This window comes from Pelobates fuscus, chromosome 2 (assembly GCF_036172605.1).
Source record: "Pelobates fuscus isolate aPelFus1 chromosome 2, aPelFus1.pri, whole genome shotgun sequence".
Lineage (NCBI taxonomy): Eukaryota > Metazoa > Chordata > Amphibia > Anura > Pelobatidae > Pelobates > Pelobates fuscus.
The window spans coordinates 84,045,279-84,117,367 of record NC_086318.1 but is presented as its reverse complement, the minus strand read 5'-3'; the positions used below and the strand labels follow the sequence as shown (position 1 = coordinate 84,117,367).

At 41.0% G+C, this 72,089-nt stretch overlaps 1 protein-coding gene across 1 annotated transcript; it reads left to right on the top strand.

Annotated features, from left to right (window-relative positions):
- Positions 1–29,531: 29,531 nt before the first annotated feature.
- KLHL24 (kelch like family member 24) lies at positions 29,532–67,202 on the top strand. Its single transcript, XM_063440956.1, has 7 exons — positions 29,532–29,709; positions 47,824–48,792; positions 49,769–49,953; positions 51,482–51,600; positions 56,012–56,200; positions 58,604–58,792; positions 66,461–67,202. The coding sequence occupies exons 2-7, from the start codon at positions 47,873–47,875 to the stop codon at positions 66,659–66,661; spliced, it is 1,803 nt and encodes a 600-aa protein (XP_063297026.1). The 5' UTR covers positions 29,532–29,709; positions 47,824–47,872; the 3' UTR covers positions 66,662–67,202.
- The last annotated feature ends 4,887 nt before the right edge of the window (positions 67,203–72,089 follow it).

Below are 72,089 nucleotides of genomic sequence, written 5' to 3'. Positions count from 1 at the left end.
AACAAAGTTTTCAAAAAGACAAAAGTCACTTTAAAGGGACCATATAGTCACCAGAACAACTGCAGCTTGTGAGTATAGTGAGTATAGTCAGTCCCTTCAGGCTTTTTGCAGTAAACACTCTCTTTTCAGAGAAAATGCAATGTTTACATTACAGCCTAGTGATAACTCTACTGGCCACTCCTCAGATGGCTGCTAGAGGTGCTTCCTGGGGCAGTGCTGCACAACATGCAGCACTGCCATTCTGTGTCTCCATCCTCTGCATGCAGACACTGAACTTTCCTCATAGAAATGCGTTGATTCAATGCATTTTTAATAAGTAGATGATGATTGGCCAGGGCTGTGTTTGGCTGTGCTGGCTCTGCCCCTGATCTGCCTCCTTGACAGTCTCAGCCAATCCAATGCTTTCCTATGTGAAATCATTGTGATAGGCACACATCCCCCCTTCTGATGATGTCAGCCAAGCAGTGCAGATTAGGGGCGGAGTCAGCAGCAGGAACAAAAGTAAGATTTGTATGTGAACATAGCACATAGTGTGTTACCACTGGCGGAACTACCGCGGTCACAGGGGTCGCAGCTGCGACCAGGCATTTCATTCCAGTGGGCCCGGTCGCCCTGTCGACCCCTGGGACCGGGGTGCCAACCAGCCTTTTGGTGCAGCCCCAACCACACAGAAAAACCGCCAGGGCCACATAGAAGTAGCCCATAGGGTGGCCCATGCTCTTGGGGCCACCCGGTGGCAATGGATTTCCACTTTAAGAGCGCGACCGGGCCCCAGTGTTGATGTCAGACCTGGAGGGAAGCCGTCACTTCCTCCCAGCCAACAGAGCGCCGCGCAGGAGGAGAGGAGGGAGTCAGAGTGGGAGCTCTAACTCCAATCAACATGAGGCAGCCACTGGACCCCAGGTAAGTCACAGTTTGTGTGTGTGTGTGTGTGTATGTGTGTGTGTGCGATAGAGAATGTCTGTATCAGTATATCTGTGTGTGTGTCTGTCTGTATGTCTGTGTGTGTGTGTGTGTATCTGTATGTTTGTCAGTGTGTGTGTGTGTCTGTGTATGTTTGTGTGTGTCTGTATGTGTGTGTTTGCGTGTGTATGTATGTTTCACTGTGTCTGTATGTATGTGTGTTTGTATGTATGTATGTGTGTGTGTGTTTCTACATGTGTGTGTGTGTGTATGTATGTGTGTCTGTATGTATGGGTCTCTGTGTGTATGTGTGTGTTTGTATGTATGTGTGTGTTTGTGTGTATGTGTGTCTGTATGTATGTGTGTTTGTATGTGTGTGTATGTGTGTGTCTACATGTATGTGTGTCTGTGTGTGTATCTGCATGTGTATCTGTTTGTCTGCATGTGTGTGGGGGCGGGGACGTGGGGGGGGCGGGGACGTATGGTGGCGTGGACGTATGAGGTGTGAGTCAGATGTATGGGGGCGGGGACATATGGGGTGGGGGTAAACGTATTGAGGGGCCTCGGGGCAATTTTTGCACTGGGGTCCCGTGGTTTCTAGTTATGCCTCTGTGTGTTACCCTATACAGTAGAATCATACCAGCAATTTTAAACATACTGAGTATACAAACAGTGATTAATAAACTTTCTTAACAGCTAGTCCAACAAATAAGGAGTAGCAGACTAGTTATTTTAACTGCTGGCCTTTTCTCTTTTTTTCTGCTAATATCACCTCTAAAAATTCTCTTTGTCTCCCTTAAGAAAGTCAATATTTATATTTACATTCATTCACATTTTTGTTGCACAATGCTTGTTTTATGCTGCATGCTTTCGTATTTCCTCTTTTTTTTTTTCCTTTTGGTCTGTTGATTTGATGAAATACGTACTGAAACTTATGTAATGGACTTACCAGATGTGAAATCAGGTACCAGCTCCCCACATCCTCTCTTGAAGAAAGGGGAAACCACTGGGAAAAAATTAGCAAAGATCACGCAGTATCCAAGTGTCATGGCGCAATTAACTTGAAGCTGTTTTCTTCAATGGTGCAGGTTGTTATTCCTTCGATGATTTAACCTGTGTGCAGACAATCTTGTTGCTGTTTTTGAATTTTTGTATTAAAGCAAGTCTTTGCATAATTTGCAAAGGTCTCCAAAGACGACATTCTCTCTTGGGGTGCAGAGGCCTAGTAGACAGCAGTGGGTAGGTATCCCCCGTGAGCTTGGCAGTGTTACGTTTTCATGTCCTGGAGTATCATCCACCAGGTGCTGAGTTGGTGCTGTACTCAAGCATGGCAGGAATACAATACCGATGTCTATGACTGTGACATTTGTCTATGTCTATGACTGTGAGCTCATTTGAGCAGGGTTCTTTTCAACCTATCGTTCCTGTAAGTTTGCTTGTAATTGTCCTATTTCTAGTTAAATCCCCCCTCTTAAAATACTGTAAAGCGCTACGGAATCTGTTGGCGCTATATAAATGGCAATAATAATAATATGAAAGATCCCTCAAGACCGCAGGAGCCTCCATAAACTCGGAGAATGATTCTCTGATTCGCTGGCGACAGCTGGGGGAATCGATAAAGCTTGACTCGGTTTCACGTTCAGTGACCCTACTGGTGACATCCTTTGACTGCCTTGGAGTTAAATGGTATCCAATACAGTCAATGTAAGCATTTCACAACGATTCTATGTTTTCAAAAACGTACAGTTTTGATTGAGGTGGCAAGCTGTTTTAACTTGTATTTTTCTCTTTATGCCTTTTTAAAGCAGGTGCAATATTTAATGTGAAAGCAAAGGCTGTAAGTTTAACAAACTAGCATAGAAAGAAGCTGCTACTTAGAAATTGGCGACTCCTATAGTGACTGCTATTTTAGCGATTACAAATAAAGGCTTTCGACAAGCATGAAATCTGTTTGAAATATATTTATATAATGGTTAAAAATATGCTATTTACAATAAACTTTTATTATGAACTGTATATTCCACTTAATTTATAAATGTGGAGCAGTAAACTTTTTAACCCAAGTAATTAACAGTGTTACATTTTTCCTGGAGATACTTTTTTTTTAATTTATACAAGGTATCAATACAATGTTAGAAACAAAGGGCAATTTAAACTGTAACATATTTAGGGATATTTACATAATCCATTGCCGGCTTCCAGGCCAATCAGAAGTTTCAAACCATAAAAAAAATAAACAATCATTGTTAGAAAATCATTTTCAAGGACCAACGTTTTGCTCAAATATAGCTTCCAGTAATTCCATTGTAAGAATGTGAAAATTAATTGCCTTACTCAAATTACAATTTTCACCAAATTGAAGGATTTTCGCCGAAATTTGCAATTTAGAAGCAAATTCCTAGTTTGTTTAATGACTCAAAAACTGAAATGTATACTGTCTATTCATTAACATAAGGAATATTAGAATAAATTGATAATTTCACATTTTTTCTCAAAGGATTTTCACTTTTTGACATTTATACTCTAAATGAATTAATGCTCGAAAGATATTTAAGTGTATAAATAGCTGCCAGTTTTCTTCTAAAAACCCACGTTTAATATTGGATCTACAAATGATATAAACTAGATTCACAAGGTTCTGCTTTCAAAGCAATGTTGAAGAGCCAAGCTTACATGAATGAAACCTCAAACTACAAAATTAGAAAAGCCTTAAAGGTTGCCTATATGGTTTTGCAATTGTACGTTGGGGTCTGATAAAACCAGTATGTACTACTTCAAACATTAAGGTTTATATTTCAGTGCCGCAGGAGAGAGCAATCCATCCCACTCCTCTCTACGGCAGGACTGAAAGGGTTAATTTCTTAGCACCGCTCCAGTTGCATGCTGGGGTCTCACAGACCCCCAGCTCCTATCATTTTACTGGCACAATGTAAAACCTGCATTTATGATGGAAAAATAACTACTCTGACTAAGCTGAGCTGCAGTTTTCAAAACACTGTCATTGAAAGCATGACACCCAAAGGTATCCATTTGAAAACCAGGCAGACTGTGGGCAGTATAAAAGTTCTGTATTAGTTAGTCAACACCACTTTAAAATATATTGTTCAGATATTCATATATCTACCTAAATTACCTGACACATATACACAGGGAATTTCAAAGTGAATTTCAAGTTTAAGGTTAAAATTGCCAAACTATGAATATTTTCCAAGTCAGGTTTGATTCCAGTTTGCCCTCTGTGGCCTTCGATTGAAAACTCACTTTGAATTCTCACACGAGTAAATAACCCTGTTAATGTTTTGGCACACCTTATTCCTAGAACTGCCTGAAACGCAATTAAAGGACCACTATAGGCACCCAGACCACTTCAGCTTAATGAAGTGGTCTGGGTGCCTGGTCCATCTAGGATTAACCCTTTTTTTTTATAAACATAGCAGTTTCAGAGATGTTTACACTGAGGGTTAATCCAGCCTCTAGAGCCTCTAGTGGCTGTCTCATTGACGGCCACTAGAGGCGCTTGCGTGCTTCTCACTGTGAAAATCACAGTGAGAAGACGCCAGCGTCCATAGGAAAGCATTGTAAATGCTTTCCTATGAACTGGCTGAATGTGCGCGCAGCACATGCCGCGAATGCGCATTCAGCAGATGACATTGCTAGGAAGGAGGAGAGGAGGAGGAAAGTTCCCCGCGTGGCACTGGAGAAAGGTAAGATTTTAACCCCTTCCTCTTTCCAGAGCCCGGCGGGAAGGGGACCCTGAGGGTGGGGGCACCCTCAGGGCACTATAGTGCCAGGAAAACGAGTATGTTTTCCTGGCACTATAGTGGTCCTTTAAGAAACCAAATTAAAGCATTACACTGTGGGATGCTGAAAATTATGGCAGAGTGAATCTGAAATGCAAAATGCATTTGCCAGTATACCCACTAGATGACGCTAAATAATTATATACCACTGCAGTCTTTATATTAATGTTTGATAATGCCCATCCAATAAGCTTAGTGAGTGTACTTGCGACAAAATTCCTAATGTATTGACTCTCAGTGGCACAATATTTGGGCATGAATTGCTTTTTTCCTGACAATGGGTTATTGTTAACTGAAAATTGTAGCTGAACTCACTAATCAGTCAAATACACTACAAACATTAAACGTTTGACATTAAAAACACAGCCATGGGGGCGGGGCCGGGCCGCCGACCTGGACGGTCGCAAGTCAGAGCGGCTCCGGCAAAACTCAACCGAAAACACGCTAAATCCATGTATATGTTCCACCTAAAGCGGACCGACAGCACAGACGCCCAGTGCCGCGGTACAGATGGACCTGGGGAGAGGCTGGCTCGCTGAGCTCGAGTCCCCCAGGGGAGAGAAACGCGGTGCCGTAACCCGGGCCTTATCCGGCGGGGAGTGAGGCAGACGGCCGCTGCCTCGCTGTCCTGCACCACAGAGCCCGGCCAGAAGCACCGATCGGCTTGGGCCCGGCTCCGTTCCCCCACTATGGACCGGGGGGGTGATCCCGGTCCTCACCCGGTTACCATAAGCGAGATCCTGGCCCTACCGGGCGGGCGCAGACGGGAGGAAGCTGCGACAACAAACTCATTCAAGATGGCGGTGGCGGCGGCCTCACACTCCGCAGGAGTTGGCTGCTGGGGGCTGAGACAGGCCCTGTGCGACGGCGGAGTACCGGCGACTGAGAAGGTCAGTGGCAACACCCCACAGCCTTAACCCTGAAGGAGACAGCATGGGGAGAAAGCCCCACACCAAGCGGTGGCTGGGGCCATGTTCAGGTACAGGACACCGATGCACAGTAGACTAAGGCAGCCAAGGGACCTAGAGACACCCTGTCTTGACCCCAACCAGATACTGAAAAACCCAACCTGGCACAAACCCACCTGGCATGAAGTGACCCTGGGACTGAATACAATCCGGAGAACACTCACAACTTCTTACCCAGCCACAACCCCCACGCCACATACCACCTCTGCCCGTGCCAAAAAGAACCTCTTGGCGTGCAGCTGACTCTGACCAACGGTGCTGTGGACTCTCCTCTTAATTGGGACTCTAACTCATGTAGACATCTATTACTTATGAATACCAAACCTGTTTATATAAAAGCATAATCATCTACTTAGCTACAGCGCACTTAGTATGATTCAACTATGTACTGTTAGGCAGGCACTGTGCATGTTATACTCTGTTTTCCAAGCATTTTAAAGGCATAACCATCTACTTAGCTACAGCGCACTTAGTATAATTCAACTAGGAACTGTTAGCTAGTCTAGTATGCACTGTGCATGTTATACTCTGCTTTACAAGTATTTTAACCCCTTAAGGACCAAACTTCTGGAATAAAAGGGAATCATGACATGTCACACATGTCATGTGTCCTTAAGGGGTTAAAGGCATAACCATCTACTTAGCTACAGCGCATTTAGTATGATTCAACCAGGAACTGTTAGCTAGTCTAGTAAGCAATGTGCATGTTATACTCTGTTTTACAAGCATTTGCCTAGTTCAAAAGTATGTTCTTCAACCTAATTAAGCAAGTTTACCAACATGTCTAGATACATAGCGACGACAACCTCTTAAACTCACTTTAGAAATGTTGGATAAGCATGAAACCCTGCAACTTTACTTAATTAACCTAAAAAATGTGTGCAATACTTTTCTATGCCATAAACGATGGACCTCACTATTCTATTTACTGCTGTTGTGGCACAACAAACGTCTGTACTCAATGTTTGCACCACAAAAATAAAGAATTAAAAAAAATAAAAAAAAACACAGCCATCATGTTTCTGTAATACCACCAGCCCTTAAATCATTGTGACTGAATAATTCTCACACATTTCCAGGATCGACACCTGCTTTTGATGCCTGTAAGCAATGCCTGCCTCCAGTTATACAAACCACCAGTTAGAGTGCAGCATTTTACAATTTAGACAAAAATATATGTTTCCGGTTGATTACCAACTTCACCAGGATACTAGAAATGTTTTTTTTGGCACATACACATTTTCCCAGCGGTTGCCTAAGTAATTGCCCCTAAGGATTTATTTACTAAACAGCGAGTTATACTGAATTGAAAGCATAATGATATAATTTAGTAAAAAAAAAAAAAAATAGCTGTGTTACAGACAGTCTAGCCATTTATGCCAACATTTTATAGTTTGTTTTAAATTCACTACAATTTGCTGTTTAGTGAATTAACCGCTTAGTGTTTCAATAAGCACAAAATCTCACAGGCATTTATGAAAAACGACAGTAATTTTAAACATCACCCGCTAGCAGGCCAAAATTCGTCCAGAGCAGCCCAATCGGAAGGGGTTGCGCCAGAGATGTTTTGTGTCATTATCAGTGACATGAACGCTTGCCAAAGTGGGCATGTCAGTTTGATGCCCCTCCAGGGCAGCTCATGTGCAGAGCCCTACTGAAGAGTGTATGGGGGAGATGTGGTGGAATAAGGGCTGTGATGAGGGGCTGTTGTTCTGTCTAGAGGGGGAATTTAATGCACTGTATGCGGTGGATACGGACTGCATTGTTTGGGGGTTATGACAGTAATGTGGAAGATAGTGGCAGTGATGCAGGTATAGGGACTGTGATGGGGAGGATAGGGGCTGTGATAAGGGGGATAGGAGCTGTAATAAGGGGGGTACAAATGTAAAATCAATTTTAAAAAAAGATTTATGCCCCCTCCCTGAGGTTTACATTTGGCCAGGTATGGGGAAATTCTGATCCTTCGTGGTCCAGGAGGAGAATCAGCTTGTCTACACCCTTAGTGAGTGTCGGGGAATATTATTATTTTATTATTTATATAGCGCCATCTGATTCCGTAGCGTTGTACAATATAGCAGCGTTGCTGCGGTAGGAGGGAGACCAACTTCTCCCCACAGCATCTCGGGAACCTCGAATGCTCTTGTCTGGGCATGTGCTCAAAAAGTGCAAACCCAGCAGGGGCCTGCCTGAAGATTCGTGGATCTCCCCTGTTGGCCTCAGCCCACTGGGAATTTGCCAGGTTTGCCCGATGGTGTGTGGTTGGGACAGAGCCAAGCTAGTTTTGTAAGAACAGTCATCTCATATTACATGGAAGCCTGGAACTAGTCAAGGCTCATTTCTCTTCTCATGCTTGCCCCATTAATAAGTCTAACTTATGGAGATGTTTGATGGTATGAAGCCCAAGGAGGACAGGAGAAATTATTTCCTGACTTGCATGGAAAAAAAATATGGGCAGCATAATAAACATATTATTCTCCATAAGCCAATGTCAGTGGTGGGTTGGCAATCCATGGGGCCCCAATGCAAAAAAGAGCTCCACCCACAGTGACATATGGCATATGAGATCATATGTGGGTGAAATATAAAATAATATGGCAGATGTAATTATAGGATGAAAATGGCATATAAGATCACAGGATAAAATATGAAATTATGTGGCATATAATATCAGTGGGTGAAATATCCAGTGTAGCATATGGAACTGTGGATGATATATTAACAGATTATGGAATATGGATGAAATATTAAATATTAAGGTGTCAGTACATGGACTACACAAATTTTGACTACACCTATTTCTTGGAAACATTTTGGTGGATACCCAAGTCAACTGCCATGTGAGTGGGATCAGCCTGATGTGTAAATGATGAAGGTTCACTCTATAATGGTACATGCAAGTTAAAACTAACTGTAACCAAAGAAAAAGCTGTTACGTTTTTTGCCTGTTTTTGCAATCCTTTAGCATGCATTTACGTGGTGCTATGTTGTATACAGAGGCATAATTAGAAACCATGGAGCCTCTGTGCGGAAATTGACCTGCCCCCATGTGTCTCATTCTCCAATCCCCCAGCCACTCCATGTGTCTCATTCCCTCCAACCCCTCCTCGTGTCTCAGTTCTTCCCCCCAGGCCCTCCGTTTGTCTCATTCATCCTCCCCAGTCCCCCCATATGTCTTATCTCCGTCCCTCACAGCTCCTCTATGTATCCTATTCCCTCTCCTCCAGCCCCTCCATGTCTCTGATTCATGCCCCTCCATGTGTCCCATTCATGCCACTCCATGTGTACCATTCCCTCTCCCCCAGCCGCCCTCCATGTGTTTCTTCCCCTTCCCCTACTGTACCTGCTCACCCTGGTCCCCGGTCTAACAGGAAGTGCTTTGACAGAAGTGTTCTCTCTCCTGGCAACTGAGCACCCTAGGCCTTGGCATTATACAGACTGCCCATGGCCGCAGGGATCAACAGGGTGGCTGGGCAACTGTGACCCCTGCGACCGTGGTAGTGACGTCACTGGTTGTAGTTTTAATGTGTGTGTTGTTCCTCTTCTCATTTTATTTCTTTTGAATCCTCGCTAATATAAGGAGTGTACAATTAACTGGGAATCCTGCTCTGGTTATACAGAAGAAGCATCATTCTGGATGGAACTCCGGTGGCACATGTCCACAAGGAGCAATATAACGGGTTGGCATAAAGTGTTTATATGGCAGTTGGTTTTAACAAAAGTAATCCTTTATTAAAATTATGGCTATTATCCTCCATGATGTTTCAGGCTCCTAATTTCTTCTAAGTCACTGTTGGCCTACAGAAACTGCCATTGCTTTTCTTGTTTACAAAGATAGTTACACAAAAGGGAAGGACCATCTCCATAAACTACATCTACATGTAACACGTTTTAAAATGATCTATTCTGTAGTTTAGACTAGGCCTATATTTCTACAATCTGTAAGGGCAGCAGAAAAGGATGAGCATCAAATCTGGGAAGTTCCTAGTTTGGCATCTCATTGCTTGGTATTGCTGTCTTCTCCAAATAGACACAGTATTGTAGGCTCTGTATAACCAGAGATGGATTCATTGTTGCGCTAGACAAGGGTGCCAGATTAAGGCCTCGGTTTTTGAGTGATGTGTGTTGACTGAGTGGTGTTTGTAGTGGCTGAGTGTTTAGAGTGTATTTGAAGGATGATGAGAGCTGTATAGGTGGAGGCTGAAGGTGTATATATATGTGCTGTTTGAGTGTTGTGTAATTTGGGACCTAATGGGAGAGTTAGTGCGGTGGTTAGGCCTAAATTTATATATTAAATGATATCAGCTTGCTGTGCAAGTCTCTGCTAGCAGCAGCCTACACCCATCTTACTTCACACAACTTACTTAACCCTATTTGCCCTTGTTTCTATAGAACTACTTTACATGTCTTATCATTTCAACACTATTTGTTTAGTTAGGTAAAAAGTCCATAAGTGGCTGTCTCTCTTCCTCCTCGATATATTGTCCTTATCGCTTGTGCAATTATTCACCACTTCCCACAGATGTAGGCTTGTTTGAGCAGAGTCTGTCTCCCCCCCTCTATATATGTCCACCTTAATTTGTTTGGCATTATGTGTTTGACTGGCATGCCCACTGGGGAATATGCTACACCTCTAATAGCAATGGGGGTTGTGTATAAAAAATGTCTGTGCTTTAAATAATAAATCCACAGGTATATTGAATCGTTCAGATGTGGATTAAAATTAATTTGATTTAGATGGATATTTGCATAAGTCTACTGCAAACATGAAAAACGTCAGTCACCAAACCGATGTGCCTGCTGGTTTCACTGGTTTCCTTGGTGACGGGCCATCTTTTAGAACTTGTATACAGAACCTCCAATATATGCTGTTTTAACATTTTTTTCAATTACAAAAAAACAACAAAACACTGCATACCTCCCAACATCTCATTGGTCCTACTGCTGCTGTGCAAGCACCTGTAATGAGGCATCTAAAAATGCTTGCGCTGTGCTGGCTGTGGATTGTTCTGTAGCGAGACAATGAAATCTGAAGTGGGACAGTGGGACAGAACCCCGAAATCAGGACTGTCCTTTCAAAAGCGGGACTGTTGGGAGGCATGACAATGTGTTGGGGGTTCAGGGAAGCATACTTATTTACATTTCTTGACAAGTATCTTATAACTTCTTGTTATATGGTAAAGAGGAAGTTGTGTAGCTACAGTGCAAAAGGTTTTTGTATCTTTGTTAAAATGTATCTTTTTTCTTTTTCCCAGTTTAATGCACTATTTTATGCCTGAAGAGTTAGTAGTATTTTGGATTTCTTTTCACTCCTGCAGCTCTGTATAACCGGTCATCCAGTAGTGACAGTGTTAATGTTTATAAGATTAATTTAATCCTATTTTTTAACACCAGCCACACATGAACCAGCCTTTGATAGACTTGAAATTAGAAATATATCAATAGAACTAATCAACTAAATATCTGACACAATGTTCTCTAAAGGGGAGCTTTTTCACAGAATGAAGCAAAATGCAAACAGGGAGCTAGTATTTATTTATTCTTATAATCTTTATTTTCAGTTTTGTCAAGTACAATGAATACAGGAAAATGCACAGGAGATTAGTGACATTCAGGGCTGCCATCAGAAATTTTGGGTCGCCTTACACAGCTTAAGACCTGGGCCCCAGGGGTCAGCACCTTGAGTCTATCCACTGGAGTCCATCAACAGGACGTAAACCCAAATCCACCCACAAGGATGCACTATATGGTGTGTAAGGGGTGTAGAGTGTGTGTATAGTGGATTGTAGAGTATGTATGTTTAGTGGATATGGTGTGTGTAGTGGATGCAGTGCAGGGGTCAAGTCCTGGGGAAAAAAGTGTGGGAACTCGCCCCCCCCCCCGCCCCCCCCCCCCAAAAAAACCCAAAACACTTGTATGCATATATAAACGCGTGCACACACATACACTCACAGACGCACACACATACTCAGACACTCACACAGTGGTGTATTTTAATTTTGTGCTGCCCTAGGCATGACTATACCTGAGTACCCCCCTAACCTAAATTTACCACCCCTTCCTGTCAAGGGTGCACCGCTTCCTGATTAAGAACCCACCCCTTCCTCTTAAGACTCCACCTTTTCCTGCTCCTTTTAAAGAAATACTATAGTGCCAGGAAAACAAAGCTGTTTTCCTGGCACTATAATTCCCTATAGTGCCCCGCTCCCCCGCTCAACACTGAAGGGGTTAAAATCCTATGGGTATTTAGCAGATGCTGGATGTCCTCATGCACAGGGTGAGGACGTCCAGCATCAGTTAGGCGACTTTTGGCCACCTAACCACCCGAAAGTCCCTCTAGTGGCTGTCTGGTAGACAGCCAGTAGAGGTGGAGTTACCCCTCAAGGTAATTATTGCAGTTCTGAGAAACCGCAATAATTACACTTGCAGGTTTAAGGGGACTGGGACACTGCACCCAGACCACTTCAATGAGCTGAAGTTGTCTGGGTGCCTATAGTGTCCCTCTAAGCACACTCTCTGACAGACACCCACACTGGCAGATACACACTGACAGTAACACACACACTCAATGACAAACACACAGACGTCACTGATTTGACACGCACACATTCACTGACACACACTCATTCATTGACAGAGAGACACACACAAACACACTGACAGATACACACTAACAGTCACACACACACTAAATGACAGACTCTCACTGATTTGACAAACACTTACAAACATACACTAAGAGAAGCACATACACGCAAACATACACTAACAGAAGCACACACACACACACGTGCATACACTAACAGAAGCACATACACGCAAACATACACATGCATACACTAACAGAAGCACATACACTCATACACACACGTACATACGCTAACAGACGTAAGTACACTCATACACACACACTGACACAAACACACACATACACTAACAGACATAAACTAACAGAAATACACACACATATATAGACTAACAGACATACACACACACACACACATACACACTAACAGACATACACACACATACACTAACAGACATACACACACATACACTAACAAACATAAACACATACACTAACAGACACACACAGACATACACACACATACACTAACAGACACACACAGACATACATATATACAAATTATTAATATTATTAAAATTAACATTGCCCACCCACCCAGCCTCCCTACCTTTTAGGAAACCTGTCATGGGGGGGGGAGGGGGGCACCTGACTGCCCCCCCTCCGCCCCCCGGCGGGCGGCTCTCTCCCTGTCACACGCGGCAAGGGAGCTGTGTCCTCTCTGCTCCCTCTCGCCGCGTGGGTTGTCTGCTGATGCAGGGAGCCGGAATATGACGTCATATACCGGCTCCCTGCATCAGAAAACGTCACGTGGCGAGAGGGAGCAGAGAGGACACAGCTCCCTCGCCGCGTGTGACAGGGAGAGAGACGCCCGCCGGGGGGGAGGAGGGGGGCAATCAGGTGGCCCCCCCATGACAGGGGGAATACAGGGCATTTGGGTGCGGCATTTTTTGCCGCCCCCTGAGTGCCTGCAGGGGGAACGGCGTTCCTCCTGTGAAAAAAGTGCAGGAACGCCGTTCCCACGCGTTCCTGCAGGACTCAAGCCCTGGTGCAGTGTGTGTGTTGTTGATATTGAATGCAGAGTGCATGTAGTGGATGCAAAGCGTGTGGGTGTAGTGAATGCACTACTAATGCATGTGTAGAGGATGCAGTGTGTGTGTAGATATAGTGTGTGAGTGTGTAGTGGATGTAGTGTGTGTAATGAATGCAGTATGGGTGTTTGTGGTGGATGTAGTGTCTGTAGTGGGTACAGTGTGTGTAGTGGATTCAATGTGTGAGTAGTTAATGTTGTGTGTGTAGTGGATGCAGTGTGTGTCTGTGTGTGTGTGTAGTGGATTCAATGTGTGAGTAGTGGATGTTGTATGTGTACTTGTGTGTAGCGGATGGAGGGTGTGTGTGTAGTGGATTCAATGTGTGAGTAGTGGATGTTGTTTGTGTGTAGTGGATGCAGTGGATGTGTAGTGGATAAAGTATGTCTGTTTGTGCACGTGTATTGGGCACAGTGTGTGTAGTGGATTCAATGTGTGAGTAGTGGATGTTGTCTGTGTGTAGTGGATGCAGTGGATGTGTAGTGGATAAAGTGTGTGTGTGCGTGCGTGTGTATTGGGCACAGTGTGTGTAGTGGGTTCAATGTGTGAGTAGTGGATGTTGTCTGTGTGTAGTGGGTTCAATGTGTGAGTAGTGGATGTTGTCTGTGTGGTGTGGGTTCAATGTGTGAGTAGTGGATGTTGTCTGTGTGTAGTGGGTTCAATGTGTGAGTAGTCGATGTTGTATGTGTGTGTAGTGGATTCAGTGTGTGTGTGTAGTGGACACAGTGTGTGTAGTGGGCCTAGACTCTTACATTCTTACTGGCTGTAACCTTCTGATGGCACCCTGGCAATGTTGTCAATTTAACATTGTAACAAAAAAAAATTTTTAATATGTTTATTAAAAAGTAAATAAATAAATCAAACAATAGAGAAGCCGCCTAATCATTTCCTCTCTGATTATGCTGGTGAAGTCTTTGCATGATGTGTTGATTTTTCCATTTGTCAGACAATTTTTAGTGTAGCATTTAATTTTTATTAAGTTTGGGAGTAGGCGGGGACCTAGGACCAGTGGTTCTGCCACCAGGGAGCTGGCATTTAAACTAACAGGAATAGTGGCATGTGAGCAATGCATATTAATAATATCATCACTTTATGGATTGGATTGCTTAGGATTTCTAAGTAAGGGAGAGCCGGTATGCTGCCGCCCAAGGAACAAGTCAAAATGAATGGGGTTTTATTTTTGCACACAAAATGTACAGATTGTGAGGACAATGCCAATGGGCCAGTCCAGACCTGGAGGACATTGAGATTGCTATTTGCAAGCCACTAACCCATTTCTTAAAAGGAAATATCTGAGATACTCTGTGAATACCTGCCCTCTACTGTGCATATTCAGACTATAACTTATTTACCTGTAAAACATCCTTTTTTAAAAGCCCTTTTTCAGCACACAGTCAAAACTAATACACGCATCATCTCCTGTTTACTAACCCTAAGTCGCATGGATCCATTTAATTTTCCTTATCAATCTTACATCTAACAACAGATAGGTCAAATCCCCTGTAGCCCTTCGAACTATAGTTCAGTTACGTGTCAGTTAAGCCTTTCATTTTTTTTTTGTGTACCATAAAAACAGAGCCATTAAGTCGGGTCATGGTAACATCTTTCTGTTTACTGCTGACTCTGTTAAAATTAAAAATAGTGTGTGCTGAGTGCAATATACCGTAATCATCTTATTATTCTAATCCTTATTATTGCGGCTTGCATTCTTCAGCCTAAAAAAAAAAAATGAGCATTAAGTGCAATCCTTGTCTCTGAAATCTAACTAACTAATAGAATATGATATAAATAAGATATTGAATATTGTTTTTAATACTTCACATCCATTATGTTTATTCCCCTACAGAAAAAAAAAGGCAAATTCTATATTCACTGGGAAAAAACACTATGCAAACATACGGTAACTCATTTTGGAATGGAGTCTATTACAACCAATACACAACACTGGTAATTGAATAGCAGTTCTCCCATAGACATCTATTGTAATTGCTATTCAATTGCAAGATATTTGCTTATCTTTCACAATAGAATCTAGTCCATAGAATAGAAAAATGTCTCTGTAGTAACATCTGCTTTTAGACATCTGATCACTAAAGTCTCTCATATACTCACATTATTTTCCTTTTCACATACCCACACACAGTTAGTACCACCATCCCAGCATTAAAGGGACACTAAAGTCACCAAACAACTTTAGCTTAATTAAGCCTCCCCTGGCTGTAACTGACAAAGTCTGAGTGAAAACAAAATGGTTTCACTTTCAATTAGATGTTAACTTACTTTAAAAGTTTTTATACCCTGCTTTGTAAACTAAACTCTAATCACACAGGAGACTGCTGCAGGGTCCAGCAACTATTAAAAGAGCAGAAGATAAGAAATGATAAATTAAACAGAATTTGGAACAAAGGAAGTGTAAACATTACATGACTTTTTACAGGAAGTGTTTAGGAAGGCTGTGTAAGTCACATGCAGGAAAATGTGCCTAGGGCTGAATAAGAAAAGTGATTTAACACCTTAATGGCAGAGAATTGAGCAGTAAGACTGCATAGGGCATGATCTATATACCAAAACTGTTGTGAATACATAACTTAACCATGACGAACACAATGTAAATATACTAATTGTACAGAAGCAAGAAAAAATCAACACATCATTTTTTAAAGCTGTAAGGTTTGACGCTGTAAGGTAACCATTACCCTCTCGCTTTCTCATCTCCATTAGGTCACCCCTCTATCTTCCATATATCATTTAAATACAGAGCCTAATCCTGGTTGAGGAAGATGAAGGGTATTGCCTTATGATGATGGGGGAGGGAAGTAATGTCTAATAATCATGGGAAAGGGAGGGTGTAATATTTTATGTGATGAGAGAGGGAAGAGGTTTAATCCTTATGGTGATAGGAGAGGGATAGTGGGGTTAGAGGGAGGGGGTAATACCTAGTTATTGGGGCTAGAGCCCTCCATTATGTATAGTCCCTCTCCTATCACCATTATTCAGGTGATGGGAGGTGGTGATACCAAGTGGTGTTGGAAGATGGAGGAAGGTGATTCCTCATGGTGGTGTTTCACATCATTATGAGGCATCATCTCTTCCCTCTCTCAGAACCACTAGGTATCACCCCACTATCACCAATCTCCATTATCCACTAGGCATCACAACAATCCCACCATCCTTAGGATTTACCACTCTCCTAACACTAATATTAGGCTAGCTTTTCTATGTCCTACAATAATCAGCAGTTCCCACCTGCTCTTACTATCTACGAAAACCATATAACATCTAAGCCCAGGTGGGTTAGTGCTTGTTTTTCCCTGTTGCCTGCTGAATAGTGAGCGTGCGGGTGGCTCCGGTGGAGTTAGCTGTTGCTCCATGCAAACCTGCAGCCTGCAGCCACTCCTGCAAGCTGTCACCAGTGGCGGATCCAGAGGAGGAGCACCAAGACAAATGCCCCTCACCTGAGAAGCCATTGTGTGATTTGTTGGCGAGGGAGGACCATGACAAGTGCCTCCCCCAGGATGCCAGGAATTGTCTGGCCATGTAAGAGTGCGTCTCCATGGTACCCAAAATACTAAATTCTACTTCTAACTTCAAGATACTGCATGAAGATACCCTTAGATGTTTGACTGACGATCTGCACATTCTTGACAAAATGTAGAAGTCTCTCATGTTTCATGTGGTAGTGTGATCCTTTCCTGTGCTCTTCTACTACGATGAAAATGTCCACAATCACAAATAATGTGTCAATGTTCTGTTACATGTTTTTGACTTTCTCGCTTTACCTGGTGACCTGCTGGGCTGATCCTGAAATCAATTGTAGAAAGCCTCTGTTATTGTTATTCTTATTACCTGCTTGGTTGCATTGTTAACTTGTTGTGCATAGATTGTCAGAATGCATTGAGCTGTTCCTTGTACCATGTTATGGAAACTTAAATCCCAGCAAAACTTGTTTACAAGAACATCCGAGTCCTTGAAACCTCAAACATAGACTAAGGAGTCCTCTACTCACACCAAAGTCCACCATACGTTTTATTTGGATGGAAAAAAATACAAATTTTAAAGGTAGCTATTGATGATAGTAACAATGCTGTTTGCTTTACTTCCAAGATACATTCCTTGTTTGTGAGATGTCAAGATACTGTGACCTTGCTTGCCTAATGCTGAGAGTCAATGAGAGCTCTAGCAGAGAAATCAATGTGCATGCCTCTCTCCTAGGGTGTCCAGGATCAGATGTCCCTATGGAAAGTGAATGGGTGATGTCAGCAAGTCCTTGTAGGTGCAGATAGAGCACATCTGAGGTGTAGAATCAGAAGGTGCACTTTTTGCAATTTGGACAAGATTTTGAAATGCCCAGTTGTTCTCTATAGCTTGTCCGGATAGCCATCAAACAGGAGGAGGGGAAGCTAAAAAAAAATTTTATTCCAGTGTCAGATGTAGCACAACTTATTGTTTTATGTCAAACCCCGAGGAAAAACTACTTTGTTCTGCCACTCACTTTCTGATAGTCTCTCTACTTGTTCCTAAATCTCCAACTAAGAGTTTTTTTTCCCTTATATCTACTTGCCTACTTAAAAAAAAGAAACATCTCAGTAGTCCATACCACTGCGAGCAGTTTGGGGCATTTTTTTTTTTTTTTGGAACAAAAACTGGCTAATTACCTTTACTGTAATTAGATGAAGATCAATAAGTGAAGATACATCACACCCAGCGGACAGCAGATCAGAGAAGTTTATCTAATAGCCATATATACAAGAATAGTAAACTCATGACAGTGAGGTAAAAAAGATCCTAAAGGCTAGACATGTGCAATTCGTTTCGATCCGAATTTAATTTAGTCTGAATTCGGCAATTCAGATACTTCCAAATGTCCTAATTTCGGAAGTGCCGAATTTCAGAAGTGCCTAACCGAATTGCCGAAGTGATGAATTTCGGAAGTGCTGAAGTGCTTCGGATTTCTAAAAAAAGGCAAAACAGGAGAGGGAGGGAAGATTAAGGGAATGATGACAGGAATCCTACCATAACCGTTCCCCTAACCCTACTCCTAACCCTACCCCTTACCCTACCCCTTACCCTAACCCTTACCCTAACCCTTACCCCAACCTTCCTCTAACCCTACCCTTAACCCTACCCGTAACCCTATCCCTAACCCGAAGTCCTGAAGTCAAAGTCCTGAATTGCCCCTAACCCTATCCCTAACCCGAAGTCCTGAAGTCGAAGTCTTGAATTGCCTAAGTCCCGAATTTCGGACGTGCCGAACTGAAGTGCCGAATTGCCAAAGTGGCGAATTGCCGAAGAGCCGAACCGAACCGAATTGACGAATTGCTGAAGTCAATCTTTTTTTTTTTTTTATTCTTTATTTTCATTGTGCAATATCCGACAATATAGCCTCCATAGCCCCAACGGCTTATGCAGGTACATTTTCGTAACATTGGTGGTTTTAACTCTAGTTTTACAAATAGTGATATTCGAACCATATAACATGTTCAATTGTATGATGCGATCTTAACATATATATAAGTATGCCACCTTAACATATGCCTAAGCTACCTCTGTGTAACAGTCAACCTGTAAGTCTGGCTGAAGTATAATCTGCACTTTTTCGGCGATGTAATGGGCTGGTTGGTCGTAGCGCATATATTGTCTGTGCCGCTAGTGACGGTGGTGGGTAGTAGTTTAACCCTGGCATAGGAGATTAGCTTATGGGCTCCCGGCCTTTTACGTGGTATTAGGTATGTTAGATTTGGCGTCAGTGTATGGGCTGGGTGTCCGTGGTTCGTCGTTGTGTAATCGAGACGTATATCGGAGCTTGGTCGTCTGTGTGTCCCCTGGTCTGAGCTTATATTGTCTGCTGATAAGGGTTGTTGCTATGCCTTGTAAGTAGAGTAAGTGCTCCGTTAGTTACTATGCCCTTTAACCCCAGGGCATTAGGGGGGGGGAGAGGTCTGTAATCTATGTACGGGGCATTTGCCTCGTCTGTTCGGGGCGTGTTGGCCTTGGCCGACTGGTAAGGTGGGGTCTAGGCTGTAAATATTATAAAATAATATAAAATAAGATAACTGGTATAACCGCAGGAGTGCAATCTAAGCTAATAACATGTTAACTTAAATCTGGGCGTATAGTCACCACCGGTTTCAAGGTACAGTCTCAGGGTGTTCAGCAGGAATGTCCGTGGCGACATTGGGTAGCCCCAGTGTGGCCATTAGAGCTGGAGCGTCCCCCCAGGGAGGAAATCTTATAGTGGCCTTTGGTCACCCATAGCGTTTTTGGAGTCGCCCATCGGTATGCGATGCCAGCTGTTTGTAGGATGGACGTGACTGGCTGCAGGCTCTTTCGCCACAATAAGGTATCTCTGCTTAAGTCCTGGAAAAATGTAAGCTGGTGTGTTTTGAAGTCATGCAGTGTTTTCCCTTTGACTGCTGTCATCAGAGCAATTTTGTCCGTGAGGGACTGGCATCTCAGGATAACGTCTCGTGAGGCTGCTTGTGGTGCTAGTCGAGGTTTAGCGATGCGATATACGCCATCAAATATAAAGTGTTTTGTTTGCTTATTTGGTAGGAGGGATGCCACCAAGCGCCTTATGTAGTGGGGCAATTCGTCCAGTGGTACCTCTTCTGGTACACCTCGTATTTTGATGTTCTTTCTTTTGCCCCTGTACTCCAGTACATTTATTTGTCTATTGACATTAGCTTGTGCCTTTTGCAGCTGAGTGACTGTGTCTTTTAGGGATGTGAGGTCTTGGTGCAACTCTCGTACCTCTTGTTACGATACCACTTGTACTTCAGTTGCTAGTCCTCTTAAGTCCGCCTGCCACATAAGCTGGAGATTTCGCTGGAGGCCAGTCAGCATAATCTGAATGTCCTGTTTTGTGGCCGGAGTTAACTCTTCGGCGGGTTGCATGTTCGTGCTATCAGTGGCGGCCTGCGCTGCGCTGTATGTAGAGTTTCCGTTCTCTGACCGCTCGGGTGAGACTGCTGTGGCGGTTCGAGTCCGCTGTTGCGTGGGAGTCTGCAGCATGCTGCTTATGTCCCTGTGCGGTAAGGGGTTGTTCTGGGCTGGTTTTTGGGATCTCCGTCCCATTTCTTCCTGGGAGTAAAAGTCTGCGTCGGCAGAGTATAAGCTCGCCCCGAGCCACGATGTTAATTCCCTGGTAAGGGTCTGCTCGCGTGTATAGTATGCCCGAGTACCTTTGGCGCGGCGTTTCGTGCCCGATTTTTGCATAAACGGCATCTGTGGAATCAGCCGGTTGTCGGGAGTATGTGCCCACCGCTTGTTAATCCCAGTGAGGAGTATTTTTATGCCTTTTAGCCGTTTTTACGCTCCTGGTAGTCAGAGCTGCTGGAAATGGCGCCCTTTCCGCTGCGCCGCTAGCTCCGCCCCCCTGAAGTCAATCTTAAAGCATTTTTTTTTTTTTTCTATTTATATGGGTAAGCCTTTAAGAAATCCTTGATGTATTCATGTCCTCCCTCACTTTTTAATGCATGACATTATAATTATGTTTCTCTTTCAATGTGTTAAATTTAACATTACATGCACAGGTTTGTTAATGTTTTATTTCTCTCTTTGCAGTTAGTTCATTGATCATCGATACAATCTGGAATTATTCAGCTAATATGGCCGTTTTAGATCTTACAGATTTCTCTGCATCAGACTTTTGTCTCATCTACTGGTTTTCGACCATTGGATTTCTACCAGCGTCTCTGCTCGAGGGCCACCAATTCTATACTGTGATTCCTGATTGCTCGTGTACAAACTCTGTCTTGTTCTAAGGATTGCATATCTCTTAATACCTCGATGGGATCTTCTAGTAATAACCCGGACTTGTTTAAAAGTCTGTCTTCTATCTATTCCCTGGACATTGTAAAGGATTACCTGTTACTAGAGATTTATTTAAGAACGTTCCTCCTCTTCTTCTCAGACTTGATTTGTTGGTTATTGGAACCGGATCTGGCTAACTGGATTTTCATTATCCTCGCTTTCTGGATTCTTATCAACATTGTAACTCCTGCAGCAATGGATTAGTAACTGTCTGCTGCTATAATTTTATATCTCCTGTTAACATCATACATTTACCAACATTTTGTTAAACACTTTTTTTTTATATTTAGTGTCTGTGTATGGATTATAGTGTGCAGAATGTTACCCACGGAATCCCAGTTCGCCTCGCGTACGGGAAAAACAGGAGCCTTGACACTTCCATGTATAAGTTACTTTCCAAGAATACTTTAACAGTAGAATTCTACAGAGGCTTACATTAAATATTTAATAAAATGTTGCATCATACTATAAGGCTTACGCAGGTCTATTAATGCAGGTCTGACCTGAATGAAAACACTTTATTCTTCACTAGCGCTAAATGTTCATAATAACGTTTGGATTGGTCTGTGTTTATTGTAATGCCTTTTTTGTCTAGTTGAACAGCACTAAGGAACTTGTTGGAGCTTTATAAATGGCAGTAATAATAGTTATTATTAAATAAAAATAATAATAAAAAAGAACACAAAAGGGCACCATAACCACTACTGCTCTCTGTAGTGGTTAAGGGTCCAGCATTGTCCTGGTGCTCCTCCATTGTTAGTAGTCAAGCAGTTTCTATACAGTTTGACATTTTACCTGGTGTCCACCGTGCGCTGCTCCCCGACTCCACTACTAATGAGAACCGGAAGTTACTAAGCAGGAATTCATGCATTAGCTCTGGAAATTTAAAAGGACAATTCTGGCTCTCTGGCCCTCGAAGTGGATGTGGGAAGTGGCACCGGAGGGCACCAGGTAAGAAGTCAAACTTTTAAAAAATGGTTTAAATACTTACATGGCACGGTGACACGCCTTGCACCATAGCCACTACAGCGCACTGTAGTGGGTACAGTGCTTAGAGTGTTCCTTTAATACTCTTGACTTACAATAGTTGTGGACTATAGTCAGGTAGGGATATAGTCCTAGAACTGTAATACAGGTGGAAAGACTCACACAGTCCTAGATTATCCACAGTAGGCATGTGCAGTTCATTGCAATAACATAGAGGCAGTGTCTCATCTAAAGACTTTAACCCCTTAAGGACACATGACATGTGTGACATGTCATGATTCCCCTTTATTCCAGAAGCTTGGTCCTTAAGGGTTTAAAAGCATTTAAGACTTTGTCACCTTTTCTCTTTTACCTACATTATTCCTTATGTCATTACACATCAGTAATTACTATTATTTACTGATGTGTGTTTTGTCTAGATCATAGGGGGGAGGGGGGAAGAGTTTGGATAAGCAAGAAAGAAAAAAGCAGTTATGACATGATAACCTTGGGTTTTGTAATCTGAGCTGTGCCGTATAATTATGAAGAGTTTAGGTTAAGTACCTACAACAAATGAGCCGCAATAAGCAAGAACAATTTTGCAGTTTAAATATCCTACAAAAGGAAAAAATGAAGGATTGCAGTAAACATTGCCTTTGCTTGGCTGTGGCAGACGTGAAGTGAGGAAGGGAAAAACAACCTATTTTTTTGATTTATCAAGGCAAAACAGGTGCTGTTTTGGGTACAAAAAACGTAATTGTTGAGAGACAATTTATCAATTTGTCAATATCAATAACGTCTTTAGGATAAATAAGTGAAGTGATACAGTCTTTTTGGCACCCTTAATTTATTTATCTAACATTCTGGCCTAATTCATACAGGTAAACAAGATGTATCTTCAAAACAATCTTGTCTGTTCTTTCCCCTAAGCTTTAACATTCCATTTATAATGTCTATATGTATATTTATCTGCATGTATATGACAGTTACACAAACATACAAAAACAAATATCCAGTTCAACAAAAATACAATGAGGGTGTGCAAGCTGAATCCGCTTGTATCCAGGACAAATGCTTAGGAATCAAATCTCCATATCATCTGTCTGAACTTTATGTTCCTTCTTCATCTGTTGTCAAGTAGAAAGATATCAAATAATATATGAGCTACATGGGCAATAGAAGTATGCTCCCTCCCATGCCCTAACCATTTACATACATGCTTTTCATAATTGTAATAACTTGCAAATAAAATGATTTTGTATCCTTATCTTTAATTGCGTAATCCATTTCTAATGCCTAAACAATGGTCAACACAGAAGTTCATGCCAATTTACTAGAATCTGAAGCTGTTAAAATTTGTGTTGTTGTTGACGTGTCCGATCACTGAGGATCTAGGATTGTCGACTCCGCAATCGCAACTGAATAATTTGCACAATCGGTGAGAGATAGTCCAGATGTAACTGGTTTAAGATGCTGACTGAGAGACAATAAGATTAACCCCTTAAGGACCAAACTTCTGAAATAAAAGGGAATCATGACATGTCACACGTCATGTGTCCTTAAGGGGTTAAACTCTTTGCAGATGATGTCCTTTTAACATTTTATAATCCCTTTACCTAATCTTTAAGCACTTTTCCATAAATTTTCAAAATTTCTAGGGAATATACTCAACCAATCAAAGTGCTGTGGCATGAGTGTCGGGGGTTAGTAGGAGAAAACTTGAATATTTCGCTGATTCATTTTATTCAGGTGCTACACTAGTGATATAGATGATCTTGGGGTGAATCCGGTGGTGGGTGAAAAATGTCTATAAGCACGTAAATATGCAGCTGTTTTTTTTTTTTTTAAATATAAGGTACCTGCTAAAGAGCAGGAAATTCGACAGTATATCACTTGTCAGGCACATCTATGCTGCCAAAATGGTGATACTGCCCAAACTGCTTTATGTTTTTCACTGTCTCCCTTTAACCCTCTGGAATTATTTGGGATCTTTAGCACTGCACAATGACTTTTACCTGGGGTTATAAATGTGCACTTCTCGCTATCCATACCATGGCGAGGTTTGTTACAGGTGATGGGCTCTCTGTCCCACTGTATTACCATATTATCATGCAGCACAATTGTCGCAAAGGTTACAATGGAACTCTTTGCCCAGACATTTTTGCTGGGTGGATATTGAGAACTCTGAATTAGCATTAATCCCACTTAAAATTCTCAATTCTCTCATTGTTGTGTACATCAAGAAAATGTTGAGAACGGCTCTGCCAGCAACAACTTATTGTTTAATATCTGGAAGGTGAGGCATGTGAGAGATGGTCATTCCCAGCTAACTCTGCCATGATGCCAGTTAGAGGTGACCCTTCATGTCATGCATACTATAGGACACCGTTTTGAGAAATGTAAGTGGTGGTCTGATCACGCCTTAGTGAAAGTTTGTGATATTGTTACTAACGGAAGTGCCTTTGCTGACCGAGAGGCAGCTTCCGAGACTTCGAAAGCATGCCTATTTCAGAGGAGTTAAATTAGGGGGAAGTATGGTCCCCCCCACGTGTAATAACCTGTCTGCATTTTTAACTTCAAAATTCACCCCCAAAGAGTCACTGTCTCAGTTATACACTTCTCTCTCCTAGAGACCCTTAATAAGGGGAAACCTAAATATCAGATATGATGGGAAGAGGACTTGTGGGTGACTATTTCAGAAAAGGAATTGGCTAATCTATCAATGAACATCAATGAAGAGCACTGCATGAACCACTTTTAACGAAAATACCTTTAGATGCGCTTCACACTGGTACCTACAGTCCTGGGGAAAAGAAAGTACACTCTCTTTGAATTCCATTGTTTTCCATATTGGGACATAATAACAATGATCTATTCCTTAGCAGGTCTTAAAATTAGGTAACTACAACCTCAGATGAACAACAACACATGATATATTACATTGTGGCATGACTTATTTAACAAAAATAACGCCAAAATGGAGAAGCCATGTATGAAACATTAAGTACACCTTATGGATTAATAGCTTGTACAACCAACTGTAGCAGCAATAGCTTGAAGTAATCATTTTCTGTATGACTTTATTAGTCTCTCACTTTGTGGTGGAATTTTTGTCCGACTCTTCTTTACAATGTCGCTTCAATTCATTGAGGTCTGCTGGTGTTTTTTTTATGTACAGCTCTCTTAAGGTCCCGCCATAACATCTCAATTGGGTTGAGGTCTGGACTTTGACCGACCATTGCACCACCTTTATTCTTTGCTTTTTCAGACATTCTGATGTTGATTTGTAGACTTTGCCTATAATACATGCACCATGTTATTATAGACCCTCTGTTCTTGCTATGACTACATTGTTGTCGATGTTTTGTTAATTTAGCTTTTTCTTTATGAACGCCTTACGTTGTGGAACATTTTAATGAATGCATTGTTATGCTTGATCCTCAATAAAATAATTAAAATTACAAAATGTAGTATTGAAAATAATTTAGATGGACAGAACACGACGAAGACCCTATTCAAATGATCTTACAGACTGCTCTATTTGTATTGCTACCATTCATGTCATTTAACACCATGCATCTTATAACGTCTCCTCCCAATTTGTTTAACTTTTACGCATTCATAGACATCTGTCCCTTTTTTATTGCTGTTTTCTTGGTTTGCCCAATGGAAACAGCAGCAATCAATGCCTCTATCTGTGCAGAACGTTCGTCACGCCTGCTTTGTGCTGCTTACCGTGTTTATGTAATGTATGTACTGGCACACTGCTGCTGCTGAGTAATCAAGCTATTCTGAATAGGAAAATGCACAAAGATGGGATTGTGATCGTATGCAAACTACTCCAAATAATGCATTTCGATATGTTGTACACATGATTTAGCACATACAGCTGCTCATGTATCACTGACATTCATTCACATCCATTTCTGGCAGTGGAGTTCTATTGCTGTGAAAATCAGATTTCAATAACACCAAGTGATTTAAAAAAAAAGCTGTTCCAAGAGCCTTTCACTGTATGATCACAACATAACTACTCCTGAGGATCAGTCAGTCTTTACATATCATACCACGTGGTTTCCCTTGGTAAAAATATTTCCTTAGGGCTAAAGAATATATTGTTTTCTTCTTCAGAGCCAATGATTTTCAGATGTTAAGAAACACACATTAGCTATTGTTAACCTTCTACATATCAGGTTTAGATGAGTGGAACTACATGTTCTAACACAGTATTTGTCAAAGTAAAAACCAAATCCCCAAATAGTATTTTTTTCGAATAAAAGCCAGTGTTTGAGCCTAAACATTGCTTGTAGGTTCTGAATAAATTGCTGTTTTGGGATACAAATACAAAAACCCTTTCCCCACAGTGTCCCTATGCCTCTGTGCAAGCCCCCAACCCTTCTAAAAAAGGGGTAATAAAAAACTTTTGACACTTACCTAATTCCAGCAGCACGGTCCCAAGGCATTGGTTTGGGCTCTATCTACCCCAATGTTATGGCGATACGGGAACTTATTGCCCATGCGGGCAAGTGCTGCATGCACGTTAGGGCCTTCCCCATAGGGAATTTTCTAAATGCTGGGCAATCTTGAGAATGTATTTGTATTCCTAACACTGTAGTTTTTTTGTTTTTTATTAAAGCTCACCTCTTTTCCATCCCAAAGACCAAGCTCTCCCCTCAGTCCTATCCTGTTTGATTGACATCACTCCTCCTCACTGGAAGGGGAGGGCGGACTGAGGAGGGTCTTGCAGCAGCATGCTACCAATTTTGCACAGAATTGATATTAACCAGCCTGGAACACTTCTTCCCAATGACACTTGCAGAGGTGTTATTTCTAGAATGTGCAGTGGTTTAAAGCGCAACACTGCATACATGCACTATGATCACGTCTAATCACTGAAGTGGTTATGGTGCTTGGAGTTACCCTTTAACCATCAGGTGGAGATAAGGCTAGCAAAACCAAAACAAAAAAAAGTTTGCTTTGGAGAAGAGAATGCATGCAATGTGGAAAGTAAAGGGTTACTTTTTGTATTTACTCAGTGCAGGGGAGATGATAGAATCATTGCTCTGTGTGAAGTAAAGGGTTAAGCTTTGTATTTACACGTGCTGGGGAGATGATGGAATCATCACAACACTGTGTAGATACAAAACGTAACCCTCTACATCCCACAGAGCAATGATTCCATCATCACAACACTGTGTAGATACAAAGCTTAACCCTTTACTTCCCACAGAGAAATTATGCCATCACCTCCCCAGCACTGTGTAGATACAAAGCTTAACCCTGTGGGGAGTAAAGGGTTAAGCCTTGTATCTACACAGTGCTGGGGAGATGATGGAATCATTGCTCTGTGAGGATTAAAGGGTAAAACTTTGTATCTACACAGTGCTGGGGAGATTATGGAATCATTGCTCTGTGAGGATTAAAGGGTAAAACTTTGTATTTACACAGTGCTGGGGAGATGAGGGAATCATTGCTCTGTGGGGAGTAAAGGGTTAAGCTTTGTATCTACACAGTGCTGGGGAGATGATGGAATAATTTCTCTGTGGGAAGTAAAGGGTTAAGCTTTATATCTACACAGTGTTGTGATGATGGAATCATTGCTCTGTGGGAAGTAAAGGGTAAAACTTTGTATTTACACCGTGCTGGGGAGATGAGGGAATCATTGCTCTGTGGGGAGTAAAGGGTTAAGATTTGTATTTACACAGTGCTGAGGAGACCAGGAATCATTGCTCTGTGGGAAGTAATGGGTTAAGCTTTGTATCTAGCGTAGGGGAGATGATGGAATCATTGCTCTGTGGGAAGTAAAGGGTTAAGCTTTATATTTACACTGTGCTGGTGAGATGATGGAATTATTGCTCTGTGGGAAGTAATGGGTTAAGCTTTGTATTTACACAGTGCTGGTGAGATGATGGAATCATTGCTCTGTGGGAAGTAATGGGTTAAGCTTTGTATTTACACAGTGTTGGGGAGACCAGGAATCATTGCTCTGTGGGAAGTAAAGGGTTAAGCTTTGTATTTACACAGTGCTGGGGAGATGATGGAATCATTGCTCTGTGGGGAGTAAAGGGTTAAGCTTTGTATTTACACAGTGTTGGGGAGATGATGGAATCATTGCTCTGTGGGAAGTAAAGGGTTAAGTTTTGTATTTACACAGTGTTGGGGAGCTGATGGAATCATTGCTCTGTGGGAAGTAAAGGGTTAAGTTTTGTATTTACACAGTGTCGGGGAGATTATGGAATCATTGCTCTGTGGGAAGTAAAGGGTTAAGTTTTGTATTTACACAGTGCTAGGGATATGAAGGAATCATTGCTCTGTGGGAAGTAAAGGGTTAATCTTTGTATTTACACAGTGCTGGGGAGATGATGGAATCATTGCTCTGTGGGAAGTAAAGGGTTAAGCTTTGTATTTACACAGTGATGGGGAGATGATGGAATCATTGCTCTGTGGGAAGTAAAGGGTTAAGCTTTGTATTTACACAGTGCTGGGGATATGATGGAATCATTGCTCTGTGGGGAGTAAAGGGTTACGTTTTGTATCTACACAGTGTTGGGGAGATGATGGAATCATTGCTCTGTGGGGAGTAAAGGGTTAATCTTTCTATTTACACAGTGTTGGGGAGATGATGGAATCATTGCTCTGTGGGAAGTAAAGGGTTAAGTTTTGTATTGACACAGTGTTGGGGAGATGATGGAATCATTGCTCTGTGGGAAGTAAAGGGTTACGTTTTGTATTTACACAGTGTTGGGGAGATGATTCCATCATTGCTCTGTGGGAAGTAAAGGGTTACGTTTTGTATTTACACAGTGCTAGGGATATGAAGGAATCATTGCTCTGTGGGAGGTAAAGGGTTAATCTTTGTATTTACACAGTGCTGGGGAGATGATGGAATCATTGCTCTGTGGGAAGTAAAGGGTTAAGCTTTGTATTTACACAGTGCTGGGGAGATGATGGAATCATTGCTCTGTGGGAAGTAAAGGGTTAAGCTTTGTATCTACACAGTGTTGGGGAGATGATGGAATCATTGCTCTGTGGGGAGTAAAGGGTTAAGCTTTGTATTTACACAGTGTTGGGGAGATGATGGAATCATTGCTCTGTGGGAAGTAATGGGTTAAGCTTTGTATTTACACAGTGCTGGGGAGATGATGGAATCATTGCTCTGTGGGAAGTAAAGGGTTAAGTTTTGTATTTACACAGTGCTGGGGAGATGATGGAATCATTGCTCTGTGGGGAGTAAGGGGTTACGTTTTGTATCTACACAGTGTTGGGGACATGGCAAAACAGACTCCGTAGGTCAGAGCTCTGTGAGGCTGAAATAAGTTGACGTGACGCAAAAAAACTACATCTCCCGGCACCCTTTGGAAGCAGTGTATTGGCTAGTGGACGTGACGTCATGTGTTTTGGATCTGCAGGAGTCATGTGTTCCCTGCTCTTTGTTTTCAAGGAGACAAGATTCGGCAATCATAAGTTTATGACTTGTCTGCTCCTGGGGGGGGAAGACATCTGAAACTTGAAACTGATCTAGTTCACCTGCAATACTGTATTCCTTTATTCCACTACTCATGTGAAAGCCATTATTTGCTGACATTCAGGTGAGTATTGACTTTTTATAAATGTAGATAACTATATTTATTCATATTACTTTATTTATTATTCAAACTTGAGTAAACCTATGGGAGTGTTTGAGGCAGGGGTAATGGTGGTGGGTGTAATGTGTATGACACATTGTCACAATGCAGAGTGTTTAATTTTACTTTTAATTTTTATTATTTCAAACTTTTACTTTTAATTTTTATTATTTCAAATGTTCAAAAATCACGTATTAACTAAACAGTGAACAGTTTTAGACTAAAAATGGCAATTTCTTCTGTTCATTCTCTGTGTATGTTACCATGACACATGAAAACCAAGACTATGGTCCATATTGCTTTGTACTGAAATCTTATGTTATACATTGGGGATATTCACTAAACAGCAAATTGGGCTGAATTTAGGCTGAAATAGTCAAGCTTTGAATGTGTTGATTATGTCTAAATGATACAATTCAGCTTTCAGTCCACTGCAATGTGGTGTTTAATGAATCAACCTCACAGTCCTCTATCAAGTCAATATCAGAATCATACTTTGTGTGTTAACATGCTTCTGCCACAAAGTGTGACGTGTAATCTTTACTTTCTTTGTGTTACCTTTTGTGCTTGAAGAAGGACATGCCAAGCAAAGCTATGTAAATAATGAAACAGAGAAACCCCTGACTGCTTGTTTTCTTTACCAATCTGTTCTTTACTAACTTTGATATGAAAATATTGGTAAAGCACTAACTGAATCCCTATGCCCTATGCCATTGTTATTTAACTTAATTGCACTATAGCAGTTACATGCTGTCTTATGATACTTTTTTTTAACCCCTTAAGGACCAAACTTCTGGAATAAAAGGGAATAATGACATGTCACACATGTCATGTGTCCTTAAGGGGTTAAAGACTGCAGAGTATCACGGAACTGTAGTCCACAGAAACTTTTATTATTATTATTATTATTATTTATAAAGCTCCAACAAGTTCTGCAGCGCTATACAATGGGTGGACTAACAGACAAGTATTTGTAACCAGAAGAGTTAGACGCACAGGAACAGAGGGGTTGAGGGCCTTGCTCAAAGAGCTTACATTCTAGCAGTTAATCATCACGCGTAAGAAATCCACTGCACCTATAAGGAAGGAGCTAATGGCTAATGGCCTGTGCTATTCTATATGGGATCACTCTTTACCATCCGTAAGGGATCTTCTTTTAACCATCAATTGGAGATCTCCCTTTTTTTTTTTTTTTAACCATGCATGCTAATGATAGTCCATAGATTTATATGTTGATGAGGTTTGTTTTGTCTATTTTTCTGCTTATAAAAGAGTTAAAAGGGAAGTGTAGACTGAGTATAGGGAAGATGCTTGGCTCTCAAAACCCTGGATTATTTTTCAAGCAGGTTGCAGCAATGCATATCAAAAGTTTGTGAAACAACTTGTTTGTTCAGCAAGTGAAACCTGATTGACTGAGACAATCAATTATTAGATTTTTATTTTATTTTTTTAATCCGTTGGGTGATTTCATCACAATGTTTTTTGAATAGCTGAAGTTTGAGACAAATTTGGCCTCTTTCACCTGCAGATAAATAGATAAGGAAACAGCTGCTTTTAGCAAGGCAGAGATTGCCCAATGACCCAATCACGTGAGCCGGCTTCCAGTGTTTGTTTACATTGTATCTTGGCCTTTGGTTGCATCACAGAGGAGGGTAGGATGTCATGATTCTGGTAAAAGCTATTTATTGTCCTCCAGCCTGAGGCTTAGTGCAACAATCATAATAAAAGATATGCGTAGTAAGCCAGCATTACACCTTTGTTTTTAGTATGACATTTACATTTTTATATTTTTTTTTTTTTTGCCATTTGTATAGGTTACACTGACTGTAGGTGAGCTAGTTAATATCATACTTTCCAATGCTTTGTTTAACTGTATAAATGCTGAATTCATTTCATAATTCACATATGAACTGATGGTAATCTCAATACATTACAACTTCCCAACAGTGAACTTTAATTGTATCCTAGGTGACGCCTTTAATTCATTATGCAGTAACGGAAGAGATGTATATTGGAGTATTAACACATGATTTAAAGATCTATTTACAAAGACTTGTGCTTTCCAGGCAGCGCTAACTTGCCAAATGTGTCCCATCAGTGCTTTCTGTTTCACCCAACCTCCCTGACAACAAATTGAGACTTTTATTTTGTTTTGATGCCGTGTGTGTACAGTGGATACAATGTGTGTGTGTGTGTGGAAAGTGTATGCAGTGTGTGTAATGGATGCGGTGTCTGTGTTGTGGATTCATTGTTGGAGAAGGGCTGTGGGGATGGGGGTAAGCAGTTTTTTTTATTGATAGTAAAGTTTATTCGCCACTTTGCTTGTCTCTTACATGTGGTCATTAGTTTCCCTGGTGGCACAGCATGCTTGCTTTTCCACCTCAGGCTGGCAGGCAGTAAATCCCCCTCCTCTCTGGTGAGCCCAGCATGCATTGCGTGCAGTGCGGTGAGTTGCCATTGGTCACGAGAGGACACTGTTGGGGTTTAGTGTCCTGGGCCCCCTCTTCATCAAAGAAGATATCAAGGCATGCATATATAGCAGCAGCTCACTCTCTCTCACATTCAGGGTATAGGACTATACTGGCAGTACCCCCATGATGGTGGCTCTGTTTATGAAATCGTCACATTGGCTGTGTTGGAAATTCACTGAAATTCCAACACAGTCATAAGATATATACTAAAATATGGAATATAGAGACTACTTTGTCTAAGTACATTTCAAATGCTTGACAAAACTTAACAAACGGCTACCACTATTATAAAGCTGTATTCCTAACATTATAGTTGTCTTCTGATTTCAACCCTCTTCTTCACTCCATCCCCCTGAGGCAGTCAAAGCATTAAATAACCCTTGAATTCACTCACCTTAATCCAGTACCTCCCTTCACACTGGCTTCCTCTCTGCTGTCAGTGCTGAGGGGGAAACTAGTGTTGCATGTTAAAACTGCAATGATTTATAGTGTTGGGTTTTGGAGATAAGGACAGTGCCCCTAGACCACTTCAATTAAACAAAATGGTCTGGGTGCCTATAGTGTCCCTTTAAGTTTTGTCGTTTTCTCATTCCATCATTAGTGATAGCTCTTTGGAAAAGGCATTGTCTATGAAGGATCCTATAGTCTCGCTGGACTCTCCATAGACCTTAGTTTTGTACATTTGCACGTGCACGAGAGTAAAACACTAACATAGGCTTCTGGCAGATGGAGTGCCAGGAGCTTAAGAGGACTATAAGGAAGACCATGATGGCAGCCAAGAGGCACAAACTCAGGTAAGTAATTCTCACTTTCTGCTGCACCCCTCGGTCACCGGACACACAGCAGAGCAGTCACCGTTTGATGAGGATGGTATCAGAGCCACTTTAAGTCTTTTACAATTCATAATTTCATGTTTACTGAATAACCTTAACCCCTTAAGGACACATGACATGTGTGACATGTCATGATTCCCTTTTATTCCAGAAGTTTGGTCCTTAAGGGGTTAAAAGTGGTTTTTTTTTTTTGGTTTTTTTTCTTTTCTTGTTTTTTTTTTGGATTTGGAGCAATACACAATACACTATCAACCACCACATGACACAATTTACATCAGTGGCACATAACATATATATACTGTGTGTCCTCTTTTACTTTTATGTTCCAAATAGTAAAATAATCAATACTGTTTGTAGATTTTAGAAAGTAACTGTTTTTTTTTGTATGCAATGTGAAATAATAACAGCAAAGGTTAGAATGTGTATCTGAAGACTGTTTTCATTGTTGATCTCTTATTTTTCCAGTAATCAAATGAAAATCTTGATTGCAAACCCCCTAGGATAGTAACACATTGCACAATTCCTGTCAGCAGTCCATAACAGGAAGATTAGTGGTGTATGTTTTGGGACCGTGGATTGCATCCACAACCATGTTAGCATGAAACAGCTACATGTCTAAACTTTGGCCCTCATACTATCTTCTGTTGTTTACTACAGCTCTGTTGGGCTTTTTTTTTTTTTTTTTCCTGTTAATCTCTTTACTAAGAGGAAATTGTTTTGGCCGTTTTAAACGTTGGTGTGCGTGGCTTGCATTTTAAAACCAGGCAAAACTGGTGAAACTGAGGGGGGTTAAAAGATACACCCGAAAGCATTCTTTTGGAAGCATGCACTTGATATAACCAATAAGCAGCCTTGCAGTTGTTTTGGAAATCTAATTCACACGGTTGGCAAAGCATCATGGTATATGTAGTTTCATTGCAGCTGCCGGCCTCTGCCTTGTAGCTTCAGTGAACCACATCTAGTAAAACGTTCTTTAAAAACACTAACAATAAAAGCACTGTATAGTGCCTTTTTAATAATGCTTTTCTAAAATGTGATCTCTGTTTTCAGATAAGTACACTGCAGTCATGTCTAATGATGGGATAATAGTAAAGTAAGCCATATGGCGTATTGTTTTGTGTTTAAAAAAAAAAATGCCCTCACACCTGTTCTCATCTTTACCGTTCATGTTTAACCCATTAAAGTCACAAACCTATTGGATGTCACTCTAGAATATATTTGGACAACACACATGGTGTACATTGAATTATTGATATTACAAATTTTCTGCAGATTCTACAGGTGTCTTCCAGCAGTAACTTGTGTTTTGTTTTTTACATTTTTTTTTTTCTTTTTCTTCTGTTTATACATCTGTTACTGGCTATAAATCAAAACCTCAAAAACTGACCTCACTGCAACGTGTGTTTTTATGGTTACCTGTATATATTTGCATTTTCTTACGAGCTAGGCTGAGCTCGCATGCGATCGTTTAGGAGGTGGATTAACGTTCTGCTTTCCAGAAGGCCAGGTGTTCACTAAGGTCATAGATAGAATGGCTCTATCTGGGGTTTCTGCTTCCAGAACTTATGTTTTATTTTTATTTTTTGTTAGTTTAACCCCTTAAGGACACATGACATGTGTGACATTTCATGATTCCCTTTTATTCCAGAAGTTTGGTCCTTAAGGGGTTAATGTCTTTTACTTCCTTTCTTTGTGTCTCAGGCTTGGTGCCAACACCGTTTGGCCGTAGGCTATTTAAAGAAAGCGTTTTGCTGTTTTCTTTTTTTTTTCTTCTTCTTTGTGACGTGAGCCTTCTCCTGACTGTGTTTTGCATTCTTACTTCGTAACTCTTAACTCAACTTTCACAGAATTGGAAAGAACAATTTGCTTTTTCAACTTTTGGCCAAGAAGGAAGCGGGCTTCTAAAAATGCTGCCTCGTCACAATGTTGTTTTATTTCTAGATGTTTACAAGATGCTTTTTTTTTTTTCTTCTCCGTATTATCTTAAAGGCACATTGCAGTGCGCTTAACCAACAACTGTGAAGCTCTAAGCCAAACAAACCTGGAGTACTTGCTTTCTTCTTTTAATAACGTGCCTTATGAAATCACAGCTTTGTTAGAACAGAACGATTCATAGATTTGTATTTACTTTCTGTATAATTTGATTCCCTCACCCTTCCCTTTGCGGAATATTCAGAGTATTTGAGGACAGACTTAGCTCAGATCCTCAGACTCCTCCCAGCATGATCCAGACAAGTAAGACCCGTGATGACACGTTGGCCTGCTTCAGATGAGGATTAGGCATCGTCTTTTTGTTTCCAGGGAGCCATGTTGAAGCCGTTTATTTATTTATTTATTTAAACCTGTTTTTCATTTTAATTTGAGTACAACGTGTTATCACAAATCACTAACAGAATTTATGCAAATAAAATATTATGTTTCGGTTCTGTTGCTGTGTGTTTGTAATCCAATGAAGAGCTTGGAACCTTAATAACGCACATTAATATCAGTTTGAATGCTGTGGTTATTTTCTTTTCTTTAACAAAGGTGTTTCTGTTGGTTCTAAAGAAATAATCAACATCAGTTAGTGCCTCAGGGTTAGGAGTGGGATGAAGATGATCAAGGCAATTTTATAGACACCTGGTGTGTTAAAGTCTTTCTAATCAAGTTTACACTGTACAAAATGTAGGTAATTTGAATGTCTCTCCTATATGAGACAGAAATCTGAATGCATCCAGTAATTGTAAATTAATGTTATAGAGCAGGGGTAGGCAACCTTCTCCACATCAGATATTGTGGACTACATCTCCAATAATGCTCTTACAGCCATAACGATGGCAAAGCATCAAGGAAGATGTAGTCCACATCTGTAGTGCGTACGATTGCCTATTCCTGTGTATTGAGGGTTCAGTGAGATAAGCCCAGTCGTTGAGTAGGATATTAGTGGGATTTTTGGACAAACCTGGTTTTCCTAATCAGGAATACAAAATTGTGCTTGTCTGAATGACAACCGGGGACGAGGAGCTCCATGTTCCAATTAAAAGCTCATTATCCTGGTAGAAATTGAAACTGTGGGACTTCACTATTAACTGTGCGTCACAAAAAAAAAAAAAAAAAGAAGAGGTCCTGTCAGTGCGCAATGCAGGACCTTTAACATCTGCACACTTGTTCTGAGGATGCTTTAAAGTCACTAGTTCAGTTGTTTCCAACCCAATTCTCAAGACATGCCAGTATTCCAGAACTTGGGTATTTCATAATTCTGTGGAGATAGTGAGAAAACCTGGATCATCGTTGTGCTTTGAGGACCGGTTGGAAAATACTGCTCTAGGGTTTGAAGTATAGAATGGCATTTAGTAGTATGCACTAAAGTGGGACTTATGGGGAATTGACAATAGGAGTGCAAATTGTAGGGTAAAGCCCCAAATATTTTCCAATTTGGCTAATTTTTCAAATTGCTATTTTATACTAAAATATGTTACTCCCTTGTAAATTCGCCACAATTTTTGGTTTAGTGAATAATTTACATTTGTTTACTGTATTGTGTATTTTCATGCATAAGAAAGTATTCTATGGGTTCTTCTTATGGTCCCTGTGCCCTATTTCCCTGAAATGCCAAATTTCCTGTCATATCGCTTCTCACCCCAACCTTCCTTTGACTTTTCTCTTGTTTTCTGTTTTCCCATTAACCCTACAGTGTGAAGTTGTAAAGGTGATCTGTTTATACCTATGTATGGCTTGGCTATATAACCTCATAAAATCTTCAAACCCGGTTACCCTATAGATATAACTGTAGTTTTTTATGCACTGGAATAATTGACAATAGCAAAGAGGAAATCTGATGTCCCTCACGGCTGGAAAACGGTGAATCTACCCTTGTTTACCCTCCTCTACAATACCTGTTCTGCATCAGGTATTGTAAATATTACTTAGGAGTTGCTGCAGGGTGTTTTGTGAAATGGTTTGACAGAACAAAGATGTGTTCTATAACTAGCAGTTGGCTTTCGTGCTGTTAAATAGGCTTATGAGCAAAACAAAGGTTGCCTTCAAAAATAAACATACAAGTTTAAAACAACATGACGAAACTCGTACAGGGCTATTCACTAAGGTGAGAATTCAAGGTGAACTTCAAAGTGAATTTCTAATTAAGGGTCAGAATGGAAAAGATCACAATGTTGACTATGATTTCAGTTTGGCTACTCTGGCCTTCAATTTGAAATTCACTTTAAATTCACCTTGAATACTCACTGTAGCGAAAAGGCCTGAAGGTCATGCAACAGCTACTCTGGGTGCTAGCATTGAGTCACCTTCTGAATACCGAGCACGTCTGGGTGCTAGCATTGAGTCGCCTTCTGAATAAGGAGCACGTCTGGGTGCTAGCATTGAGTCACCTTCTGAATACCGAGCACATCTGGGAGCTAGCATTGAGTCACCTTCTGAATACCGAGCACGTCTGGGTGCTAGCATTGAGTCACCTTCTGAATACCGAGCACGTCTGGGTGCTAGCATTGAGTCACCTTCTGAATACCGAGCACATCTGGGAGCTAGCATTGAGTCGCCTTCTGAATACCGAGCACGTCTGGGTGCTATCATTGAGTCGCCTTCTGAATACCGAGCACGTCTGGGTGCTAGCATTGAGTCGCCTTCTGAATACCGAGCACGTCTGGGTGCTAGCATTGAGCCGCCTTCTGAATACCGAGCACGTCTGGGTGCTAGCATTGAGCCGCCTTCTGAATACCGAGCACGTCTGGGTGCTAGCATTGAGTCGCCTTCTGAATACCGAGCACGTCTGGGTGCTAGCATTGAGTCGCCTTCTGAATACCGAACACGTCTGGGTGCTAGCATTGAGTCGCCTTCTGAATACCGAGCACGTCTGGGTGCTAGCATTGAGTCGCCTTCTGAATACCGAGCACGTCTGGGTGCTAGCATTGGGTCGCCTTCTGAATACCGAGCACGTCTGGGTGCTAGCATTGAGTCGCCTTGTGAATACCGAGCACGTCTGGGTGCTAGCATTGGGTCGCCTTGTGAATACCGAGCACGTCTGGGTGCTAGCATTGGGTCGCCTTGTGAATACCGAGCACGTCTGGGTGCTAGCATTGGGTCACCTTCTGAATACCGAGCACGTCTGGGTGCTAGCATTGAGTCGCCTTCTGAATACCGAGCACGTCTGGGTGCTAGCATTGAGTCGCCTTCTGATTACCGAGTTCTCTTTCACACCTGTTGGGAATACATTTTTGATTATTTTTACTGAGTATACTAAATTTTCATTGAAATATGCATGCCTGGAAACAGATGAATGAGACAAACCCAGATGTTTAGAATAGACTACTTGCCCACTGGATGTAGTTATATAAAAAAAAAAATAAAAAAAACGATGCCAGGAAATTGAGCCCAGGCAAATTATGTCATGGGTCCTCACTCCCGCTTGTGTGAATTCTAAGGGCTGTTTGAATGCATTTTCTTGTTCTAAAAGTTGATTGATTTGTCTATCACACCATCCACTAAGTGCGCAGGGGCTGCATGTCTTTCTAGCACTGCGAGGGTTGAAGAAAAAGCTGGCAGCAGCAATTTCAACCTCCACTGGGGTGGGAGAGATCAACAGTGAGTTCCTCTCTCTCCTCCTGGATGCACAGGGATACTTGAAGTTCTATAAGTGTTAATCACAGTGAATGTAGTATTATGTTGGGCCCCTACACAATGCTTACGTATGCTCGCTGGATTACAGCCGGCCTGGGAGGGTTGCAAATAAGGACTATTTAAATGAGCACACCTGAAGGACTCGTGTATGTGCTGAAATGCCCTGTATTTAATTCCCAGGACAACTCAAACGTGTTTAAACATGTGCTCAACCTGCACTTTGACCCAGTCACCGCAACACAGAGCAATTCTGGTGATTGAGAGGACTGTTTTCACATTGAAAACAATATAATGACCTTGGTAAATTATATATATATATATATATATATATATATATATATATATATATATATATATATATATATATATATATATATATATATATATATATAAAAATTCAATGATGAAAGTCTGAACCTTCAGAGTGAAACGTTGATTTTTATACTTGGAAAATTAAAAGTAAATTTTTATTGAAGAGACCTTGGAGTGCTATCTACTTTCTACTTATATATGTACTCTCGCTTGCCCTTTAATCGTCCTGTGGTCAAAAGCTTATTTGTACAATGCAGAATATGTCAATATTTTTATTTGGTTTTACACAAATGATAAATTGTATGTACTCACAACAGAATATTTACTATATGTGGGAAATTTAGATGGACTGCTTATGTTTGCTGTCATGTTAGACTCTTCAATCCTAAAACTAACCTAAGTTTAGTGTAGTTTAAACCGAAAATATATTCTTTCACATAGGTAGAATTCTGTCTTCTGTCAGTTTGTCTTTTGTTAGTATTCACAGCAGCTGTCTACCCCCACAGAAAAAAAAAAGTTGTGGTAAAAAATTTGACATTTTTCTTTTGGCCTATAGGAGGCGCACCAATGAGTAAATCGTGAGTATACACCAGGTAGACAGGCCAGCCTGACTCTGACCTGCATACACACATTCATCACCTGAATGTCCTGAATGCAGCATGAACTGAGCAAGCAAGTATAACTTTGCACTGTGCTTTCTGTGCACTTGCTATCTGTGTCTGCAGATGCAGGACTCCCAAGAGTAAGCCCAGGATGGCAAGACAGGGCTCCAATAATTTGCCTGTCCTATCAGAACGTGTTTCCCCTCAAAGATCGGCAATCATCTGAACTTTTCCTCTCTCGGGATCCCGGAGTCTGAAATAGCTGCTCAGCAAGGTTAGTAAACTTGCTGTCACACTCAGCTTATAGATTGAAACTTCACTGCAGCACTGTGACAATGAACATTTAGGGTTACGGTGAGAGTGAAAATTAGGATTGGGATCTAATTTAGCCTCTCTCAATTCTTATTCTAACCCTAACCCTAGAAGTAAGGTTAAAATGAACCCTAGACACAGAGGCGGCTCTAGACTTTGCGAGGCCTTAGGCGAAAGTCAAACATGAGGCCCCCCACTTACACCATTAGTGAAACAAAAATAGGGGTTGCCTTGTGTGTCCATAAGGAGCTGTACCTATATTGCAGGGCGAGCTTGCAGCTTTGGATACATGATGTAATCTCTGTATTCATCTTCAGAGGCTTGCATTGCCGCAGCTTCCTATGCCGCTGCTTTGTGAGCACTGACTGTAGATATGACATAATTTGCTAATCATTTATACACGATTGCTGGGTATGGTTGTATAGCCTGGCAGTCGTGTATACATAAGTGCCAGTGTGAAGGGGTCATTTGAAAAATGAACATTTTTGGTTCGGCTTTTTAAAAAAATTTTTTTCTAAATAAGAAAGTTACAGATGAGAATACAATGTCATAGACATTTCCCCACATATTCTAAATTCCTTAACATGTATATTATTGTATTGTGTATGTATGTATGTACGTATGTATGGGGGTGACAGGGAACTTAGTGAGGGGGTGACAGGGAACTTAGTGAGGGGGTGACAGGGAACTTAGTGAGGGGGTGACAGGGAACTTAGTGAGGGGGTGACAGGGAACTTAGTGAGGGGGTGACAGGGGGCTTGGTGAGGGGGTGACAGGGGGCTTGGTGAGGGGGTGACAGGGGGCTTAGTGAGGAGGTGACAGGGGGCTTAGTGAGGGGTGACAGGGGACTTAATGAGGGGGTGTGAGGGGGTGACAGGGGGCGACAGGGGGCTTAGTGAGGAGGTGACAGGGGGCTTAGTGAGGGGTGACAGGGGACTTAATGAGGGGGTGTGAGGGGGTGACAGGGGACTTAGTGAGGGGGTGACAGGGGGCTTAGTGAGGAGGTGACAGGGGGCTTAGTGAGGAGGTGACAGGGGGCTTAGTGAGGAGGTGACAGGGGGCTTAGTGAGGAGGTGACAGGGGGCTTAGTGAGGAGGTGACAGGGGGCTTAGTGAGGGGTGACAGGGGACTTAATGAGGGGGTGTGAGGGGGTAACAGGGGGCTTAGTGAGGGGTGACAGGGGCCTTAGTGAGGGGTGACAGGGGCCTTAGTGAGGGGTGACAGGGGACTTAATGAGGGGGTGTGAGGGGGTGACAGGGGCTTAGTGAGGAGGTGACAAGTGTCAGTGAGGGAGGGGGTGGCAGTGTGAGGGAAGGAGGGAAGTCAGAGTGTTGCCGTGGTAACCTGCGGCAACGCTCTGATTGTCAAGGATCGAGAGACACTTCAGTCTGCAGCTCAGACCCGGCGGAGCTGCAGACTGAAGGCTGGCTCTCCTGGCGGACTGGAGGGGCCTCGCAGCCGGCGGCATATTAGGCAAACACCCAGATCCCCCCTGATGTCGGGTCCTCGGTTTTCCTATGGGGATTCCGGTGACCCTGGAGGCCATCATGAATAGAGTTAGGGCGTCCAGCATAGTTTAAAACACTTTACGTATTCTAAGAATATGGAAGTCCCTCTAGTGGCTGTCTCAGACAGCCACTAGAGAAGGACTTAACCCTGCTTAACAGTTTATAAAAAAATTATTACACTTGCAGGGTTAAGGGTGGTGGGAGTTGGCACCCAGACCACGCTAATGGGCAGATGTGGTCTGGGTACCTGGTGTTTCCCTTTAATCAACCAGCAGCCCAAACAGGTTTATAGTCTTGCTTAAATGAGCAAATGGATAGCCTTTCGGCAAGTGGATACATTGTAGCTTCAGTGAACATTTAATCCTTAAGAGGAGGGCTATAGCCAAGCTCAATAGAAAAGCAGTTTGCAACAGGTTGAAACAATGTTTTATTTGAGTTGTTTAACTTTACAGTATATTAGCAGAATTGTCAGTCTTATTCAGCACAATTTCATCAATGTGAAACTACACAGGGAATGTTCGGTTTATGGACAGAATTTGTGTTTTCCCTTTTAAACGTACAGTGTCCTAATTAGACACATTTCTATTGACATACATTCTAATGGTAAATGTAGGTTCATTTTCTGAATTCATCTTTAATCTTTATTTTCTTAGTATAGGGGCACCACCATTTCATATGAGATCATTTAGTGAGTGTGACTTCACTGAGGAAAAGTCAATGCAACGGACGTAAAAAAAAGGGCTATATTCAACATATACACACCACAAAGACCATCAAAAAAATGTTTTCAGTCACAATAATGCATATATGTTCTAAGGCTAGTTGGAAAGACCCTTTAGATTAAAAAAAGATAATAATGAACTTTTGGCATACAGTCCTAGGTTAGGTGGCACAGTCCTAAATTTGGCAATATGCAGACAGGACAGGGCCAAGATAGGGAATAAATAGAAATGTATTGTCAAACAGGCTAATGTGGCAATAAATTGCCATTTTTGGTACTGCTTATGTTCCCTTGTCACTTGTGCTAGGGGTGTAACTAGCTCCCGGCACAAAAGTACAGATTTCTGTATTTGTAACGTACATGAACTTTAATCACGTACGTGGCTGCAGCAGGCTCTAGCGGCAATAAACACATTATGAGTCAATTTCCAAATTAAACACACTGTGTATTAAAAATCTACTTCTCTTTATCATGAAGTGTGTAGGGAGACTATGTGGGCTAGGCCAGGATAGATGTGCCTAGTGCTTCATAAGCAAAGTGCTTTAACTCCTAAATGGAAGATAATTTAGCAGTATTACTGCAGGTGCATGATCTATACACCAAAACTGCTTCATTAAGCTAAAGTTGTAATGGTTCTTGGAGTACCCTTTTAACAGAACAATAAAGTGTACTTTTACTAACTGTGCTTTCAGCAATCAGGTAAGAAATCTAATCTGTAACTCGTTTATATTTCGCATTCATCATTTTGCACAGGTGCACACATTTCCAACTTGCACTGCAGGTTCCATCTTGTATACATTGCCACAATGGGAGATATTGATCTGGAACTGGGGGTGAGTTGGACCACAGGCCATCATACCATAGGCAGGCACATCCAGAAAAAGAAGCATGTCAGAAGCTGACTGATATCTGCTCTGGGAAGCCTTAATTCAGACAGACCATGTGGAAGTGCTCCAGCACTGCTTTGCCATGGACGTAGTGTCCTTAGTTTACTGAGCACAACACAAATGTGTATAATGTTATGTGCACACTATACAGATTGGGGGTATTTTCTCACAAGGTTATTCACCAAAGTGAAAATTCTAAGTAAATTTAAAATTCAAGGAAAGAGTAGCCAGACTGAAAGCATAGCTGAATTGTTCCAGTTTAACTACTTTGGCCTTAAATCTGAATTTCACTGTCCTCCGTGTCCTTAGATGTGGCATATCAGGGAACTAAAACAGGACAGAACCTCAAATTCAAGACGATCCCAATGGAACCAAAACAACTGAGAGTTATGATCTTATTAACTTGCAGTTACACTACTGAAGTAACATTCCTCATTAAACAACACCCTAACACACTATATTTAATTTACAGTAACTAATAGTTTGTTCTGAGTTTTCAGATCTGTTCTAACCTAAACAAATGACCAAGTGTTTTCTACTACAAGGTGGGCCAAAATTCTGAATTAGATTTGACCGGTAAATACATTATTTGTTAGTAGTTACATGTTTTTTGTTGAGGTATATATTATAACTAATGTTGGGAGTTTCATCATGGGTAACTTCACAAAGGAACAAGTAAAAATAGTGGAATTTTTTTTTAATTCAAAATGGCAGGTCCATTATTTTGACGCAAAGAGCTTACCGCCACCACTTAAATGTAAGCCACCATGTTCGCCCGAACCTTTCATCTCCCGAATACATCCGGTGAGGATATTTTAAGGAGCGGGTGTACATGAACAAACCGTATTCACTTGAGCAGTTCAAGAAGAACATTCTTGCAGAAATTCTAACGCTAGAGCCTCAAACACTAACGCTATGAACAATGCAGTTGAAAGAGCCCGATTTTTGCGAGACGGCAAATGGAGAACATTTAAAAGATGTTACTTTCCGTACCTGCTCAAAAAAATCTCCATACATTAATCATTTATTATTGAATGAATGTAATATCATTAAAATTGGTTCATTAATAAAAAGTTTGACTCCTCAAACCTTGCTCTGAGTTTTGACCCACCCTGTAGTTTAGTTTAACATTAGTAGTTTAGCTAAAGCTACCTAAAACAACGTAGCAAAAGCATGCATTAACTGTACCTGAATATTTCATACGTCTTTGCATTTACAGATGTTTATAGGTCACTAAAAACAGTTTTTTGCCCATATATAAAATGACGAAATGACAGATATTATTAAAGATGCGGTCTAGTCACAGCCACTACAGATACATACATGGCTCACATAATAAAATGTAAAAGCATCTACTTGCTACAACTGCATACACATACACCACCCCAGGAAATTCTAAATATAGAATAGAACTGGCACCAGCAAGTGTTGCTCTTTAAAACCTGAAAGGGGGCCATAGCTGAAATCACATTCAAAAAATACTACAGACTAAAGCATACTAAAGCACTTTAGCTTTGAGTGTGTTCTCTTTTTTTATTCTTCAAAAGTGCACATTTCAGTAGAAATTGGCACTTCTATAACCTAGTCTTGTTACACCCCCAAGCTGTCAATCAGGCAACCTGTCCTATTACTTCCTGGTTTGGTTAACTCAGTGGAACTAAACTCAAGAGGCAGCAATTGCTCAGAGCACCTGCATTGGGAAGTCTGTGATTGGACAGCCACAGAAAGTCTGGGTGGGGTTAGAAGAGGAGAGCTTGCAAATGCTACAGACAAGAGATCTGGAGCATTTGCAAGCTGTTTTTACATATCCCCATATGGAAAAAAAAATAGCAAATGAAATACATGCATGTTTTTATTAGCAGTTCATAAACTGCACTGCTGCCATTATTAGTACAATGGATCATACGTTGCAAACTGAGGACTTTGTGTATTGCAGTATGTATTTTAATATTCATTTAATTTCATTTTGCAAATATGCCACTGAGCTAATTTTATATTTGAAAAAGGGATTGTCGAATGTCAAGCTAATGTGTAATTAATGTTTGTTCCTGTCAATAAAATGTTCATAAACACAGATTTTAGATCTATTGTACAACCCGAGGGAGATCAGGACTTTGCCCACACATGTCCTCCTAATTAATGTATCTTTCCTTCAATCACAGACTTGATTAAACCAGGTGTGTGGTACAAATTTAAGAAATAAGGGTGCGGGGAAAAAAAGATTTGGTTAGCTAAAATAATGTGGGTAGTTCTGCCTGTCAGGTGGAAATAAGGCTTAAGTAGAGTATTACAAAATCTAAAAAGTTCTATCCTGAAAGGAACACTCATAAACAATGAGCTAAGCCGTGCATTGGTAGTGGAGGCAGGAACGGCGTCCCATGGACCCCAGGTAAGAAGTGAAATTGTTGAAAAACTGTTTGACTCTTTACTGTGGGGAGGCACGAGGGCACTCCTGGCACAACAACCATTGCAACAAGCTATAGTGGTTATTCCAACGCTCTTCTTGACCCTCTTCAATCTGTCCCTTTCCACTCTACTGAGACTGCTCTTATCAAAGTTACTAACAACCTAATCACAGCTAAATCCAAAGGCCACTACTCCATAGTAATTCTTCTTGACCTCTCTGCTGCCTTTGACACCGTTGATCATGCTCTCCTTCTTCAAACTCTTCAATCACTCGGTCTCTGTGACTCTGTCCTCTCGTGGTTTTCCTCTTATCTCTCCCAATGCTCATTCAGTGTGTCCTTTTCTAATGATTCCTCCTCCCCTCGTCCTGTCTTGGTTGGTGTTCCCCAAGGCACGGTCCTTAATCCCCTTCTTTTTCCTCTATATACTGCCTCTCTTGGCATGCGTATTACCTTATTTGGATTCCACTACCACCTGTACGCTGATGACACCCAGATATATCTCTCCTCCACGGACCTCTCCCCAGCCGTCCTGCAGCGTGTCACTGCTTGCCTTTCTTCCATCTCTGACTGGATGTCCTCCCGCTTTCTGAAACTCCATCTCTCTAAAACTGACCTCTTTGTCTTTCCTCCTCCTAATACTGATCCTCCTCTTTTGCTCTCCCTTCAAGTTAGTGCTACCCACATAAGTCCATCTTTGCAAGCACGCTGTCTTGGCACTTGATTCTGGCCTCATCGTTGAGCCTCACATCCAGTATTTTGCAAAATCCTGTAAATCCTTTAAGATTCCATCTTAAAAACATAGCCAGCTTCTGCCCCTTTCTTATGCAAGATGCTACCAAGGAGCTTGTCCATGCTCTAGTAATTTCCTGCATGGATTATTGTAACGCTCTCCTAATTAGTCTTCCCAAAAGCCGTATTCCCCCGCTACAGTCTGTAATGAATGCTTCCGCCAGACTGATTTTCCTCTCCTGTTGCTCCTCTTACACCTCACCCCTCTGTCAGTTCTTACATTGGCTTCCTGTATCCTATAGTAGTCAATTCAAAGTGCTAACCCATACCTATAAAGCACTGAACAATTCTAGCCCATCTTATATCTTTTCACAGATCAGTCTCTCCGCTCTGCCCATGACCTTCTCCTGTCGCTGCACCCACCCGTACGGCCAAGTCACGCTTGCAGGATTTCTTGCGGCCGGCTCCTTTCCTATGAAATAGCCTTCCTACCCCAGTCAGACTCTCCCCTAGTCTACAATCGTTTAAGAAGTGCCTTAAAACCCATCTCTTTAGGAAAGCTTATGGCCTCCCAGAGTAACCTCTACCTTACATACCTGTCTCTTGCACTCTCCTAAAGGGAAGCACTTTACTCTCTCCTCCAGCTCTGCTTCACTCCCACCTTATTTGATTGCTATTTCCTGTCCTAATGTGTTTTATACCCCACCTCCTATAAGCTCGTTTGGGCAGGGTCTTCTTCAATCTATCGTTCCTGTAAGTTTTCTTGTTTTTGTCCTATTTATATTTAAATCCCCCCTCTCATAATATTGTAAAGCGCTACAGAATCTGTTGGTGCTATATAAATGGCAATAATAATAATAATGGTGGTGCATGTAGTGTCCCTATAATCAAAATACTACAAATCTCAGTTACTCTAGTTATGATTCAGATGACATCATCGAAAGTAATTAGATATTTTATCTCTGGCCAGTGATTCGTATCATTTAATTTGGTTTGCCGCCCAAGGTTTATGAGTCCTGAGCAGTTTTTCAAATACAGTGGCTACATTCCTCAAACCAATTCAAGCTGCAGTGCATTGCCTGGCTGCAGGGTGCTCTGAGAGAGCCCATCAAAGTAATTTTAAGAGTTAGGTGGCAATTATGTGATTTGCAGGAACCAATTGATGGCCTAAAATTTCCCATGGGTTCCCTAATTTATTCTGTTTTTAATTTTTTTTTTATTTAAGGATATCTTGTTTAATTGTATCATATATTCTATTTTCTTCCTTTTCAGTTTCTTGAAATTGTCCTTCTAAGACTGTGTTTGTTGAAATGTGGAGTAAGTTCCATGTCACGCAATTTAATATTTATAATGCCTGAAATCTGAATTTCACTTTATTTTGTTGCCAACTGAATTATGAATGCGTGCCTGGGGTCCTGAAACATTCGGGTGTGCCTTGTGGTCTCTAGGTGTGGAAAAAAGCCTTTATAAAAAAAAAGCCTTTATTTATAGTTGTATCTTTGATGATCTCTCATCAGAAGAGATTTAGAAGTTATCAAGATGTAGGTATTTGGGGTTAGCTTTGGTAAAGAGTATATCTTTCAGAAACTGCTGTTATATATTTGACTTTATTGGGGCATGTATTTGATAATTTGATGTTTAAAATGTTTGATGTGTTCTTATATATAGTTTTTATTTTACAGGTGGAACGTGAAATCTTTTTCACCTGTGCTGTTACCATAGGACTGAACAATGGTACTCATATTAGGAAGAAGACTGGTCAGAGAGGAGGGTGGGATACGAGAATCGCCAGCAACTAAAAGAAAAGTATTTGAGATGGAGCCTAAGCAGTTGACTGGTCATGAAGTTTTTGAGTTTAACTCTGGCTCTACACATTCTGAAAGCATCCTTCAGGTCTTTAATGAGTTCAGAGAGAGCCGATTGTTTACTGATGTAATTATCTGTGTTGAGGGCAGGGAATTCCCGTGTCACAGAGCTGTCCTTTCTGCCTGCAGCAGCTATTTCCGGGCTATGTTTTGTAATGATCACAGAGAAAGCCGTGAGATGCTGATTGAAATTAATGGGATTTATGCAGAAGCAATGGACTGTTTCTTACAGTATGTTTATACCGGAAAAGTGAGAATCACAACTGAAAATGTTCAATACTTGTTTGAAACCTCAAGCCTATTTCAGATTGGTATTTTACGTGATGCGTGTGCCAAATTTTTGGAAGAACAGCTAGACCCATGCAATTGCTTGGGGATTCAGCACTTTGCAGACACCCATTCCCTCAAAACTCTCTTTACCAAGTGTAAAACCTTTTCACACCAAGCATTTGAAATTGTCGTTCAACACGAGGAGTTTCTGGAGCTGGGTAAAGCAGAACTCATTGACTATATCTGTACAGATGATTTAGTTGTGAGCAAAGAAGAGTTGGTCTTTGAAGCAGTCATGCGTTGGGTGTACCATCATGTTGATGTCCGAAGACCCATGTTGCAAGAACTCTTGACACATGTCCGACTCCCTCTGTTACATCCCAACTATTTTGTGCAAACTGTAGAGGTTGACCAGTTAATTCAGAATGCCCCTGATTGTTACCAGTTGCTTCATGAAGCAAGACGATATCACATCCTTGGTAATGAGATGATGTCTTCGCGGACCAGGCCTCGCAGGTTAGAAAACTGAAAACTTTTTAGCCACTCCTGTTCATCTCAGGGATATTTTTTCTTTTTTTGTTATGTAATCATAAGGTTACAATACATCAAAAAGCACATTTGGACAGAACCATAATGTAGAAAAGAAACAAACATTATACATTACAGTAACAATACACTTCATTTAGTTGAATGGACTATGCATGTTATTGTGCCAGTAGTCTGGCTTAGCCTTGTCATATACTCACTTGCTGAGTACAGGACTTTTGATCTTTACACTTGGACAGCTCAATCAACACTCACTATAGTGGTTTAACAAAAAGTTCAGTTATGCAAACACTTTTCAATTACTCTAAATCTTCACCCCTTAGAAAACCAGTGATGTTAAAGTCCAGAAATTAGGCAGACCAAATTCATTGGTCTTTGTTTTTGTTACATAGTAATAGAGTATATTTACAGCAACGTGTGTAGAATGTCCTTGCCAGTCACTGATATATAAGTATATATATGTATCACATTTAGCCAACACATTGACAAAAAGTGAGTTTGTCACAGAATGAATGACCATATTGTCAAACAGTTGCTAAAGGGCCATGTTCGAAATGTCCTAATTCTTTCTTCTGTAAGTTTTTTTTTTTCCCAGAAGGTGGCGCTATATGACCCAAAGTATAAAATTTAGCATTTACAAAAACATGAAAATGTCTGTAAAATATGAGCATAATTTAATTTAATTTCAGTCGTTATTTTTTATTTATTTTTTAAACCTATAATTCATTTGTTTTTGGAATTGTGCACAAAGCTGTACTTGTATTTTTGGCTTTTAAAGCTCCTTGCTTTTTGAAGAATTAACTAAAAGTCCTTTGTTTTATTATTTCCATATACCGGTAATAAATAGTAGAACTGTTTTGTTTTTTTTGTTGGTTTTGTTAAGCACACCATTATCGGCAAGTAGATTCAATTTCATTAATTGTTGCTGTGTTGTTTTATTTGCTAGATCTACAGGATACTCCGAAGTGATTGTGGTGGTAGGAGGATGCGAGCGTGTTGGAGGGTTTAATCTTCCATATACTGAATGCTATGACCCTGTGACTGGAGAATGGAAATCGCTAGCTAAGCTGCCAGAATTTACTAAATCAGAATATGCTGTGTGTGCTCTTAGAAATGATATTCTTGTTTCAGGTAAGCAGAGGTGCACAAGTCTTGTATTTTTAGAAGACATCCGTTCATGCAAGGTGCTGCATGCTTAATTTCTATACATACTTTAAAGCCCTTTAATACCCGGAAAAATCCTGTTCCCGCCTTTAAAGTCCTTTTCCCACGTTTTAATATTTTATTCATACTTAGGAGTTTACTCACTAAACATTTGGTGTTTGGCTCAAAATTTTCTTTTTGCATCCAAATATTAATATAATTATTGGTATTTATATAGCGCCAACTTATTCCGCAGTGCTTTACAATTTTACGAAAGGGGGAAATTTAAAAATAAATGAGATAATTACAAAATGTAACCGGAACAATCGGTAGATGAGGACCCTGCTCAAACAAGCTTACAGTCTAGAGTAGGTGGGGTAAAAAGACACAGTAGGAAGGGCATCAAAGAAAAGAATATTCATAGCAGATTTTTTTTATAGTGTACATGTGTATTTGTTGTATTATAAATTTTGCTAAATGATATTGTTGTAACTGTGTTTTGTGTCCTTTGCTTACTTTAATTGGCCAACTAAGGGTCATTTGTAAAGATTTGGTAACATTTCACACATCATCTTCACAAGGGAGTTGTTTGTGGTCTTTGCTCTGCTAATGTGCAAAACTTCTGGCTAATTTTTGGTATTCGTTAATTAGGTGAGTGGTTTTGTAAATGATTTACAATCCTTTTGGTTGAATTCAATAGGAGGAAAAATGTTCCTGTAATGTGTCAATAAGTTTGTAAAAATAAGTTTAATAAAAAGTTGAATTATGAAGTGGTGTAAGTCAATTGAAACATTTGTAATATTTGATATCGTGATCACAGGCTAACTTCGCAATGTAACTGAGCTCAGCCAGCACATTTACACTGAACAAAATTATAAACGCAACACTTTTGTTTTTGCCCCCATTTTTCATGAGCTGAACTCAAAGATCTAAGACTTTTTCTACGTACACAAAAGGCCTATTTCTATCAAATATTGTTTACAAATTTGTCTAAATCTGTAAAATAAAAAAGAAAACAAATAAAAAAGTTACCTATGCTCTTCCTCAATCCCTATGCATATTTAACAAATCAAGGTTATTTTGTTTCTCCAATGGCCATGAGAGAGTTTAGCCCACCTAGCACGTCAAGGCAAACCTCTCAGGTGGGTCCTATACTAACCTTTTACCTTGCTTCCTTGAGCTTCTGGCAAAGATATCTCTAATGAGCGATAGCGACTGTTCCATTTTAAAGCAAATCCTTCCTTTCTCTGACCTTGTACGCATTCTTAAAATGAAAACATCATAAACATTATCCCCAGGCTCTGAATCCTGATTTTATCTAATGAATTACTCTACTGAGTAATTTGCAGTATATTCTTGCAATGTACATTGGCATAAACAACACAGTCTTAATCTATAAACCGAAGCCCTCTATAGTTGGAATCCTTAAATAAAATCTAGTGTCATGTGAGTTCATTCCAGTTTCATTGTTAAGGGATCAGATGACGAATTCATGTTTCATATATTTGTTTTGTAGGAGGTAGAATCAACGGCCGTGATGTTTGGATGTATAACTCTCAGCTAAACATCTGGATCAGGGTTGCTTCTTTAAACAAAGGAAGATGGCGTCATAAAATGGCTGTTCTACTTGGGAAGGTAAGATAAAAAGTATCAATTAATTAATTGGTCAATAATTCAGTTTATATATATATAGACATTACCCAAGAATTGCAGGCTAATAAATACATAGCCCAGAATTGTAAACCAGTTACTTTATGACACAGACTATAAGAATATGGACAAGAAAAATACAATTGACTGTAAGATGGAAATGGCAGAGGAGAGAGAAGAAAAAAAATGTATTTTGTTTTTTGAGCTACATGTTAGTGTTGCAATCCTGCTAACACAGCTTAGAGATAATTTTCAATTCTGTTTACCATGTACTGTTAATGATAGGGTTTCTTTTTTTTTTTTTGTAATTCTTTATTTTTGTTGAGGCATGTGATTATAGGGGTACAGAAGAAAGAGAGGGAGACTTTTCAAGGGTTGTACAGGATAGGGTCGTCATAACAAATTGTCAAAGTCTGTGATTATCAACCTCATTTTGTATATAGTAACATGCTATGGCTAAATACTGTTATCTCTCGCTTCAATACTGTTATATACTGTTATCTCTCGCTTCAATACTGTTATATACTGTTATCTCTCGCTTCAATACTGTTATATACTGTTATCTCTCGCTTCAATACTGTTATATACTGTTATCTCTCGCTTTAATATCGCTATCGCTCGCTTTAATACCGCTATCTCTCGCTTTAATACTGTTGGTAATCTCGTTACTTCGTTAAGCAGGCTTAGATATGTGTATGTGGAGTACGCATGGGAGGTTCGATTATAAAGAACTGCACATTTTTCTCGCTATGTTTTGTCGTTTGGTACAAGCAATAAACATTTTTCGTGTAATAACTATAGTATAACCGTCATGTTGCGCCTTTGGTTTAAGTAATCTTCTAGTGCTTCTCATTTACTTTGCAGCAGATGATTTCACTTTTAACAAATAGAGGTCATGTTTGCTCTATGCTATGTTTTGTAGCCACTCTGCCTGCTAAGACTGGACTAAGTTATATGCTATATCATGCTAATGTATATTTAGTAGGCTACGAGCATCCAGTTAAAACGTGACATCTAGAATATAATTCTGACAGGCTAGGACAATGGGAGAAGCAGGCTAATTTCAAACTGATGAAACAAATAAACAAAAACACACACACACACACACACAAAAAAAAAAAAAAAAAAAAAAGAGAAAAATGAGCATTACACTTTCTGCATCATAGAACGCTGTGCAAAGTCATGTGAAGGGTGTATATCAGGCGATACCCGATCCACAATGTCTCTATGAGAGGGTCCCAGCGTGCAAGTGTGAGGGGTCTATAAGCCGATCTTCCGACCTGTCTACTGCTTGCTGTGTGCGGCTGGTGCCTCGGTGATAAGGTCGGTTCAGCCGATGCTCCGCTTGTTCAGGGGTGTTGTAGCTGGAGAGGGTGACTGACTGAGAGCCACTTTAGTCGTCAGCGTGTGAGGCAGGTCAGTTTCTTGGGTAGGAGGTCTCAGGAGTGTTGGGAGTTCCTTCCCTGTGGGGGCACTGCTGTAGAGCCTGGTGGTAGTCGCCGCCAGCGGCCTCGGTTGTCCGGCGTGTGCGGCTAGTGCTTCGGGAGGCTTTCCACTGTGGCCCTCAGCCCATGTGGGCCCGCTGCGTGTGGTAGCAGTGTTATCTGAAGTGCGCTATGGTGGGGCCCGCTCTTTCCCGCTCCCCCTCCGCCTCCACACCCCCTTATCCTCATTGCAGGCGTGATGTGGGCATAAGGCTTGTCGCGGGGGCTGCTGCAGGGCTCCGCTGTGAGGTAGAGTCCAAACTTACTGGTGCTACTTGGTGTCAGCGGAGTTTCCCGCTCAAGAGAAGTGGCTGTCGGCCATCTTGGAGTCAACCATCTCCGATCTCTGTGTTTATCAGGGCCTGTGTGAAGGCTCTGCGGCATGCTTATGTGGCCACCCGTGGGGACCGGGATGACCCCCCCGGTCCAGAGGGGGGGGGGGGTGGCAGAGCGCCGGTCGGAGAACCGGGCGAGCGGCCGTCTCACCCAGGCTCAAGCTCGTAGGCCTCCGGCTCTTGTCGGGTTACTTTGGCGCCGCTGGGGTTCTTGTTAGGTGTCCCCTGAATCACCGTCGCCTGAGTGGTGCTTTGGTCACATTTCCAGGTCGGTGTCTGTTTTTGGTCCGCAGTTGGCTCCGTTTTCCAAGCTCAGAAGCAGGAGCTCAGACAAAGCGTGTCTGATCCGACCGGCGGTCAGGCCCCGCCCCCCGATAGGGTTTCTTTTAACTTCTTTTACCCAAGTTGAACCCACATCAGAGTTGAACAGAGGGAGAAATATGACTTATGTTCATTAGTATTCAGTATTTTAATCCATGATGCTTTCATGATATTCCTGTCTGTCCAAGGTTTGCACTTGAAATGCACACGTCTGGGTGTTTTAACCCATCATAGTATTAAAGGAGTTGGTATGTTTAGCACTTGGAAGGTACTGGTGGGGTCAGGGAGACCGTTAAACAGGCCAATCCGAAGTGTCTCTGTTACGGTACGTTATAGGATGTGTATACGTAGAGGTGGGAGTAGCGCCTTGAGATTTCCTCAAATGGTGACCTATGAAACAAGACGAAGAGGAGGAGGAGTGTACGGTGTAGTATGTTGTGTATATAATTCAGTACAGAAAAAGAGACAGTTGTATAATGCCCGCCTTGGGACATTTGATGTATCATTTGATCCAAGTTTGGTCCAGGAGGCATGTAAAACAAACCGATATACACCTATATATTGTAATTTGCAAAGGATGCACAGGCTGAGTAAGCAGCTAAATGGAAGTACACATAATTTTAGTGAGGGTCTTTAACCCCTTAAGGACACATGACGTGTCTGACACGTCATGATTCCCTTTTATTCCAGAAGTTTGGTCCTTAAGGGGTTAATGGCTCCTAATGAAAAGTGTGGAATGGTATAATGAATTCATGACATATAGGGGTTTACCAGAGTAGATAATGTGAACCGCACTCAATCCCAGCGGCCACGGGTGCTCCGGATCAGGACCAGCTTGAAAAAGACCTTTTACGGTCGAAACGTTGCGTTGCATTTTGTCACAATAAAACTGCCTGCGGCTTGAACTCGGAGTGCCTGTGATTCTTCCTTTTTTATATAGGGGTTTACCTTGACATTGGCAGTGTGCACTATATTTGTTTTTGTTCTTCTTCCCATACTACTAAAGAAAGAACACAGACACCAATATAGGCCACTGTGAAGATTATACTACTCCACGCTGTTCATTAGGAGCTAGTAAAGGGCCCCACTTAATGTCCAATTTCATTTATCTACTTACCCAGGTTGTGCCACCCATACATATTACACCAAGCATGTAAAAACTTTAAAGGCTAGCACAGGCCAAATATACCAGGTTTAAGTTTATGTGGGCCGCAAAAACAAACAAATTTTCATAGAGGCGTAGGTTTGTTTTGAAAAGTACAGTATAAAAAACAGCATCCCCCTCTACAAAACCCCAGCCCCCCCTCTACTAAACCCCAGCTATTGTTTAAAAAAAACAAAACAATATTAGCCAATAAGCAGACTCCACTCACATTGCCGCTGCCAGCATGGGACTCCGGAGTCCAGCCTCTGGTATACCCCCAAAGGCGCGGTCCGCACCCTGTGCCAAAGCAGATCCTCCCGCTATTCCATGAAACCCTGTGAAGGTGGAGCACATTGACGTTATGTGCATGCCTCTGTGCACCTCCAGTTCCTTCACTGTCCAGCCGCGGCCATCGAAACACTGACCAACATACACTCACTGGCAGACACACACACACACACTTTCTGACAGACAACACACTGACAGACACACTCACTCTGTGACAGACACACAGACATTCGCTCACTGACAGACACACACTCTCTGAAAGACACACACATACTCTGTGACAGACACACAGTCACTCACTGACAGACACACACTCACACATTTACACATTCTTGCACACACTCACATCATTTTATTTATTGTTCTCTACCTTTAGGAGCTGGTGTGGGGCCTCTCCCTGGGGTCCAGTGGGGATCTTCTCTCGGGAGGTGTCCTACTTGCTCCTCACGAGCGCAGTTAAGTGATGCCGTCATATTCTGGCACCACTACAGAGGGCACGCACGAGGGAGCAGTGAGGAGCAAGAAGACTGGAGCTCCCTCGCTGCCGCCAGCAACCTCTCTAGGCACCTGCAATGTGGGGAGAGCAGGTGTTTACTCTACCTTAGTAAGCATGGCAAACTTGCAGCTCGCTGGGCCGTAAAGATATTAATTGTGGGACACGAGTTTGACATGCTTGTACTACACTATATTGGTGTCTATTTTGTTTGTTTTACATACCTCCTACAGTCACTTTACAAAGTCATGATGAAAGTTGAATGAAAGAGGAGGCATCGGACAGACAACAGAAAATAATGCTACCACTATTTCTGGACCCTGTTTTTCAGGTGTACGTGGTTGGAGGATATGATGGGCAGAATAGACTGAGCAGTGTTGAATGTTATGATTCATTCTCTAATCGGTGGACAGATGCTGCTCCACTTAAGGAAGCTGTGAGTTCACCAGCAGTCACCAGCTGTGTTGGAAAACTCTTTGTGATTGGTGGGGGACCCGATGACAACACCTGCTCTGACAAGGTATGGTCCACATCTAACTGTAACATTAGTAAACTAGACGCTTCCATACTCTTCAGCTATTCTGGTTGACTGAATACGTTTGTTATAGTGGAACATAAAATGGAAACTCCAAATTTTGGTCACTCCGATATTGCAGATTTGGAGTCTCCAATTAAAGCATATTATAATAGAGTTCATACTAATTATGTTTTGGTGATCCATTTAAGAACAGATTGTGAGGCTTTCACTTGATTCATTTTCCGCAGAGAAGTGCTAGTATATGAAGAACAGGGTAAACCTTTCTAATATACCACCAAAGAGCATGTCAGAAACTTACATAGTTATGTGTGCTCTGTTCTAGGACCAAGTCTGTAACTATTGTAACTAAGGGCTGAAATGTGTTATCTAACTTATATCTAAGAATTCACCAAGATTCAGATTTGTTTTTTAGGACTATGTGACAAAAGCAACCTGCAGGGGGAGCTCTAGCAGATTGGAAGTTGTGCAAACTGGGCGGCCAGTATTGCCAAACCGTGCAGATGTAGATGCATCCAATCCTCCGTACAATAAAATGATGTTTTGAATCTTAATTTTATGTACAAGAATAGAAAACATTCTTTGTATATTTCCTGTTTATTAACTGCCAAATGTCATACTGAAAATAAAAAATGTATTTAAATTAACTGTTTAGTTATGCGTAGAGGCACTAGAACTTGTCTGGAGTGAATCAAATTTATGTTGTTTCATATGTATCACAAAGTAGCTAAATGTGAGCAGAGGTATTGGCTAAAAAACACAGTCTAAACCACCACTTACAATGTTGCATGCCATTAGTGATGATGTACAGAAATGTACTCTTTTTATACATGTTTACAGTTAGTGTATAGAGGTTTATGTTCATGTTTATAGGTTTTGGATAACTGTTCTTAGGTTTAGAGTCAGAGTACTAGCCACATCTGTTAGCATGGCTAAAAAAGATGCGCTTCCGCAGTAGTACATGTTGGGTTAGAAGCTAGGCCACTGAGGACCCGGGGTTTACATGTGCATGGTTCTCTTCTGTACCCAGCAACAATGTGCACCATTACTACAACGAGATTGCAGGATATTGAATGCCTTGTCTTTATTGCTTTGCTATAATGTCACTTAGCATTTTTAATTCACCATTATCAGGACATTACTTTTAATTAATTCATGATTCGTGATTTCGGAGTAGTGGTATCACATACCCCCGCTGCTTGTCATTGGTCCTCCCAGCCCTTGTTACCTTCAGTGTGACATGTCCGTAAAAAGATGTATTAAATCATCAAGTCTTGATAAAGTTGTAACGAAATGCGTAGATGGTGGCTGTCAAGTTTGATGTTTTGAATCTTGTGAGGCACGTCATTCCTGGTATGGTCACACTGTTTTGTTTTGTGCTGGGAATACATGGATTTTATCTTTCTGGCTGTTCCTGAGGATGTAATGTTAAATTATTTCTGCCTCCCTTGTGGTCCACCTGACGGTGATAGGCGGGACAAGAAGTATTGATAGTCAAATGTTCTATAGATCTGTCACTGACCGAGCATCGCATTGAAATAGGTTTAAGATAATGCATTGGGGAGGGAGAGATCAAGGGGAGATTAGGGAAGTGTAATTCTGCAGGTACAGGAGATGAACGAAGAAAGGGAGGCTAAAAGTGAATGTGAATAGTAGAATAGGACACGGGAGAAAATAAGGATGCGATGGAAGCGAGTATAAATGGGACAGGGAATGAGTACAGAAGTCGGTAATGGAATAATGAGGTAACTAAAGATGAATGCAACAGAAAAATAGAATGTATCATGGAAGGAGATATATGAAAACAATGATGAACATGGGGAAGATAGAATGATGACAGAAGATGGGAGATGAATGAGGAGAACATAATCAGATGTAATGAGGAGAGGGGAAACTTAAGGAAAGGGTGCAGTTGAAAGAGGAAGATATAAGGCATATGGAACAAGGAATGATGGGGTAGGTAAAAGACAGAGAGTAGAAGTGGGGGGATGTCCACCAAGCATATTGTCCAAACAGAATTCAGATCTTTTTATCAGTGAAGAAGAAGATTAGAGATACTTTAGATGGTGTTTTAGTGTGAAGGTGCCGAACAAACTCATGTCCTTTGCTTCATCTCCTTGCTGTACAGTTGAGTGAATGAACAACACATGTTTCTCATGTCTGGTACAGCTGGTGGAGATAGCAGGAGAAGACCGTGCTAATTCTAGTTCGACCTGACAGAGAGTGTTACCTTAGTTTATTTGTTCGTGGCCAAGTCACAGTTCCGTTCCCTGCACCAATGATTTATTCTCTGGATGTTTGTAACCTCCGAATAATTATTGGGATCTTGTCTGTGTGAAGTATTCCTACATACATTAATTCATTGAATGTTTTTGTTTCTACACTCAGGTTCAGTGCTATGATCCAGACACTAACACATGGTTACTAAGAGCCTCAATTCCTATAGCAAAGAGGTGCATTACGGCAGTATCCTTAAATAACCTCATATATGTCGCTGGAGGGCTAACAAAAGCAATTTATTGCTATGACCCAGTGGAGGATTTCTGGATTCATGTGCAGAACATGTTTAGCAGACAGGTAATTGCATAATTAGTTCAATATTTCACAAAAGAATGAAGGGTGTGCCAAGAAATAAGATGTAGTTGTTATTAATTTATGATTCAAGACAAAGCAAGTGTTTTGTTAATGCGTGTGTATTCATGTATATCATCATATATCTACTTATATTCTCTGCCCTTATGCTTTTTCCTGTCTTTCTCATCCTTTTCAAACTAGGAGATGGCGATTGGTCCACTCCAGTTGTATTTCTTCTGCAGAATCTACATCAAACACATTTCTCCTATATCTCCTATAACAGACTACCGCCCCTTCCCTGCCCTTATCCCTGTCTCAACACCTCTACCAAAGCTTATATCTATCACTTCCCTACTAACCACTAACTCGGCCCATGTTTTTATCCCTTATCTCATCATTCCCATTTCAACTTTATCTGAAGCTGACCCCCGTTGCATAGCTTCCAATTTGTTAGAGACAAAAAGTAATATTTTTGTTGTTTGAAATGTGACCACGTTTTCAAATTACCTTAGTGGCGTATTCCGAAGGTGTACATCACAGAAAGATTTGAGATAGTGATGCATGTAGTTGAGGTGCAAGGCTCATGATGCAGGGATACGTACCAGAAAAGAAGAAAAGGGTTTAAGTTTCTAGTGATAGGGGACATCAAGGGCCCTCACTGAGTTGGTAGAATAAGTCAAGGGAGAACTCAGGGAGAAGTTCTCTCAAGGGCCACCAAAGTGTTGCCAAATTGAAGGAAGAATACTCGAATGATAAAGAGGAGCTAGGGAACATGTTCTGAGTGGTAACCAAATCATCTGAGTGCACCATTCTCCAACACAGCTGTGACTCACTACAATATTGGTTTCATTTTCAATCAGATACTATAGCACAATGTGTTTACTTTAGAAGTTCTAATCTCCTGCTCTGCTATTTGAACTTGAATCACACACGATGCTGTTGCATGCTCTAGTAAGGAATTAACAGAGCAAGAGATAAGTAAATCACAATTAAACAAAGAGAAACTGAGAGAAAGAGAAGCTAATAAAATTTAGACTCTCTTTCAGGAAGTGTGTGAGTCACAACAAGCTGTTGGGAGGTGTGGCTACGGCTGCATAAATAGAGTGATTTAACTCCTAAATTGCAAAGAATTAAGCAGTGAGACATTTACATAAAACATTTAATTAAGCTGAAGTTGTTTTGCTGACCAAGCAAAGGAAGTGATGAGAGCCTTTGGATCTCTAAAGACCATTATAGGGACAGAAATGGGAGCACATGAAAAACCTGTAAAGGTTTATGTAGAGTGTTTATCTTTAGAATGCTGACCTGTTATTTGCGACATATTAGCAGTTCAGATCAGACTGTGGTTTTTTTTAAACTAGGGTAAGGAGTTTCTAAAGAGCTACACACCCATATGCTTGAGGGAGAGGGTGTCTCAAATGAAAGGGATACTGCTTTTTAATTTGATCTCTCTACTGTGGCTAACAAAGAGTTTAATATGAATATTGTAAATCGCTGCAGAATAAGTTGGCGATACATAAATGCCAATAATAAGTCCATTGGGAATCCACAGAGATCTAATTTTATCAGGAGGAAGGGCTGGATTAGTTAATACAAACTCCAAATCATTGCAAATGGCATTGTTTTAGACCACTAAAGCAACAAAATGAACTCAAAAACAGTAGATGCCAGCAAAACGGGAACAGAACAAATTACTTTCCACGTTTAAAGAGATGCACGTGGGATTTATACCCGATATCCCTATCTCTATGCCACTTTCTTATTTTTGCCCTTTGTCACATTCACTTTAATCTGTCCCATATCGTTTCCCCCTTTCATTTCCCTTGTTCCCCTTCCATCTTCTCTCTTCGTCTAATCTCCCAAGATTTTCAGAGAGGTTTATAATCTTGCTATTTCCTCATAGTTCCTATATTCTTACTTGGCATATCTCCCCGTTATCTCTCCTCATACTAGAGCAACTCATTTTCTAGCCCTAAATGTAAAGATCTTGATTACAATATAAGGGTCACATTTTATAAAGTTTATTATGGACTTGGGTGTACTAGTCCCGTTTATATACATATGTGTTCAGAATTGGTAATAAACCCAGTATCAGAGCGGTAGCTGTCTGCTCACTGCCCATATTGTTTCACAAACATCAGCATCTTTGTACATTGAATGCTCCCCCTCAAACTGTATCACTAACATATTTGTATAAATCACAATCCATGTATTCACTTCTAGAAACAATGCAGAAGCTAAATTAGCATTTATTTTCCAAACATTCTCTAAGACTCTATTTGGAAGCTTTGTTTGTCATTTCGTCACTCTTAACGTTGTGCTGTTAACGCATAATTTGATCAGTTCCCTAATAAGAGGAATTATTTTAAAATGTACCGGTCATGTTACGTACATGTTTAAAGAATATAATAGGAGGGGCAGAGCAGCAACGAAGCTGCACGGATGCCATCTTAGACAGCTCCGGCCGATTGCCCACAATCTCGCCCATATCTGCGTCCACTCACACAATCGAACATTAAAAGATCCTCCAAAAGATGCAGGAGCAATATCCGCACCGATTGATGACCTTCTTTCTCCCTAAAAGTGTGCCTAAGTGAAGACGAAGGCCTGGGTCCTACACCACACAAGAGATCCCGGACTTGGGGACCCTCCTCGGTGGAGTTTATGAGCACTGGGAGCCTACATACCAGGCCCGACCACAGCCAGAACCTGAACCAGGTGCCCAGATGCCTGCCATGTGACAGCGCTCCCAAAAGCCGAACCCTCCATCAGACCATTGAGATATCGGAGCCATATTATAGAAACAAGCGCAGCCCAAGATGGCACCCGCAGAGAAAATCCCTGCTGCCTCACCGGCCACATTACCCGAGCAACGTGACTCACAAGAGCGGGCTGACACACTCACCACGCCACCGGGACCATGGAGGATTCCAGTCCCACGACTAAGCATGATCTGAAGGTCCTACTACATGACTTCCACAAGTTACTCGCAGCAGAACTCGCAGTACTAAGGTCAGATATGCAAAACACCACTGACAGAGTGTGAGCTACTGAAGAGGACATTATAGACATCAATGCTGGCCTCTCAAATGTACAAACTGAGGTACAACAGCTTACCAAGTCACACTTAGTGCTCTCCCTACAGCTGACCTCCCTTGAGGATATATACAGACGCAACAGTGTAAAAATCCGTGGCATACTGGCCACTGTCTTACCCGACAAATTGCCTCATTATGTGAGACGACTGTTGGCGAGTATCTTGCTCTCAGCCGTGGCAAAGAAAATTGCTACGGACGGAGTGTATAGAATCACCGGCCCTATCAGGTCCTCCCTCATTACGGACTGTGATGTCATACTGCGCTGCACCACATCCCAAGATAAGGGACGTATCGTGGCAGCCTTAATGGGCAAAACACCGCTATCATTCGAAGAATCACACTTGACCTTTTGCCAGGACCTGACGAGATCAACCCTGCAAATGTGCAGGACACTCACACCGGATACACAACAAGTAAGAGTGGCCGGCGTGAAGTACCGATGGGGAGCACCGGAATCCCTCTTAGTGACCCTTCACGGAACAACCTACACCCTCACCCCTCTGGCCAAGGCACCATCACTCCTCACCTCCCTGGGACCGCTCCAACGATGACCACTCCGGTCGGGGCCAGGAACCCCGCTATTGTCACACCATTCATCCCAAGAGCTGGAGCTGAAGATCGCCGCTACACCTGGATGCCGTGCTAGCTCTACTGATCTTAACCGAGAGAAGCCGGGAACATACTGCTTCAGTCATTGCACAAGTTTGTTATTTATTTTTATCAATGCCTTGTTTCTAACTATGTTTAAACTTTCTGACTAGTTCCCCCACAAACTTTAATAGGGGCCCATTATATAAACCCTTCTACTTAAAAAGTAATGCTCTCAGGCAAGACACCTCCCCCCCAACCTCTCCGCTAGGGGTACCTAACGATGCAAAGTGCTTAAGCAAACCTAAACACATAGCACCATCCGCATTACCACCTCCAAGAATACCTTATCAAGGTCAACAGTTATCTCTGAACACTTTGCACCACTTCTCCTCAGTGATTTAATTACAACCCGTAAACTCTTTGGTACAAATTCAACCTGTATAACTGGCACACCCCCCAATAGTGCGTTTAGTTTTCCTGTCTTCACTCTTCCTACTAACACTGAGCTTTACCTCTTGAATTTATACCAATCCTTTTGTAATACCCCACAACGCATCAATCTCTACGAATGCCTCATAGGCTCACGCACACCCTACACATATTAAAAATAAAATGTGTGCTATTTCTCCATGTCACGTGAAGGTCTAAGTTGCAAAACCGCATTTCGCTGCTGTGGCAGTCGGTATAATTGTATTAATCCTCTGGCACAGAACAATAAAGAATTTAAAGAATATCACAATTCCATGTAGAAATGGCGTTTGCAGAATTGTTGGCAAATGTATAGCTTATAAAAAAAAAAAAAAAAAATTCTATTTAAAATATAATGGTCTCTTGCCTCACCTGTCAGCATTCCAGCGTTATTCAGGGTGACCAGATGTACCATGTTTTCAGGGACACATATAACTTTGTCGTATTTATGAAAACGCATTCAAAGAGTTGCCCTGCAGTATGTATAATGCATATTCTGCAGCATTCTTTATTGCCTAATTGCTTAATTAATTCATTCATTTTATTTATAAAATATTTTACCAGGAAGGATACATCGAGATTTCTCTCGTTTTCAAGTATGTCCTGGGTCCACAAATCATTGCATTGTTACAATGTGGTACAATAAAATACAAAAACAATATTAATACACAATATATACAAAATTTAACATAGAACAACCATGACAGGTGCATTCTGTTTTGAGGTATATAGAGGGATCTCTTAAAGGACTTTAGGCTTGGGGAAGATTTAAAAGTACGCAGGAGGTCATTAAATAATTGCGGTGTTCTGTAGGAAAAGGAGGATCGGGCTGCTTTCTATTTGTATTGAGGTAGACTAAATAAAGTGCTGGCACTGGATCGGAGGTTATAGGAGGTGGGAACATCTGGGGGGGAGCATTCTGCTCAGGTAGGGTGGGAGCTTCCCAGAAAAGCTCTAAAACACATGGCTGGGAAGATGAAGGGTGCGTCTGGATTCCAGTGACAGCCAGTTTAGTTCTTTTAGCATGTCACAATGGTGGGTCCTGTAATTACATTGTAGCACAAAGCGGCAGAACGAGTTATACAATGTATTGAGTTTATTTAAGGTGGTTTTGTGGTGCAGGTGCATATACTACATGCACATAGAGTAGGGGAATATCTGCTAAATACAGACACAATAAAGAAACATAGCGTTTAACTGTGTGGGGACTGACATTGGTATATAATCACAATTGGTCACTCACAAATTTGTAGAATTAAAACAGCCTTAAGCAGTATCTTTTCTTTCAGTGTCCAATGTAGTGTTGTCCCTCCTCACACGTTCATCATAAAGCAGATGTATGTATCTCAAAAGAGAAGGATATATACAAAGATGTAGTGCACTTCCAGAGTAAAGTAAAAAAGTATTTAATGACTTACATTTAAATATAAAAACAAACAGCTTGTCACCATACTACATCCCCATAATTAATGATTGGCATCAGCATTTGCGGTACAATCTTTTTCTTTACTGTAGGGCTTATGCAGGATTTGTTTCTGTACAGGTTTTCGATAAAGTTTAGATGCAAGTTTTTCTATTTGATTATTAAGGTGTTTCTTAATGACCCTAATAGGTACAGGTCAAAATTGAACTGCTCTGTATTGGGTCTTTGCAAATTTAGTGGGGCCTGATCCACATTTGTAGTTTCAGGATGCGTGTCATTTATTAGCTTGGCAATCAGGGTGGTGTAGCATCCGACAAAATAATTGTTAAAAGCATTTGCTACATACTACAGGGCTACCCTTTTCACGTGCTGCCCATCAATATGTATATGTGTCCCTAAAAACATGGTGCATCTGGTCACTCTGGCGTTATTGGGGAGAACACAGGACCTATTGTGCTGGAGGGGGGTTTGTGTTTACAGCTACAAACCATAGATCATCGTATCCCTTTAAGCATACATACATGATTTACCACTTGCAAATTATGTATCCATTACATAAAGAGATGTTTTGGCTTAAAATGAACTTGTCGTGACAGGTTTATGCTGCACAAGAGTTTTAGGCATTTGTTTTTATCCCATAATAGCAATATGCTGTATGACAGGCATCTAAAATAGAACATATGTCCATGCTCCCAGGCATTTGAGCAGCTTGGCGAAAACCACATGCGGCAGAACATAATTCAATTCAATAGTGTTATCTGTTGCAATCTACTTACATGTGTCTATTTACAAAATCTTCCAGAAACATGCTTTAATCTTTTCAAACAACCCAAGATGAATGAAAAACTCAAATAATAAAGTCTTAAAGGCACAACCTAAGCACTAATGTAACTTTAGCTTTAACTTTAGCTTAATGAAGTAGTTTTGGCGTATAGATCATGCCCCTAAAGTCTCACAGCTCAATTATTTGCAATATAGGAGTTAAATCACTACTGTTTCTGTTTATGCAGCCCTAGCCAGTGGTGTATTTTGGATTTGTGCTGCCTGAGGCATGACTAAATTCAGGCACCCCAAAATCTAAATTTGCCACCCCAATTCGTGTCAAGGCCACTTTTTTGACTGACAGACACATGCCCTCGTTGATACATGCACTGATATACACTCACTGACAGATACACAGTCATTGGCACACACATACAGTCATTGCCACACACTGTTTAACCAACACACACTTTCACTGACAGGCACACACTCTCAGATCCACATAAAATGACATACACACACTGACACACACTCACAGGCACACCCCTTCTCACTGAAAAACACACACTTTCACTCACTCACAGACACACCCTGACAGCTACACTCACTCACTCACTCACAGTAAGGTGGACAGCCCCAGAACATGAGGCAAACAAGGCATTTGTCTGGGAGCTTGGGGTGGAATTTTTTGGTGCCCCCCCTAAAAGTGCCGCCCTAGGCAAATGCCTTGTTTGCCTTGTGGTAAATACATCCCTGGCCCTAGCCACGCCTCCCCTGGCTGTGTCTCACACAGCCTCCCTACACACTTCTCGAAAAAGAGTCTACATTTTGCAGCTTCTCTTGTTGCACAGTATGTTTTAATTTAGAATGTCTTATCTCCTGCAATGTTGATAGCTTGCTAGAGCCCGTAGCAGCCTCATAATATATGATGTATGGTTAAAGTACATGCAGTCTGTGTCTGTCACAGTTAGGGGAGGTGTGACTAGGGCTACATAAACAGAAACAAAAGTGATTTAACTCCTAAATGGCAGAGAATTGAGCAGTGAGATTGCAGTGACAAGATCTATGCACCAAAAACTACTTCATTAAATTAAAGTTTTTGTGGTGCTTAGTGTTCCTTCAAGATTACCACTATGCAAAGCAATAATAAGTCTTGTGCTGAAACATATCATTACCTTTTTGCCTTGTTATAATCTTCCTGTCTGTGAAAGAGTTTATGTCCATTTAGTAGAATTCCGGAAGGGAAGATATCTGTATAGAACGTTTGCACCATGTTGCAGTGGTTGAAAATGTGATATGGTAAAAAAAAAATATTTTTCTGTATTCTAGGAAAACTGCGGCATGTGTGTATGTAACGGGAAAATCTTCATACTTGGTGGAAGAGGTGAAAATGGAGAGGCAACTGATACTATTCTGTGTTATGATCCAGCGACCAGTATCCTCACTGGAGTAGCTGCTATGCCCAGACCCGTGTCTTATCACGGCTGCGTTACAATTCACAGATACAATGAAAAAACCTTCAAAATGTGAACTGTCAATCACATTGAACAAAAAAAAAAAAAGGGAGGAGCTAGTGTACATTAAACAGACTTGGAATAATCCTTCATCTTCCAAGGGAGGCAAATCGATCAATTCATCTAGCTCAAACGTAGTATAACACTAAATTCTTAATTTCTTTTCTAACTTTTCATTTTCTGGATATATAAAAATATCTGCTTGCTTGGCCAGTGGGCGGTTTGGCTCCTAGGGAAGAAAAAAAAGACTTGTTTAATATTTTTGTAAAATTATTTTCTTAAAACTTCTTTTATATAAGTATTTTTTAATTATAATTTCTGGTTTCGCGTTGTATTTTAAGTGCGATAGGTGGATTCTTTAAACATAGTTTCTACAACCAATGCCTTTTAATGTGCCTGATTGATGAGCAGTAATTCCTTGAAAAGAAATTATTAATTGTTGAACGTATATAATTTTTACAACCCAAAAACTCCTGTACATCATTCGTTTAATTTGGGTTGCTGTATTCTGCTTTTGTTAACCACTTTAATTGCTTGCATTACCTTTTATATAGCGTAAAAAGTTATCCTTCCCCCCTTAGCTCCCCTATAAAAGTATAAAACTCACCTTATTTCAAGCGCCGCACGGGTCTGCAGGTGATATGATCAAAATGGCGGATTTTTAGCCAATCCAATGCTTTCCTACATTAAGCTTTAGTTGTTCTGGTGACCATAGTGTCCCTTTAAGGGAACACTATATCGATAAGAATACAGAACTGTAATCCTCTGAAACTGTAGTGTTTTACATTGCCGGGTTAAGAGGACAGGGACACTGCACTCAGACCACTTCAATGAGATAAAGTGTTCTGGGTGCCCATAGTGTCCCTTTCACTATTTTTAGATGCTCTGTTTTATTTTAAATTAATAAATAAGATTTAGCAAATTAAATCCTAATCCATTCCAGGCAAATAAGAGGAGAAATATATTGAAACATTCTACAAGCCAACTATGCTTCCAGAGTAGCTACTTTGGCCGTTAATTTGGAATTCACTTTGATTTTCAGACAATTCTCACTGTAGTGCATAATCCTTGCTGTCTCATTTCTCCTCTTCTCTCTTTGCTTTACGTCTGCTGGCTGCCAAGTGCAAAGGACAGAGCTTATAACAATGACTGACCGGGCGCTAAGATAGAGGCACCCATTTACAGGATCAAGAGTTGTGGATTTTAACATTTAATTTTATTTATTACACCTGACAAACATATAATTGTTACATTCAGGGGGTAATGAAACCTAATATTACTAATCCAGGGAAGTAACAGTTCCCCTTGAAAAGGTTAAAATAACCAATAAAAATATAATAGAGGCCCATAAAGGCATTTTTTTTTTAACTGTAAGTATTTGAATAGACTGTTATTAATTGAACTCTTAATGATAAACCTGTTTTTTTTTTTTTTTTATAATTGCACAATATAAAGAACTCACTGGGGATGCCTTGTGATTTTTTTTATTTTTTCTAGAGCTTCTGGTTATTTATTTCTCAATTACTATCTATGAAATCCATATATTTTCTTTCTTTATAAGTAAATGCCAGAGTAATATTGTGTGCCTTTCATTGAAAGCATATTATAGGACTATCAAGACTATTTTTATTATGATTAAAGGTGCAATGTGTTTTTCCCCATAGGAATCAACTAAGCAATGTTATGCGTCTTGTTTAAGTTTGCACAGTTGTTATGTTTTGTATTTTTTTTGCATGTTATATGGGCTTTTGGACTTTTATGTGCTGTGATACTTTAATTATTGTTGGATTATTGAATTTGCAAAAATTGTTGTTCAGGTACAACTCCCATCACTCTTTGGCAGCCATGAACAATCTTCCCAGCAGTAAAGTGTAAGCTTTACTTTGCAACTCTCTGTCATGACCATTTACGAGTTTGTTGCATACTATGTGAGCACTGTACAAATAAAAATGTTGCTGTGAATCACAAGAGTAGCTGTCTTTAGCCAATTCCTCAATTTTCTTTAGTAATGGGAACAATTCTATGCAGCTTACATTTTGCCATAAAGAATATGTCTACAATTCTTTTTATATGTATGCTTTATTGTGGTATAACTATGGGTTTAATAGGATTTGTTGTAATGCACGTTTCTCCAAACTAGAGAACTAATATGACCTAATGTGATTCAATCACAAAACCGCCTATGTAGAACCATACTTGCAAAATATGGCAAATACGAGGCCAGGATTGGAGGGCTTGGAGGAAAGTCAGTGATACAATCCATTCAACAAAACAGGAAAGCAGGACAACGGCTCACATCCATGACTGTCCCACTGGTTTTAGGACTGTTGGCAAATATATACAAGTACAGGTAGTTCCCGACTTTACGAACTAATTGGTTCCAAATCCTAGTTCATAAAGTGAGAACTAATTTCCCTTAGACCGCAATGTAATAAACATGGGTTCTGTTCCTGACCAAAAAATAAATTTTTTCTGGTTTGTTTTGATATGCTCTATATGTCTCAATTACCCCCATACCCCTCCATATGTCTCTTTCCCCCCTCCCAGTGACACATTAGCCCCTCCAGTTGTCTCATTACCCCCTCCCAGACCCCTCCAGGTGTCTCAATCCTTCTCCCAGTGTCTCATTACCCCATCTCAGTCCTTCCAGGTTCTCCTTCCGCCTCCCAGTGTCTCATTACCCCCTCCAAGTGTCTCCTCCCCCCCCAAGCCCCTCCAAGTGTCTCCTCCCCCCCAAGCCCCTCCAAGTGTCTCCTCCCCCCCAAGCCCCTCCATGTGTCTCATTCCCTCCCAGTCCCTCGATGTGTCCCATTTCCCCCACCCAGCCTCATCCAAGTGTCTCATTTCCCCACTCCCCGTCCATGTCTCTCCCCCCTCCCTTCCTGTACCTGCCCATGTGTCTCTCCGTTCTTCCCTCCTGTACCTGCCCATGTGTCTATCCCCCCTCCCTTCCTATACCTGCCAATGTGTTGCTCCCCTCTCCACTCCTGTACCTGTCCATGTGCGTCTTCCCCCTCCCCTCCTTTCAGGTGTCTCTCCCCCTCCTGTTCTGTACCTGTTCCTGTTCACCATGGTAGAGTACCCAGTCTGACTGCAGTCCGCTGGGCCACGCTACAACATCAGCAGGAGGGGAGCAGCTCAGCATAGCACTCCCCTCCTTCCGATCACCATCATTGTTACTTACCTTTCTCTTCTCCTGGCCACAAACTGTGCTCATCAGTCCCCATCCATGGAGAGCTGGCACAAAGTGGCAGTGGGTCCGTGGAGCGTTCGTAAAGGCGGAATAACGTAAAGCGGGAGTACATAAACCGGGAAATGCCTGTGTATCAGATTAACTGAATTTACAATTTTGAGGCAGATTCTAAGTTTACCTACTAACCTGAATAGTGATTTATATCCAGAAATTGGGGCTTGCTTATCTTTCAGGAGATCTATGTGCAACACTGTGTAGTTTGGTAGCAATGTATACATAAACATAGTATACAGAATGAATGAATGGTGAGAAAATGAATATTAATACTCAGAGTTAACAATTGTTTTAACATGGTGTGACACTTCTTAATGCAGCATTGTTAAAGGGACACTTTAGTCACCAGAACAACTACAGCTGATTGAATTTGTTCTGGTGAGTTGAATTATTTCCTTCAGGTTTTTTTCCTGTAAACGCTGTCTTTTCATAGAAAATGCAGTGTTTACATTACAGCCTAGTGATAACTTCACTGGCCACTCCTCAGATGGCTGTTAGAGCTGCTTCATTGGGCAGTGCTGCAGAGTAAGCAGCACTGCTATTCAGTGTCTCCACCCTCTGCATTCAGGCACCAAACTTTCCTCATAGAGATGCATTAATTGTCCAGGGCTGTGTTTGACTTGTGCTGGCTCTGCCTCTGATCTGCCTTTTTGACAGTCTCTGGCAATCCTATGGGGAAGCACAGTGCTTGGCTCAGGCCACCACTTCTGATGATGTCAGCAGACAGAGGTGGTTCACAGGTAAACAGGGGCAGAGCCAGGAGCTGCACTTGAATACAGTAAGATTTTACTATATTTAGGGAAGGAAGAGGGGGCCAGGGGGTCTAGATGGTGGTTTGAACACTATAATGTCAGGAATACATGTTTGTGTTCCTGATCCTATAGTGCTCCTTTAAATAACCTCCCCCAACCCCCAATTAGTATTACAGGAAGATAAAATCTTGGCAGAGCTACCTTTTGTCAACCCCTCATCTGCTACTAGTGACTGCTCTGAAACCGCAAGATCCTCCTTAGACCTCAGTGTTGTACTCTCATCATGCGCAAGAGTACATTGTTGACGGTTCCTGGTAGCTGAAGCACCAGGAGCTGAAGAGGAACATTAGGAAGAGGATGGTAGTGGCCACAAGGGGAAGGTTCAGGTTAGTATAACTACCCTCTGCCAAGGGAACACTCACCTGGGGGGGTCTTTGCAAATTATGCAAATACCCAGACGGGGACAGAGCCACTTTAAACAGACATTTTCATTAAAAATATGTACATATATAAGAAAATATGTAAACCTATATGGTTTATTTTCCTGTTATGTGACCAAATGTTTCCATTTTCCGCTGCACCCTCCTCCCAAACTGATTATGGTTTTCACAAGTGTTTGAATGATGTTTGGTGTAAAGTAAATTTTGCCCGCTGAGGCTTCGATTTATTATTTTTGAATACTTTTCAAATTAGATAATATTGTTGGACAAACTTTTAAAATATATATATTTTTTTAAATATTCATATATACATTCATATATGTAAAAATATATTCAGAAATATCACAATAATTAAAATATTTTTTCAAAATACGAAGTCATTTTAAAAGTTTATGCAAAAATATTAAATCATTTAAAAACCTTGTCCAAAAAATATTAAATAAGGCCTGAATTATTTAAAACATGGTGATTTTGAACTATAACATCTACAGAGGACGTGTAAAATCATTAATTTATGTAAGCTAAATCTGATTTTTTTTTTTTTTAAATGTAGATTAAATGTCTTTTTTTTTTTTATTTATTGCAACTTTAAAACATGTAATCACAGATCTATGTTTTAAAGGGCCCTAAGGGAAGACGTATTGGGGCCCATTCCCCATTGCAAGCAAAGTATAATCTTAAAAACAAGCTAAGCTATGCAGTGCATTATGTATTTTTGTGTGTGTGTGTTTTTTTTTATTAACATGTTGGCATGATTTAATGTTTTAGAAAGTCTGTATTATATAGAGTCCTTTTAATATATGCAAAAGTAATGGGTTAGAAAAAGGCGCTAAGCCTATGAACACTTGAGTGACCTTAGACCAAATCACGATGTGTATTGTAACCCAATGACAGTAAATGTATCCCCAAATCATGTACCAGAGCTTTTTCTAGACTCGGGTTCTGTTTGGTATCATAGAATACTATTCACGCTGTCTTTTGCATTTTATTATTATTATTTTTTGT

What these genes read in the sequence shown, in the direction of transcription:
- KLHL24 (XM_063440956.1), top strand. Translation starts at nt 47,873, where the DNA reads ATGGTACTCATATTAGGAAGAAGACTGGTCAGAGAGGAGGGTGGGATA. An exon ending in TCGCGGACCAGGCCTCGCAG is followed by an intron (nt 48,793 to 49,768) that starts GTTAGAAAACTG and finishes TTTATTTGCTAG; the next exon opens with ATCTACAGGATACTCCGAAG. An exon ending in ACAACACCTGCTCTGACAAG is followed by an intron (nt 56,201 to 58,603) that starts GTATGGTCCACA and finishes TTCTACACTCAG; the next exon opens with GTTCAGTGCTATGATCCAGA.